Below are 57287 nucleotides of genomic sequence, written 5' to 3' on the forward strand. Positions count from 1 at the left end.
GAAATGTGTCTGCGTAGGTCTTCTGCCCATTTTTTGACTGGGCGGTTTGCTTTCCTGTTGTCAAGCTGTATGAGTTGCTTATATATTTTGAAGATTAATCCTTTATCGGTTGTTTCATTTGCAACTTTTTTTACAATTTTATTTCTTATTTATTTATTTGTGGCTGTGTTGGGTCTTCACTGCTTTACAGGCTTTGTCTGCAGTTGTGGTGCACAGGCAGTGGCGTCTCTTGTTGCGCAGCACAGGCTCTAGGGAGAGAGAGTCACAGTAGTTGCTGCACACAGGCTCGGTAGTTGCAGCTCCCGGGCTCTAGAGCACAGGCTCCGTAGTTATGGAGCACGGGCTTAGTTGCTCTGCAACATGTGGGATCTTCCCAGACCAGGGATTGAACCCATGTCTCCTGTTTTGGCAGGAAGATTCTTTACCACTGAGCCACCAGGGAAGCCCAGTTCTCTACACTTTTGAATATACTTGAAATGTTCTGTTTAGGAAAAAATGTTAAAAATTATTTTGCCCTGTATCGTTTCCTCAAAGCAGGGTGATTAGGAGCTCATTGGTGCTGGGGAAACATTTCTCAAGAAGTGCCAACATCTGACCCATTTACCTCACACTCACTCTTGACCTCTAGCATACCGCCCAGGGCCGAGCTCACAATTTTGCTGCAATATCCAGAGTGCTCAGTTGCAAAACCCCCTTCTCTCTAATTCCAGGTGTTGAGAGATTAAATCTCACCTCTAGGCCCCATAAAAAAGCAACTGAAGTCAATCTCTGCCCACTGGAGAGGGTAGAATAACACCAGCTGGAAGCTGTGAGGTCACTCTTACACATCACAAGTTGTTTTCCCCTTTGCAAAATAGATCTGATCAATTCTTGGAGCAGTCTGCCCTGGATGTAACAATTTGGCTGTGGTTTCAGACTGTTTAGAGGGCCAGCCCTAAGGCCTAGCTGGCTGAGAGGGGCCCAGTGGGGAAGACTTGGCTTGATAAGGGCCCCAGATGTGGAAATAATAAATGACTGAGTCTGGACTCATCGAGGATGTGAGAGTCTGGCCATAATAGATTGTCCTGTGGGCTGGCCCTCTGCTGGGGAGGCCGGGGCAATCAGGTAGATGGGCAGAAATGACTCTACTTATTGAATACTTTCCACACCCTGGCACAGTTATTGTTCAGTCGTTCAGTTATGTCGGATTCTTTGTGACCCCATGGACTACAGCACGCTAGGCTTCCCTGTCTTTCACTGTCTCCAGGGGTTTGCTCAAACTCATGTGCATTGAGTCAATGATGCCATCCAACCATCTCGTCCTCTGTCGCCCCCTTCTTCTCCTGCCCTCAGTCTTTTCTGGCGTCAGAATCCTTTCCAGTGAGTCGGCTCTTCGGGTCAGGTGGCCAAAGCACTGGAGCTCCAGCTTCACCATCAGTCCTGCCAGTGAATATTCAGGTTGATTTCCTTTAGGATTGATTGATCTTGCAGTCCAGGGGACTCTCAAGAGTCTTTTCCAGCACCACAGTTTGAAGGCATGGTCCTTCAATCCATTTGGCATGAATCTCCTCATTTAACTCTCTGAGGCACCAGGGAAGCCCATTTAACTCTCACAATAACCCTATGAGGTTGATACTATTCTTCCATTTCAGAGATGGGCAAAATGAGGGCTCGAGACTAAGTCTTTCTCTAGTTAGTAAGGAACAGAGTGAGAATAGGAATATGGGTGGGCTGGCTCAGCAGAAGTCAGCAAATTTTATCTAAAGGCCACATGAAGCTGAATGAAATGAAATTACTCCCCAGCAAGGTTTCTGTGCCCCGTGTTCACTGATGCATTTTTTTTCATAATAGCCAAAATAGGGAAACAAGCTAAGTGCCCCCTCAATGGAAAAAGAAAATGTGATATGCTTATAATATACAAGGGCTTCCCTGATGGCTCAGTGGGTGAAGAATCTGCCTACAATGCAGGAGACACAAGAGATTCAGGTGCGATCCCTAGGTTGAGAAGATTCCCTGGAGAAGGAAATGGCAACCCGCTCCAGTATTCTTGCCTGGAGAATCCCATGGACAGAGGAGCCTGGCAGGCTACAGCCTAAAGAGTTTCAAAGAGTCAAACATGACTGAGAGACTAAGCATATATGTATATTATATATATATCTCACAAATGTGATATATATTACATATTTATTTGTATTTATATAAGTTGTTATATATACAAATCAGGCATAAAATATAAGGAAGTCCTGCCATTTGCAATGACATGAATGGAAGTTGATGGCATTATGCTAAGTGAAATAAGTCAGTCAAGTACTGTTTGGTCTTGCTTATATGTGGAATCTACAAAAGAAAAAATGAACTCATAGAAACAGAGAGTAGAATGGTGGTTGCCAAGGGCAGCAAGTAGGGGAAACCGGGTGATGTTGTTCAAAGGGTACAGACTTTTAGCTATAAGATAAATAACTTCTGAGAACCTAATGTACTACATGGCCACTACAGTCACCAATTTTGTATTCTTGAAACCTGCTGAAAGAGCAGATCTTAAACATTCTCACCACATACACACAAAATGATAACTATGTGAGGTGAGGTGTTGGATGTGTTAACTAACCTTATTATGGTAATCATTTTGCAATATATACCTACATCAAATCATCACGTTGCATGCCTTAAACTTACACAATGTTTTATGTCAATTATATCTCAATAAAGCTGGAGGTTAAGATGCACATTGTTAAGCATTTTCAACTTTGCACAACAAATAGTCTCCATTGCAGGACACAACTCTGCTGTTAGAGCATGGAAATAACCATAGGTAATGTGGAAACAAGTGGGAGAAAATGTATTCCAATAAATTTTCCTTTTACATAAACAAATTGTGCTATATCCATAAAATGGAATATTACTCAGCCATATATAGGAGTGATTCACAGTAAAATGCATTGATTCAGGCTACAACATAAATGAAATTTGAAAACATCGTGCTCAATGAAAAGAAAACGCCAGACACAAAAATCACATATTGTATGATTATATTTATATGAAATATCCATAATAGGTAAATCCAGAAACCAAAAGATTGGCAATTGTCAGACGCTGGTAAATGATGCAAAATAACTGTTTATTGGGTACAGGGTTTTACACTGGGGTGATGAAAACTTTGGTAGATCAGATACAGGTGATGGCTATACAAAACTGTAAATGTAATAATGCCACAGAATTGTACACTTTTAAGTGGTTCACTTTATGTTAGGTGAATTTCACCTCGAAAACAAAAAACAACTGTTTACAAAAACAGATGATCAATCCACAGACTGTGTTTTGGCCACTCCTGCTTTAAAACATCTCTTCACAAAACCCAGAGCTGAACTTAAAAAATGTAGGCTTACACAAAACATGGAAACAATTTAAATGACCATCGATAGATGAATGGATAAAAATGTGGTACATATGTACAGTGGAATACTACTCAGTCGTGAAGAGGAATGGAATGCTGTTATTTGCAATGATGTGGGTACAACTAGAGGGGTTTCCCTGATGGCTCGGATAGTAAAGAATCTGTCTACAATGCGAGAGACCTGGGTTTGATCCAGAGAGTCAGACAGGATGGGTACGACCAGAGATTATCATACTATAGTGAAGTAAGTTAGAAAGAGAAGGACAAATATCAATACTACATGATATCATTTATACATGGAATCTAAAATATGGCACAAATGCACTTATCTGCAAAACAGAAACAGACTCACAGACATAGAGAACAGACTTTCAGATGCTGAAGGGGAAAGGTGGAGAAGAGAAGGATTCCCAGGATTATTGTTGTTTAGTCCCTAAGTCGTGTCTGACTCTTGTGGCCCCATGGACTGTAGCCCACCAGGCTTCTTGGCCCATGGGATTTCCCAGGCAAGAATACTGGAGTGGGTTGCCATTTCCCTCTCCAGGGGATCTTTCTGACCCCCCAGGATTAGCAGATGTAAACTATTATACAGAAGATGAATAAACAACAAGGGCTTACTGTATATCACAGGGAACTATATTCAATATTCTATAATAAATCTTAATGGAAAAGAATGTTCTAAAAAATCGTATCTATATGTGTATAACTGAGTCACTTTGCTGTATAGCAGACACTGACACGACATTGTAAATCAGCTGTATTTCTGTAAAGAAAAAAAATGTTTAACATGGGCATATAAAATCTTTTCTTGGCCTTCCATGATGCTCAGTGATAAAGAATCCCCCTGCCAATGCAGGAGACACAAGTTCGACCTCTGATCCAGAAAGATCCCACATGTCTCAGAGCAAATAAGCCCGTGCTCCACACCTACTGCGCTTGTGCTCTGGAGCCCAGGAGCTGCAACTGTGTCCATGTGCTCCAACTACGGAAGCCCACACTTGCCCCAGAGGCTGTGCTCTGCAACAAGAGAAGCCACTGAAATGAGAAGCCTGGGCTCCGCCACTGGAGAGTAGCCCCCGCTTTCAACAACTAGAGAAAAGCCTAAGCAACCACAAAGAGCCTGCCCAGCCAAAAATAGATCAAGAAAATTATTTTAAAAATAAATAAATAAAACCTTCTCTCAGAGACCCGTACATGAGTTTATCAGGGTCTTCACTCTTATTATCGTTACTCTTACCAAAGAAAGTGTAATGAAAATGTTAGTCGTTCAGTCATGTCCAACTCTTTGTGACCCTCTGGACCGTCCCAAAGTTCAGGCTTCTCAGTCCATGGGATTCTCCAGGCGAGAACACTGGAGTGGACTGCCATGCCTCCCGAACCCAGGGATCGAACTGGGGTTTCCTGGATTGCAGGCACATTCTTTACCGTCTGAGCTGCCAGGGAAGCCCACTGTTACCAAAGTGAAAGTTATTAACTCAGATCTTGGCCCCCCCAAACCCAGCCCTGCCCCCAAGCTCCTTTTTCTCTGTGCTCTGGCCTTGATACCAGTGTCACTTTAGATCCAGATTCCAGGGCTCTGCCGGTGTGTGCTGAGGCTGGACCCAGGCACCAGGTACTCTCATAAGGCCCCTGGTCTGTCCGCAGCCTGGAGGAGCCTTGACCTTCACTGACAATGGGCTTCACAGAGGTGGGAGGGACGTGGGGGTGGGGGATGACTCATCACGGGAATTCCAGCCTTCCTGTAGCCTCCCAAGCCCAGCCCAGCCCACGTGCCTTGGTGTGTGGGTGCCTGCATGTGCCTGACCTCAAACTGGCCCCCCTCAAGAAGGCCTATTCTATATTCAACAGTCACTCCCTGCTACCCATCTGGTCTCTGAGCTGTGGTGGGCATTCTTGGACAGCCTAAGGAAATTCAACATCTTCTAGCCTGGGGAGATGGAACCCCAGACAGAGAAACTCGGGATTTTGTATGGATAGGTCTGGGTCAAAGGTAGGAATCCTGGGCTAGGGAACCAGAATGGAGAAACTGGGGAGCCAGGGGTAATCAGGGAGGTTTCCTGGAGGAAAGGTCCTACCCGAGAAAGTCACTAATCCCAGATGGACCCTTAGGGAAATGCTGGCTGGCTATGTCCCTGGCTCCAAAACCAAGCTCCTACCACAAACTTCAAGCTTTAAAAGGGTATCAGGGCTGCCCATCTGGCCCAAGAATTACTGGGTGTGAAGCTGATCTGTCGCCAGTCTTGCCTCTGGCCCTGATCTCACCACAGGATGGTGAACACACGCACTGAGCTTGGAGCTCTCCCCAGGTTCTCTTGCCCAGGTGTGACCTTGGGCAAGTTATTTAACTTCTTTGAGCTCACCGTCCTGCTGGGTAAAATGAGCATCAATGGGTGGTTAAGTAAAACTTCAAGGGACTTAGAGAACAAACTTATGGTTACCACAGGAGGGGGATGGTAGAAAGGGATAGTTACGGAGTTTGGGATGGACATGTCCACACGGCTATATTTATTTATTTATTTATTTTGGGGGTTTTTTTGTTTTGTTTTTTTTACGGCTATATTTAAAATGGATAACCAACAAGGACCTACTGGGTAGCACGGGGAGCTCTGCTCATGTTATGTGCCAGCCTGGATGGGAGGGGAGTTTTGAGGGAGAATGAATACATGATATACATATGGCTGAGGCCCTCTGTTGTCAGCCTGAAACTATTACAACGTTGTTAACCGGCTATACTTCAGTATAAAATAAAAAGTTTAAAAAATTAAAATGGATGACCAACAGAAAAAGTTTTTTTAATAAAACTGCAAGTGCCCCCCGACAGCCACGAGAATCAGAGAGACAAACCCAGGGTTCACGAGGCCGAATCAAGGTCATTTCCGGACTGAGGACAGCAGGTAGGAGTCTCATGGGACAGTCCACCTGGCAGCCCCTGGGGGCTACCTCCAGTGGATCCAGGGCCTGAATGAAGATAAAGCAAGTGAGCCACAAAGACAGCATCAGAATTCCTGGTTTTTCCTTTCACCTCTGGCTCCAGTATGTCTGAGCACAGCGCTAACCCTGATCCTGTCTTTACTAAAATGTTGCTAATTTGTTCATCATGGATTTTTTTTTTTGCTTTGCTTTTAGTCTTTTAAAGCATTGCACTATGACGTAGGGCGCTGAAAGCTGGTGCTCTGTGACAGCATAGAGGGATAGGATGAGGAGGGAGGTGGGAGGGGATTCAGGATGGGGGACACATGTGGCTGATTCATACTGACGTATGGCAAAAACCATCACAATACTGTAAAGAAATTATCCTCCACTTACAATAAATTAATAATTATTTAAAATAAATACATAAGTAAAACACTGCATTAGCAGGACTTCCCTGGTGGGCCAGTGCTTAAGACTCCATCTTACAATGCAGGTGGCGTAGGTTCCATCCCAGGTCCGGCAAGAAGGATCCCACATGCCTCGGGGCACAGCCAGAATAAAAAATTGCATTAGAATATTGTTATCTTGATGGCTGAGATTTTTAGCACCACCTTAAATTCTACACTCTCCACTCTAGTCCTGCACCCGACAGACACACAGCCCACATCCTCCACCTGGTTCTACCAGGCCGAGCCCCTCACCCCAAATCCTCAGAAACTGGAGCTTGGGGGAGGAGATTTCCTCAGAATCTCCTGGGGAGCAGGCTCTGGGCTAAGCACCCCCCTCCCTTAGCACCTAACTATGAGCCCCCACTGTGTGCCCAGATTTGTGCTAGGCCATGCTTCGAATTTTGGAATTTTGGTGAATGTGAGGTGCTTGCTTGGTTGCGTCTGACTCTGCGACCCCGTGGACTGTAGCCCTCCATATTTCTCTGTCCATAGGATTTCCCAGGCAAGAATACTGGAGTGGGTGGCCATTTCCTTCTCCAGGGGATCTTCCCGACCCAGGGATCACCTTCCCAACCCAGAGACCAACCTGTATCTCCTGCATATCCTGCATTGGCAGGTGGATTTTTAACCTCTGAGCCACCAAGGAAGCCCATGCTGGGTGACTCTCAATAGCTAAGTAGGCCCCCTGGGGAATCCCAGGCCTGGCTCCACCCGAATATCCCCAGGCCCGCCCAGGGCCCGCCCTCTGCTGAATGCCCAGCCTGGTGGGTCTCCTGGAAACTCCCCGGGCTGGTTTTGAGATGGGAGGCCCACGGTGAAGCAATAACCATGGCAGCTCCAGTCACGTTGAGCCCATCCCACCTGACACCAGATAAAGGGGAGACAGGCTCTCTTCAGCAGGACTTGGCCACGGACACCAGCAGAAAAGGGAGAGAACCCCTCACCACCAGCCCAGGTGAGCCCAGAAGTCAGGTCCGGGGACAGAGTCAGGGTCCCGAACACCTCCCCCGAGCCCAATTCCTGCTCTCAGCTATCCCTGATGGCATGGGATCCGGAGCTGGAAACAGACTAGAGGTAACATCTCAGAGTCCCCCTACACTCCGAGCAGACTTCACCTCGGCCCCTGCACCCACCCTCTGCCTAAGGCTAAAGCGCTGGCATCAAAGAAGGCAGGAGGTAGTGTCAACTTCAGGCAGGCCTCCCCTCTCTCCACTCTCAGCACAGCCTGTCCTACCAGTTGGGCAGGCACTTGAGAGTCCCCTCTGGTGGCCAGAAGCAGCCACAAAACTATCCCCATAGGAAGGGTGGAATGCTGGACGGGCCTTGGTCTACCTCTCTTGGGGAATGGGCTGACTCTGATGGAGTCTGAACTATCCGGTTTCCAAGGCCCCTCCTGGAACTTACTGATGCTTGACCTCGGCCTGGGAGGAATGGGATAGGCTAGGGGAGCCCCTGAGACCCAGATGACCTTGAGGCAGGGCACTCTGTACCCGTGCCTCTGCTGTCTCCCGCCCACAGCTCTACAAGTGGCAGCCGTGTCATTCACCGCTGGACTTTGACAGTAGCCAAAGGTACTACTTGTTTTCCCTGTCTGTCTCCTTCCAGCCCTGCTGAGATCTCCGCTGAGGTCAACCGGCTATGTCCTTTGGAAACTGGAAGCCCACAGTGGTGGTCCAGGGTATACTCTGGATCCTGTATGGATTGCTGCTGCAGCCGGAGCCAGGGACAGGTGGGTCAGAAGGCAGAGGCCTGAAGCCAGGACTCTTAGTTCAGTATATTGCTGCCCCTCTGCGTCCAGCTCTTTACAGGGTGAGGTTGGACTCACAAGGCTCAAGTCTCTAGGAAACTCCAGTCTGGGAACACAGATGTTCCCAGCCCCATAGGATCCGGGCAAGGGTTGGGGGAAGAAACTTAGGCCAAAAGAGCAAAATTTAGGAAGACCTCCTGGAGGAGGGGAAATAAATCTAGGACAGGAAGAAGAATTTTACTTGGTGGTGAAGCAGTAAAGGACATTTTAGGCAGAGAGTAAAGCAAAGTTATAGAGGAATTACTATGTGAACTGTCTGGAGAAGAGTCTGAATTGCAGCAGATGGTGGAGTGTAAGGATTACTACTTTCTGTGTTCAGATCCTGCCTCTGCCACTTCCTCGCTGTGTGATCTTAGGTAGGTAATTTAACCTCTTCACGCTCATAGGGTCCTTGTGCAGATTAAATGTGTTGTTATATAAGTCACCTACAGTGGTGCCTGGCATATAGTAAATGTTTAATTAATGTCAGCTATTATTCAACAATTCACCCTAGCTCTGAGCCCCACACTTCTAAGTTCCAAGTTCAGCCACTGACATTTCTCCCACATGGCACAGGCTCACCCTCCGCTGGGGACCCTTCAAGACACCGTTCCCTCTATACTTCTGCAAACTCCAATCCACTAAGAAAAACTGTCCATCATTCCCTTAAGATACCTGAGGACACTGCCCACTCTTATCCATCACAGCATCACCATCCTGGCTTCAGCCACCTTCACTACTTACCTCCACCCTCTCTCCCCTTCTCTACTCTGATCTGCCCTCCAAAAAATTATATTCTTCATACGGCACTCAAAAGAGCAATCTTAGAATTTCAACCAGGCTGTGTATCTCTCCTGCTCATGAAGCTGCTCTGGCTCCCCCGTGCCTACTGATAGTCTAAGCTCCTTAACTTGTTGTCGGCGTTTCAGTTTCCTCACCTACACAAGGGCAGTGTCAGACATCGTATAAAGTTGTCCAACAAAGAGCTGGGGGCATTGAGAAGATGCAGAAGCGGCAGGAGGAGGCTGAGGAATGGGGGTGCTGGGCTGTTGGGTTAATGCCAACCCTCCTCCCACAGCGACCCTGCCCCTGCTCATGGACTCTGTCATCCAGGCCCTGGCTGAGCTGGAACAGAAGGCGCCAGCCACTGAGGCTGGCCATAGTGTCGCTGCATGGCTGCTGTCAGCCCAGGGCTCTGGTACGCACAGTCCCCTCCATCACTTCCTGCTGGAGGGGAAGCGTCTCAACATCACCGAGCTGGATCCTCCTTCGCTGAGCCCAGAGCTTCAAGGCCTGATGGGAGAGGTGGTGAGACACAGCATGCAGGATGGGAAGGAATATGGGGTGGTACTAGCACCCGATGGCTCGACTGTGGCTGTGGAGCCTCTTCTGGCAGGGCTTTGGGCAGGCCTTCAGGGACACAGAATCGTAAACCTCTCCTTAGAGAGCACGGCCACCCCTCCGGATGCTGGAGTCACCTTTCCAGACCTTGGCGACACCTCCCCAGCGCTCAGCAATGCCTCTCCTGATGTCACCTCTGCGGATGTCGGAGCTGTGTCTCCAAATGTTAGCACCAAAGCTCTAGATGTCAGAGCCACCTCTCCAGAAGTTAGACCTGGCTCTCCAGATGTCCAAGCCTCCTCTCCAGATACCAAGGCCAAGTTACCAACCGCTGTGGACAGCCTCCTCGTGGTCACCCTGGCCAGGGACCTGGGCCTAAACTTCCTCCAGGGCCCTCAGACCTGGAATCATTCTGGACTGGGAGCTGAGGGATGCTGGGACCAGCTCTCTGTTCCCAGGACCTTCACGCTCCTGGATCCTGAGGCATCACCCCTCACCACAGCCTTCCTCAACGGTGCCCTGGACGGAGTCCTCCTTGGAGACTATCTGAGCCGGACCCCTGAGCCCCGGCCAGCCCTCAGTCACCTGCTGAGCCAGTACTATGGAGCTGGGGTAGCCGGAGACCCAGGATTTCGGAGCAACTTCCGACGGCACAACGGAGCTGCTCTGACTTCGGCCCCCACCCTGACCCAGCAAGTATGGGGGGCCCTCATCCTGCTACAGAGACTAGAGCCAGCACACCCTCATCTACAGGGCATGAGCCAAGAAGAGCTGGCACACGTGGCCACCCATGCTACCAAGGAGTTCACTGAGGCTTTCCTAGGTGAGTAGGACCCCCGCCCACTGAGACAATCCTTCTCACAGATACCTTCTCAGTGCCAGACAGGTCAGTGGGATCTATGGTTAGGGGATTCCAGAGGGGGCCAACAGGACTAGGATGCTGTTAGATTTAGTTTCCAGTGGGGGCCAGAGTGATTGAAAAGTGAAAAACAAAGTGTTAGTCACATTGGACCCTTGGTAACTCCATGGACGGTGGCTAGGCTTCTCTGTCCACGGGATCCTGCAAGCAAGAATACTGGAGTGGGTAGCCATTCCCTTCTCCAGGGCATCTTCTCCACCCAGGGGTTGAACTCGGGTCTCCTGCATTGCAGGCAGATTCTTTACCATCTGAGCCACTGGGGAAGACTGATGTGAGAATGAACCGTCCCCAAATCTGGGAGGAGACTGGGGGGATGATCCTTACGTGCCCTCTTAGTGTGAGAGAAGGCAGCAGGCAGAGAAACGCTCGCTGACTCCCACTCTCGATTCCCTTCCCCTCAGGGTGTCCAGCAATCCACCCGCGTTGCCGCTGGGGTGCCGCACCGTACCAGGGTCTCCCGACGCCGCTGAAGCTGCCGCTCGGGTTCTTGTATGTGCACCACACGTACTTGCCCGCGCCACCCTGCACCAGCTTTGAGCGCTGCGCCGCAGACATGCGCTCTATGCAACGTTTCCACCAGCAGACACGCGGCTGGGCGGACATAGGATACAGGTGGGCGGGAACCTGCGGAGCGGGGCAAGGCAGACCAAGGGGCGGTGCAGCGGAGAGGCTGGATGGGCGGAGCCTGACTCAGGGGGCGGGGTTTGAACCTGAGCGAAGCAGGCAAAACGGAGGCGGAGTTTAGGGTGGGTGGAGCCAGGGTGGAGAGGGGCATGACCTAGACTGGGGTTGGAGTCTTAATAGCTACTAGAAAGAGCTCACTTCCCTGGAGAATCCCAGGGATGGAGGAGCCTGATGGGCTGCCGTCTACGGGGTCGCACAGGGTCAGACACGACTGAAGTGACTTAGCAGCAGCAGAAAGAGCTCAACAGTGGGACTCTTTTTAGCCTGGGGTGGGAACCAGGAAAGGTGTCCAGACGGGAGAAGAACAGGACCTGTGGTAGCGGCTAAGTCTGGGACGGAGCAATCATGGATATGATCTCAGCCAAAAGACGGTCAGCACTGCGGAGGAGTTAGACTTGAAATAAGGAGGAGGGAGCTGGGTAGAAAGAGACCGGGCTAATGTTGAGGACAGATCCAGAGAAACGAGACTATTTCTGGGGTGGCATTTGGAGGGAGAGTGGGACATGGCTGGACCAGGTGGAGTCTGCGTGACCGGGGGAAACTTGGGGTGACAGTGGCCCTTGGCACGGGTGCGGAAACTGGGGTAGAGGGCCAGATGCGGAGCGAGACCTCACGCCGTCTGGTTCCTGCTTCCCTCTCTCCTCCGCAGTTTCGTGGTGGGCTCAGACGGCTACGTGTACGAGGGCCGCGGATGGCACTGGGTGGGTGCGCACACACTCGGCCACAACTCCCGCGGCTTCGGCGTGGCCTTTATAGGCAACTACACCGGGGTGCTGCCCTCAGAGGCCGCGCTGCGAGCGGTGCGAGACGAGCTCCCGCGCTGCGCTATAGGCGCCGGCCTCCTGAGGCCAGACTATGCGCTGCTAGGCCACCGCCAGCTCGTGCGCACTGAGTGCCCTGGCGACCTGCTCTTCAACCTGCTGCGCACCTGGCCGCGCTTCGACAAGGTGAGTCCCCGGCGCCCGCACGACCTCGGCCTGAGGCCCCTCTGTTCACACAAGCTCAGCGCGTGCCCTGATCCCTGCCTGCTTGCCTAACTCCAGCAGGCCCCTCTCACTCCTTCCTGTAACCCTGTGTCCACAACCTCAGCCAAGACCCTTCACTCCCTTGCAATCTATTCAGGCAATCTAGACCCAGACTTCAGTCATTCTGCTTGCAACATAGCCTACTGCCCCTGCCCCGCTACATTTCACAACCTTATCCCAGCCACCCAACCTTGCCCTCACCCTTGCTCCCAACCCAAAGGCTCTCTGTCCACACAACAGTGATCAAGCCTGTGACCCTCTACAGAAAACCTCTTTGCATAGGACAGCTTCTGTGCTGTGTGCTGAGTCACTTCAGTCATGTCGGACTCTTTGCCACCCTGTGGACTGTAGCTTGCCAGACTCCTCTGTCCATGGGATTCTCCAGGCAAGAATAGTGGAGAGGGTCGCCATGCCCTCCTCCAGGGGATCTTCCCAACCCAGGAATGGAACCCAAGTCTCTCATGTCTCCTGCATTGGTAGGTGGGTTCTTTACCACTAGCACCACCTGGGAAGCCCACACAGCTTCTGCCCAGCCCCTAACCCAGTTGTTGCAATCCTCAGCCCAGATCATCTCAGTCCCAAGGATGCTTGTTCAGCCCCAGGCTCCCTGACCCTTGATGACAACTTCTTTGCTGGAGCAATCTAGGCCCAGTCAGCACGTTCTCAGCTTGGTGATGGCACCACACCACCAACCATAATGACAAAGCCACCTCTATAATCACCCCTGTATAATCAAGCTCCACTTTCAAACTACCATTCCATTTCAATAAGCTGGCCTGCAGTTGGGGTTGTACCCACCTCCTCACTTTGGGCCTCTGTCCTCTTACCCATCCAGGGTGCCACCATGAAGAGGGAAAACCCAGCTCCATTATCACCACCACCACCACCACCCCCACCTAAACTCTCTTGTCTTTTTCAGAACGTGAAACCAAGAACTGCCAGGAGGGCCTCCAGCATATCCAAGAGAAGACCACCTCCAACGATACTGCTATCCACTGACCTCCAATAAAGAGACCTGGGAGAGACTTCCCCGGTGGTCCAGTGGTTCAGAATCCACCTGCCAATGCAGGGGATATGGGTTTGATCTCTGGTCTGGGAAGATTCCACATGCTGTGGAGCAACTAAGCCTGTGGTCACAACTGCTGAGTCCCGGCTCTAGAGCCTGCAAGTCGCAACTACTGAGCCAGAGCGCTGCAACTATTGAAGCCTTGCGCACCTAGAGCCCCGTGTTCCACAAGAGAAGCCACAAGGAGAAGCCTGAGCACTGCAGTGAAGAGTAGCCCCCACTTGCTGACACTAGAGAAAGCCCACCCACAGCAACAAAGGCCTAGCACAGCCAGAAAATAAAATGATTTTTTTTAAACATTTTTTTAAAAAAAGGACACCATGAATAGAAAGCCTGTGTTCAAGCATCATCTGCATTTGCATGTTCAGTCACAGTTTGGGGTTGCCCAGAAGCAGACCCTGGGACAAGAATCCCAGTGAAAGTAGTCTGTCTGGGTGGTGATCCCAGGACATATCACCTGGGGAATAAGGAAATGACACAGAGAAGGGAAGTCATGTTGGTATGGGAGGCACATGGAGCTCCATCCTACTGGGGACGTCTGGGGGACAGTGTAGGGCATATACCTCACAGACACCCCACTTAAAGGGCAAGCGAGCTGGAGTACTGACCCTCCAAGTCCCATAGTCATTGGTTGAGGGCAGCCCCCTGGTTATTTTCTTTCTTTTTTTTTTCTGTTTAGTCACTCAGTAGTGTCCAACTCTTTGCAACCCCATGAACTGTAGCCCACTTGGCTCCTCTGTCCTTGGGATTTCCCAGGCAAGAATACTGGGATGGGTTGCCATTTCCTTCCCCAGGGGATCTTCTCATGTCTCTTGCTTGGCAGGTGGATTCTTTACCACCAAGCCAGCTGGGAAGCCCCGAGATCCCAGGGAGGTGTTAACGTGCTGACACTTTGGGATTGCTAGCTGTATGGGCAATGTGGACTCCACCTGTCAGAGAAAAGTCCTCCAGCAAAAATGCAGGGACTGGGGCCAGTGCACAATGAAGAGGTGAAGGCTCAGAGATCCAGGAGAACACTGGGAGAAGCTACCTGTGTGTGCAGTGAGTGGACCAAGTGCCTCGTGGATGAGGAGGGCATAGCTAAGGTGTGTGCACCTGCGTGAACATGTCCAGCCCCTGAAGAAGGGGTGTTGATCCTCACTGAAGACCCTCCTCCTCAGGACCGGTTATAGAATGTTCGAGGCCCAGTGCAAAATGAAAACGTAGGCCCCTTGTCCAAAAAGCAGGAACTTCAAGACAACGACAGCAGAGCGTTAAATCAAGCTCAATGTAGAGCCCTGAGCATGGGGCCCTGGGTGACTGCACAGGCCGAATGCTAATGAGGGCAATTCTACCCATCCCATCACGTAAACGCTGGTCACCCTTGCCTTTGCACAAGCTGTTCCTTCTATCTGGTATGCCCTTCCCACGACCAGCTCTTTCTCATGCTTCGGGTCACAAATGCCAGCTCATTATGGAGGCCCTCCTGGGTTTTTCCAGCTCAAAGTGGGTCTCTTGTGCTCAGCCTTTGCTCTAGTCTGTTTATTTTCTTTTAAGTCCTCCTCACCAGCTAGAAATGTCCTACATTCATGTTTAGGACTTGTCTCTCTTGCTGTACTGTGAGTTCCAGGAAGGCAGGAATCACGTTCATCTTGTTCCTTGTCACTTCTCCAGTACCAGCACATAGTAGGCACGAAGAGAACACTGGTTGAAGAAACAAGGTGTCCCATTATAAATCTTTTGAAACTGATGTTATCATCTTGTACAAATCAGGAAACCAAGGCTCAGAGAGAGGAAGTGACTTGCCTGAGGTCACACAGTGAGAGAAGGACCAGCTGGCACTCAAACTCACCCTGGGACCAGTGGGCCAGCATTTTACTGATTCTCACATTAACTCACTCATTCCTTAGAACAGCATTTGGCCACCCTTTTTTTTTTTTTTTCCAAGTGAACACTTTTTGTGGTATTAGCAGAGGTGCAAGAAAGGGCACTCAAATGTGTGGTTAATGAATTTTCACAGCAGAACACACCCATGTAACCAACATTCAGCTCAAGAAATAAAAGAGGTTATATTTATACTATGTGAAGTTCACTTCATTAAAAAAAAAAATGATCAGCTCCCCAAAGGCTCCTTTGTTCTCCTCCACCTCCCCAGTCTCCAGCCCCTCCAAAGGGAAACCCGTCTCCTGACTTGTTACACATGTTTTGCCTGCTTTGGAACTTACCCAGGAATCAAACCTACGTCTCCCACATTATAGGCAGACGCTTTAACCTCTGAGCCACTAGGGAAGCCCATAAATAGAAATACATAGTGTTTAATCTTCATCGTATTTTTTTATTCAGCATTGTTTGTGATTCATCTGAGTTCGATTATTTGTATTGCTACATAATATTTCACTATGCGAAGAAACCACAATTTATCCATTCTACTGTATTTGCACATGTTGGTTGTTTTCAGTTTGGGGCTACCAGGTGGTGCAGTGGTAAAGAATCTGCCTGCTAGTGCAGGAAACACGGGAGACACGGGTTTGATTCCTGGGTCAGGAAGATCCCCTGCAGGAGGATATGGCAACCCACTCCAGTATTCTTTCCTGGAGAATTCCATGGACAGAAAAGCCTGGCGGGCTACAGTCCATAGCATTGCAGAGTTGGACACGACTGAAGCGACTTGGCACGCAAGCATGTAATCTTTATAAGGGCTTCTCTCGTGGCTCACCTGCCAATACAAGCACCACAGAAGACCCGGATTTGATCCCAGGGTGGGGAAGATTCCCTGGGGTAGGAAATGGCAACTCGACCCAGCATTCTTGCCTGGGAAATCCCATGGACAGAGGAGCCTGGTGGGCTACAGTCCATGGGGTTGCAAAGAGAAAGACAGAGTAGAACACGACTGAGCAACTGAGCACACACACGTTATGAATAGGGCTGGTGGGCATGTCTATTGGGTGTTTACCTAGCATATACACACAATATGTGGAGCTGCTGAGTCAGAAAAGAGGTATATGGTCAATATTCAAAGATCACACCAGGTTTCCAGCTTGGATGAGTCGGTCTACATTCTGACCAGCAGTGGATGAGAGTTCCAGCATTTAATCTGGATGTACCCATTTTGCAGAGAAGGCAACTGGGGCTCAAAGAGGGGCATGAGCTACCTCCTGGTCACTGAGAGATTCTGAGTCCTGCTTTGTCACCTCCTCTCCTCTAGCATCCTGCCCCCTGTTGTGCCCTCCCAGCCTGGCTGTGGGGTGGGGTGGGACAGACAGGGTCACGTGGAGTTGCGTTCAGCCGGAGGAAGCCGGGCAGGGTGCAGACGGCTGCTGATTCTGAGGCTGGTCAGGAAATCAAGGTAAGAGAGGGAGTGTATGTGGCCCCCAAAGGGGGTTCCCTGGGGGCAGAGCTGAGAGTGAGGAGGGGGCAGAAACGAAGACAGCACAACCCTGTCCAGTGGGCAGACACCGGACAGAATTATCACTGTCTCATTCCCCCAGGAGAATCTCTGCCATGGACCCACCTTCACCAAGCCAGGCCTCCCAAACCCAGCCTGCAGCCCCATCCCCTCTAACCTCCTACCGCTGGCACTCAGGGGGTAGTGGGGAGAAGGGAGCTGGGGGGTTCCGCTGGGGCCGCCTTCCAGGATGGGGGAGGGCACAGAGCCACCAGGAGACCACGGCCAGCAGCCAGCCAGCCCAGCGCTCGCTGTTTCGTCGCGTCCTCTCTGCACCCGCCAAGGAGTCACGCACAAGCCGCCTGAAAATATCCAAGAGCCTCTGGGGGAAAAACAAGAGCCCACCCCTGGATTCAGAGCCGGAGCCAGAAAACCCAGGTACGTGGCTCCCCCACCCAGGCTGGGAGGCCCGGATGCAGGGAGGTTTTGTCTGCCTCCAGAGCATCAGCCTTACAGACACAGGAAGTTGTGGGGAGTGCAAAAGCCCAACAGGAAGTGGCTGGGGGCCCGGCTGGCTGCCCTCTTCCCTCTTTCCCCCTCACCCCAGGGGCCTGGGCATGGTGGGAGTGGCTAGGAACCTATGAGCTGGGGGTCCAGCCAGGGGAAGGGGCAGGGAACAGTCTGATGCGGCAGCACTGTCCAAATGCCAAAAGGCTCTTGGCCCTGGCAGGTCTATCCTCATATTCAATGGCCCAGGCATCTTCTCTCCTGCCTGGATACCCATTTCTGCTGTCTTCTACTTTCCTGCCCTCCAGTCTCGATGTCTTAGTATCTCCTCTTCCTTGAGCTTCAGTTTCTCCACAGGTTAGAATGGAATCATGACTCCTATCCTGAAGGGTATATCATTCATTCATTTGGTCATTCAAACAGAGGTCTGTGAGCATTTACTGTGTTCTAGGCCTGCCCTGATTTAGACACTGAGGACACAGCAGGAATAAAACAGATGAAAGAGCCTGCCTGCCTCATGGAGTTCAGGGTGCAGTGAGTGTGACCGACCGTAAACAAGTAAATAAGGAGATGATAGATGGGGCTAAGTGTCACACAGAGAGGTCTAGAATTCTAAAGGATACCATGAGGGTTGGAGCTCAGGAATGCCTATGACTCAGCACATTTTATGTGCTCCATTAGCAAGTGGAGTTATCGCTTATTCCCCTGGTGGTAAAACAGTAGGACAGATGGGTCCCCTGGGAGGGTTGATTCTGTCCTCCTAATTCTGAAAGCTCATTTAATTCTCATCATTCATATCCCCACTTTGCAGAAGTATCCCTTCAGCCCCCTCCAGGGTATCAGATATTGCCCACTCCATAGCATCCAGTGAGAGCTCTCTGACAAGCCCACCTGCTCTTCCCCGACTCAAACACCTCCCATGGTTCCATAATACCTTCAAGATGAATCCCCATCTCCTCTAACTGACACTCAAGGCTTTGCCAATCTCTTCCTTAACCTTCCCCTCCAGCCTTTAAGCCTTCCAAGCCCTCCTCACCTCTCCATTTAATTCTCTGGACCAGGCCACATGCCAAATCCCAGCCTTTCCTCAAGCTGTGTGTGTGTGTGTGTGTGTGTGTGTGTGTGTGTGTGTGTGTGTGTGTGTGTGCGGGTGCCCTCAGTTGCTCAGTCATCTCCAAATCTCTGTTACCTCACGGACTGTAACCCACCAGGCTCCTCTGTCCATGGAATTTTCCAGCAAGAATACTGGAGCGGGTTGCCATTTCCTACTCCAGGGCATCTTCTCAACCCAGGGATTGAAACTATGTCTCTTGCATCCCCTGCATTGGCAGGCAGGTTCTTTACCGCTGAGCCAGCTAGGAAACCCTGCTCACTCTGTTAATGCTACCATCTCCTCAATCTCTGTCAAATCAAACATGCTCTTCAAGATCCAGTGCAGGGCATTCCCTGGTAGTCCAGTGGTTAAGGGGCTTCCCTAAGTAGCTCAGTGGTAAAGAATCTGCCTGCAATGCAGGAGACCTGAGTTCAGTCCCTTGGTCAGGGAGATGCCCTGGAGGAGGGCACAGTAACCCACTGCAGTATTCTTGCCTGGAGAATTCCACGGACAGAGGTGCCTGGCGGGCTACAGTCCACAGGGTCACAAAGAGTCGGACACGACTTAGCAACTAAGCAGCAAATGGCAGCAGCCTTGGTAAAATGGGGGTTTTAATAGCCCTTTGAATGGCTTTTGGAGGATTAAATGAGAGAAGGAATGCAGAGTAGTAAGTACAGTACAGGACACATAGTCTGTGGGGCATCCACTACCCATTACTACCCATGGCTACTGGAGACAAGGCCCAGAGAGGGCTGGGGGCTTGTCCAGCACCTGACATGACTACTGAGTGGGTTGGGAAAAGGAGGCACTTAGGAGGGAACACTTGATGAGCCTTGGTGAATGGAAAGGTTGCCCTGAGGGAGAAGAAAGGACTCCCAGGTCCCTAGCGCCGCTTCCTCTACCCAGAGCCTGCGCCGGAGCTGGAGCCCCTGACCGCACAGATCCCAGAGGCTCCCACCCCCGATGTCCCCGTCTGGAACATCGAAGCCTTCACACTACTTGATGGGAAGCTGGTGCTGCTTGGGAATGAAGAGGAGGTAAGAGGGGCCACATAGGCAAGGGAAGGGGAAGAAAGGAAGGGAGCAAGAACAGCAGTAAGGGAGCATGAGGGGTATAACAGAAAGGTGTCCGCCTCTCCTTCTGTCTGTCTGCCTCCCCTTTCTGACCATCCACTCCTGTTGGGAGACAGGGTCCTCGCCAGCCCCGGATTGGGAGCGCTAGCTCTGAGAGCAGCATCCAAGTGGCCTTGGGGAATCTCAAGGATCCAGGTAAGCTTGAGAGACAGGGAGGGCTGGGGCATTTGGGAACCTGTTAAAGTGGGGCAGAATCCAAGATGATCCCACCCACCCCCAAATCTTCCACCCCTGACCACCCACAGATCGGACTCCTGGAAAGACAGAGCCAGAGGCTGCTGGCCCCCACCAGATCCACAATGTTCGCGTAAGTGGTGGGTGGAGGGGAGAGGAAAGATTTCAGACCCTCAGAGGTGAAAGGGGGGACTTTTCCTGGGTGATATTTTTTCATTAATTTCCTGGGATTTTTTTTTTTTTACTTTTTACTTTTTTAATTTATTTGTCTTTATTCTTGGCTGTGCTGGGTCTTTGTTACTGCTCATGGGCTTTCTCTAGTTGCTGTGAGCAGGGGCTCCTCTTCCTGGAGGTGAGTGGGCTTCTGCTAGCAGTTATTTCCCTTATTGTGGAGCATGGCCTCTAGGCACATGAGCTGTAGTAATCACCACTTGGGCTCCGTAGTTGCAGATCATGGGCTCTAGAGCTTGGCCTCAGTGATACAATGCTCAGGCTTAGCTGCTCCAAAGCATATGGAATCTTCCCATACCAGAGACGGAAGCTGTGTCCCCTGCAATGGCAGACGGATTCTTACCCACTGAACCACTAGGGAAATCCTCCTGGGCCATCTTGACCAGGTCACTGACCCTCTCTGGGCCATAGAGTCCCTATCTGTCAAACGAAGCAGGTTAGAGAAGCTCCTTCTTGGGGCTGTTTATGAGAAGTCCATAGAGAATGTAGGAAAGCACATTTCTAAATGGCTGGTGCTTTAGAAATGGCAGCTGTTGATTGTCTTTAATATTCCGGCAAATGTAGTCTGACCTTGTGATTTCCCCCAAGATCAATAGATCTTCCAGGACATCCTGGGTGGGGCAAGGAAAGGACCTAAAGAGGGAACATAGGGTTCTGCCCAGCTGACATCCCCCTCCCCACAGGGGCTGCTGAAGCGGTTGAAAGAGAAGAAAAAGGCCAAGTCAGAGCTAGGAGCCAGTGCTTCCCGAGATGGGTAAGGGTCTTTGAGGAGGTAGAGGGGTTGGGATTCAACACTACCCCTCCCATTCCTCCTGCCGATAATTCTGATCTTCACCAAATATACCCTGTGGGCCTCTGTGTCCTGCCCCTTGTTGAGCAATGCGGGGGCCACTGAAAGACCCTAAGGATGGAGTCAGCCCTCCACTGAAGGGTGGGGGCAGAGTGTGACACAGTAACTCTAAAATAGCAGCCAAGTCAACACCTTGGTTTGGGAGTGAGTGTCTCGGAAAGGGACGCTTGATCTGAGATGTGAAGGATGTGTGTGTGTGTTTGGTCATGTCTGACTCTTTGCAATGCCACAGACTGTAGCCCACCAGGCTCCTCTGTCAGTGGGATTTTCCTGGCAAGAATACTAGAGTGCTTTGCCATTCCCTCCCTCCGGGGAGATCTGAAGGCTGCTGCTGCTGCTAAGTTGCATCAGTCTAGATGGAAGTTAATCAGGCCAAAAAGGATAGGAAAAGCGTTCCAGGCAGAAGGAACAGCAAGTGCGAAAGTCAAGAGGACTAATGAAGTGACAGAAGGCCAGTGTGACTGGAGTACAGACAGTGAGGAATTCAGTGTCAAAAGGATGGATTCACGTTCAACTTAGGTTCAAGTTCCCTCTGGGTTCCTTCCACCCTTTGGGCTGTAGGGAGCAGGTTGTGGGGGTCAAGGGAGTGAGTAGGAATGACAGCTTGCCCACGTGCGCCTTCGCCAGGCCCCCCAGTGCTCTGGGCTCTCGGGAATCGCTGGCCACGATTTCCGAACTGGACCTCGGAGCCGAGCGGGACGTGCGGGTCTGGCCACTGCACCGCAGCCTGCTGGAGGAGCCCCACTGCTTCCAGGTAAGTGAAGGCAACTGTCCACCTCGCCTGACCCTTTGGCTCAACCCTTGGCCTCAACCGTACTCTTGGATTCCCCCTCCTCAACAGGTAACATGGGCAGGCGGGAGTCGCTGCTTCTCCTGTCGCTCGGCTGCCGAGAGAGACCGCTGGATCGAGGACCTTCGTCGCCACTTCCAGCCTAGTCAGGTAGGTACGCGCAAGGTCGGAGGTGGAGGCCCCGCCCACAGCCCGGGCCCCGCCCCTTCCACCCAATCCAAATTTCTCTCGCGTTAAAACTTTGCCCCTTGGACACATCTGCCTTCCTACACGTTTGCAACCACTCCGAGATCCTCCGCCGATTCCATGAATTGCCAGCCCCTTCCACAGCTCGGATTGTATTCAGTCCAAGCCCTATTTGCACCCCAGGGAGTCGCCAAGTTTCCATCTCGCGGTTACTCCTCCGTGCCCTGGACCCCGGATCTCTCCCGGAGGGCCCAGAAAAGCTAGAGGATCGTCGTGGGACCCCCGTAGTCCCGCTGTCTTCCCTCAGAGGCACAGCGAACCCTTGGGAGTACGCGTCCCGCGCTTCATCTCTGATGCGCCATGTGGAGCACCGAAGCCACGCGCCTGTCTCTGCTTTGGTCCGCAGGACAACGTGGAGCGGGAAGAGACGTGGCTGAGCGTGTGGGTGCACGAAGTGAAGGGGCTGCCCCGGGCGGCGGCGGCGGCGGCGCCAGGAGTGCGCGCGGAGCTGTGGCTGGACGGAGCGCTGCTGGCGCGCACGACTCCGCGGGCCGGCCCGGGCCAGCTCTTCTGGGCAGAACGCTTCCATTTTGAGGCGCTGCCGCCAGCGCGTCGCCTGTCCCTGCGACTACGCGGAGCGGGCCCCGGGGACGCGGTGCTGGGCCGAGTGGCCTTGGCGCTGGAAGAGCTGAGCGTCCCCCGGGCGCCCGCCGCGGGTCTGGAGCGTTGGTTCCCGCTGCTCGGGGCGCCAGCCGGCGCGGCGCTGCGGGCACGAATCCGGGCGCGGCGCCTGCGAGTGCTGCCGTCGGAGCGCTACAAGGAGCTGGCGGAGTTCCTCACGTTCCACTACGCGCGCCTCTGCGGGGCTCTCGAACTCGCGCTGTCTGCTCAAGCCAAGGAAGAGCTGGCCGCCGCCATGGTGCGCGTGCTGCGGGCCACCGGCCGGGCTCAGGTGCGGCGCCGCGAAGGGACGAACCCGGGTGACCAGGGGCTGACCGATCGCGTGCTCCAAGGGGGGAGTTAGCGGGGACCAGTACCACAGTGGTACCTTCGAGGGGCGGGGCAGCTTGAGCGGTGGAGTCTGAACTGAGCTTCTGCACCGTGAGACCCAAGTTTCTGCTTTGATTCGGAGGTTCCCGTTTTGTTAAGAACCCCAGCCGCGAGGCCAATGGGCCCGAGCAGCAGCTGCGAGGGGCAGGGCCTGTGCCCCAAGGGTGAGGGATCCTCCAAGAGCAGGGATTCTCACGACTCAGTCCGCGCCCAACGCAACGTAACCCCACTATGCCTAGGCCTTGGTGACAGACCTGGGCACCGCAGAGCTGGCACGCAGTGGAGGCCGTGAGGCACTGCTGTTCCGGGAAAACACATTGGCCACCAAGGCCATCGATGAGTACATGAAGCTGGTGGCACAGGATTACCTCCAAGAGACGCTGGGTGAGCAGAGATGGGCAGGGGTCAGAGGCTTAGTTGAGCCCGCTAGGGCAACCCAGGAGAAATCTGAGAACCCTTGGGTAAACTTGGATTCTGGTAGTGGGTGATGCCCTGGGGATGCTGGGATCCTAGAGTGAACTGGAGGTTTCCCAAGATTTTAGGTGCCTCCAAAGTAGGTTGGAGATGGAACTGGAGGCTGGGTGCTGTGGGTTGTGGTCATGGTCCAGGCCCTCTCTGGTTGTGCTGGACTGCAGGACAGGTCGTGCGGCGTCTCTGTGCCTCCACCGAGGACTGTGAGGTGGACCCCAGTAAATGCCCAGCCTCAGATCTGCCCCAGCACCAGAGCAGACTGCGAAACAGCTGCAAGGAGGTCTTTGAGAACATCATCCACTCCTACAAGTGAGTGTCAGTGCTCTCAGTCACTATGCTAGCTCTGACTCCAAATTAAGGTTTCCAGATAAAATATAGCAGGCCCAGTTAAACGAGATACCATATTTGTGACATACCTTTTTATACAAAAAAAAAGTATTCATTTTTTAAAAATCTGAAATTCAAGTTTAACTGTTTTTCCTAAAGTTTTATTTGCTAAATCTGGCAACTCATTCCAATGTCATGCTACCTAACCCCAAGTAACATGGGACCCGATTCTTTGTCTTCTAGACTACAGGTGACCCCATACCCTAATTCCATGCCCCCTGACCCCAGTTAAATAGGGTCTCAATCCTATTGGGGCTTCCCTGGTGGCTCAGATAGTAAAGAATCTGCCTGCAATGCAGGAGACCCGGGTTTGATCCCTGGTTTGGGAAGATCCCCTGGAGACGGGAATGGCAACCCCACTCTAGTATCCTTGCCAGGAGAATTCCATGGACAAAGGAGCCTGGCAGGCTTCAGTCCATGGGGTTGCAGAGTCAGACAGGATTCAGCAACTAACACTTTCACTTTCACTCAATCCTATGATCTCTGATTCCAGTAATGCCATACTCCCAATCCCATGATCCCTGAACTTAAGTAACCCTGTATCCCAAATCCCATGTAACTGGAATTCCTAGGCTTCCAATTCCTTGACCTCTGACCCTAGGTTAACCTGTGTGCATAATCCCATGTCACGTAGGACATCAATCTCATGATTTCCGAATCTAGATGACTCTGTGACCCAATCTTATACTACTTCATATTATGTACTCTGTCTGGCACCTCAGTTTCATGTCCAGTTATAGCTGGACATGAAGCTCAGGGCTTCTGTCCTCCTGTGAACCTATACCCCCAAATCTAAGATTTCTGACTCCAGAAGTCACCACAATGAGTACACCACCAACAAGCCCTGACCCCAAGGAGACCTATAACCCCAAGCATCATTATTCCCAATGTCTTCTATCCTGGAACTTAGCAAGCAGGCATCTATTGACCCCGACCTTAGGATTTTGATCATCCATGAACCTTATGCTCATATCTTTCCCCTCTGACTATTGCCTCTTCTCTCCCAGCTGGTTCCCAGCAGAGCTGGGCACTGTGTTCTCAGGCTGGCGAGAAGCATGCAAAGCACGTGGCTCTGAGGCACTGGGGCCCCGACTCGTATGTGCCTCTCTCTTTCTGCGGCTCCTGTGTCCTGCCATTCTATCACCCAGCCTCTTCGGCCTAGCATCAGAGCACCCGGCGCCTGGCCCAGCCCGCACCCTCACACTGATCGCCAAGGTCATCCAGAACCTTGCCAACCGTGCTCCGTAGGTGCTGGGAGGCTGGGTAGCCACACTGGGGTGGTGGGGGTGGCAGATTCTGGACCTGACCCATCCACCACTTGGGCTCTGATGCAGGTTTGGTGAGAAGGAAGCCTACATGAGTTTCATGAATACCTTTCTGGAGGATCATGGACCTGCCATGCAACATTTCCTGGACCAAGTGGCCATGGTGGATGCAGACACAGCACCCAGTGGTTATCAGGGCAGCAGTGACCTGGCCCTCCAGCTGGCAGTCCTGCATGCCCAGCTCTGTACTATCTTTGCTGAACTTGACCAGGTGTGGCCTGAGCACAGAGCCCAGAACATGAGGTAGGGAGGCAAGAGAGTAGGGGTCTCTGGTCCTGGAGAGTTTGCTCAGCATCCTCCCTGCATGCTTTACCAGGCCACCCGGGACAACCTGGAACCGCTGCCCACTATCCTGCATGCCATTGAAGAGGGCCGACCTGTACCTGTGACGGTGCCAATGTGTTTCCCAGCACCCCACACCCAGGGCCATTCCAGGTAACTACTTGCCTCAAGTCCGACCTGATCCAGTTCTAATGGGTGGGAGTAGGGGAAGGGCCAAAGGCATGCACGGGGTCAGAGGTGAAGACAGGATCATGTCAGGGGTCAGAGACAGGGTCATGTTCATCATCAGAGACACTGTAGGATGGAGGTCAGAGGCTAGAGACAGGGTCATCTCGGGGGTTAGGGAGAGGCTCACAGTGCCATCAGAAAAGGGGGCATCAGGTCAGATTGGACTCTGAGGTGGGGATTAGGCATTGCAGAGGTCACATCTAGGGTCAGAGAGAGAAAGTGACATTGTCACTTTCAGCAATGAGGGGCAGATCTCAGGTCAGGCCCAGGGGGAGATGGGGTCAAAGTTTATGGGCAGAGTCATTTGGGGGGTCAGAAGTCAGGGATCATGTTCTTTCAGAAGGCAGAGACAGGTTCAGTTGAAGGTCAGAGGTTGGGGACAAGAGGGAGTCAGATTGGGAAGGAAGAGGGTAGAGTTTTGAGCACAGGTCAAGCTCCAGGGGGCTCTGCAGGCGGTGCGAGTGGTAAATAACCTGCTTGCCAATTCAGGAGATGTAAGAGTTGCAGGTTTGACCCCTGGGTTGGGAAGGTTCTCTGAAGGAGGGCAAGAGAACCCACTCCAGTATTCTTGACTGGAGAATCCCATGGACAGAGGAGCCTGGTGGGCTACAGTCCTTAGGACTGCAAAGAGTCAGGCAGGACTGAAGTGATTTAGCATGCAGACAAGCTCCGGCAGATTGGAAGGAGAGATTACACAGAGGCTCAAGTCAAGGGTAACACTGTGTCAGAGCTCCGGGACAAGGCTAGAGAGGGCTCAAAGGTTAGATTTAGGTCATAGAAGGGACAATATTATCGGAAGTCCAGGACAGGATCAGAAGTCAAAATGGGATCCCTTCAGTCACAGGGCTTGCAGAGAAGTAAAAGATCAGGGGTGGAGTTATTTCTGGTGGATGGTTGAGGTGGGGTCAGCGCAGAAACCGGTGGAAGTTCTGAGCTCCCCATCCCACCCCCAGCATCTCTGCAGGGGAGAAGCCTGGCTTTCTGGCCCCCCGCGACCTCCCCAAGCACACCCCTCTCATCTCCAAGAGTCAGTCCCTGCGCAGCGTTCACGGCGCAGGTAGTTGGGCGCGACCGCGGCTGGAGGAGGAACAGCCCCCCCGGCTGCCTCGGCCGGTACAGCGCACGCAGAGTGTCCCGGCTGGCCGCCCCGCTCGCCGCCGCCCGTCTGCCGGACCGCGGCCGCGACCCAAAGGCTCCCTACAAGCGGGACCCGCGCCCCGCGGCCGGCCCTGGACTGGAGCCTCAGCATCGCTGCCTCGGAAGCCGTCGGTGCCCTGGCAGCGCCAGATGGACCAGCCAAGAGACAAAGACCAGGCGCTGGGCACCCACCGACCCGTGGGCAAGGTGAGGTGTACAACTCAGGTCTGCGCATAGAGTGGGGAGACAGGATTGGAAAAAGACTGAAAGATAGGCAGGTCTCGGTTCAAACACCGAACTTGCTGTGGTCTGTGATTCAGGCGTAACCCAACCCTCTCTGAGCCTCAGTTTTCCTCTTCTGTACAATTAGAGCGTCATTACCCTATAGGCAGGGCGGTTAGGAGGCAAAGCAAACGGAACAGGGAGGTCAGTCAGTGTCCGTGGGGAGAAGGGGCAGGACAGTGGCTCAGGTTACAGTTGCTCCCTCCCCACAGCTGGCGGAACTTCAGTGCGAGGTGGCTGCCCTGCGTCAGGATCTGAAGATGCTGTCCGGCCTCGTGGAGTCACTCAGCACCCACATCCGGTCCTTGAGCGAGCAGCAGGAGCAGCTTCGGACCCAGCTTCAGCTTCTAGATTCCAGGCTCCGAGAAGGGTAAGCCCCGCTCTCCCTATTAGCTCCGCCCCAGGCGGCCTTACTAAAGAGAGATCGGCTCAGGCCCTGCCTCCCAGTAAGTCCACCCAAATCACGCCTGGCACGGCCACGCCCCCTCCGTAAGACCCGCCCCTACACATCTAAGACCCGCTTCTTGGTCACCTCCATCCACCCCAAGTCTCTGGGAGGTCCTCTCGAGCAGTCCCTCTGTCAGCTCCTTCCAGACAAGTTGGGACAGACCCGCTATCTCTTATTCTGGGCCCGCCCCTATCCTGCTCACGACCTCACGCAGGACTGGTTGATTGGTCCTTTCATCGCAGCCAGTCCAGGTTCTAATTCAGCAGTCCCTTCTTCAAACGTATCTAGGCCCCACCCCCAGCCTGGATAAACCCCACCTCCATCTCAAGCTCCGCGCGGGAGTCCCTGACTCCAACCAGGAGCTCTAGGGGAGTCTCTCAGCCTCTGACTCTTTCCTTTCACCCGTAATCACTACAGGACCGTGAAGTTGGATCCAGGGCGCGATCCTTCAACCAATGACAGCCACAGGCTGAAAAGTCTGGTGAGACCCATGCCCAAGCCCTGGGACAGATTTAGGCTGGGTGAGGGAACACGAGTTGGGATGCAACCCTCACCCGGCTCTGAGTCCACTGCTGCTGCCTCCCCAGGAGTGCCGACTGGCTGAGATAGAGAGTACTCAGGCCCAGCTGAAGGATACCATCCAGAACCTGCAGCTTCTTCCCAGGACATCAGAGTCCCAGAGCCAGCCCCTGCCTCTCAAAGCTCCCTGCATCAACGGAGACACCACTTGAGTTGCCCACTCGGCCCTACATGCTTTGGGAGCAGAGAGAAAGCGTCTAAGGGGCCTGTCCACCCCCTGCCTCAAACCCACGTGGCCTACAGTAGGGAATGGAGCTGTAGGTGCCAAACAGTCTGGCACTGTCAGGTTGCCCAGTAAAATCTTGATTTCAGTAAAAATCAATGTTTTTTTTTGCCCCTGAATTTTGCCAATCAGAAAGCAAACTCCATTCCCTCAATCCAGCTCTCTCAAACTCTCCCCTAATTGCAGGTTTCAGGGGAGTGGGGCGATGCAGGGAGATTCTCACCAGCTGTGTGACCTTAGTCCCTCACTGTCTCAGAGCCTTGATCTCCTCATTTGTAAAATGGATTTAAAGTTCCTCATACAGTAAAAGACCTATAGTTTAAAGTGTTTGATAAAAGGTATTGGTCATTGTTAGCGGTAGCAGCTGATTCTCTGTAAAGCCCAGATCTCATCTCCACGAATTTCCAGATCTCAGATGAGAGCATCTTCTGCTGCTGCTGCTTCTGCTAAGTCGCTTCAGTCGTGTCCGACTCTGTGCGACCCCATAGACGGCAGCCCACCAGGCTCCCCCATCCCTGGGATTCTCCAGGCAAGAACACTGGAGTGGGTTGCCATTTCCTTCTCCAATGCATGAAAGTGAAAAGTGAAAGTGAAGTCACTGAGTCGTGTCCAACTCTCAGCGACCCCATGAACTGCAGCCTACCAGGCTCCTCCGTCCATGGGATTTTCCAGGCAAGAGCACTGGAGTGGGGTGCCACTGCCTTCTCCAGAGCATCTTCATAGCACTCCAATTCCAACATTGGCTCCTTGATTCAGTGAGGGCGTGGGTCTAGGAGACAGATGAAAGAAGGAGTGGGTAGATATGTAGAAAGTTAAGCTCTGTGTGTGGTGGTTGAAAAAATGAATGGGCACTTGAATCATGAGTAGGTAAATGGGTGAGGGTTAGGGTGGATAAGACAATAGGCAGATAAATAGGTTAGCATTTGCTGGATGTTTGCCCTGGTAGGTGAGTAGTTGAGTAGGTGGTTAGCTGGGATGGGTATGTCTGTCTAGGAAAGACCTGGTTCATAGTAGGAAATAAATATTTGAATTAAATGAGTAAGCAGTTATATGTATTACATGTACATTTGTTGAGGTATCCTGAGACTCTCAGGCTGTGCAGTGGGGAAACAATAATGAACTCCACAGACAGACTCTTGTTGCACTCTAGTGGAGAAGACAAACATGCAATTGATGGATTGGTGTTTGGGTGGCTATCTTCCCTATTGGCTCAAATGGTAAAGCAGCTACTTACAATTCGGGAGACCTGGGTTCCATCCCTGGGTTGGGAAGAGCCTCTGGAGAAGGAAATGGCAACCCACTCCAGTACTCTTGCCTGGAAAATCCCATGGAGTCCATGGTGTCACAAAGAGTTGGACACGACTAAGCGACTTCACTTTGGGGTGACTGTATGAAAGGATTATGTGCAGAGATGGGTGGATGTTTGCTTGGTTGTATGGATAAGTAGGTATTTACATAGGTAGTGGATGGATGAGTAGGTAGATGGGAGGTGGATGGTCATTGAGTGAGTGTTTGGATGGATGGGTGGCTCGATGGATGGATGGATGGATAGGTGGTTGCAGAGGTGGACGGCTAGGTGGTTAATCGATTGGATGGGTAAATGAGTGGTTGGGTGTGTGGGTGAATGGGTGGAGAGATGAATGGGTAGTTTGGACATGTGGATAGGTGATGGGTGGGAGAAGTAGCATTGTGTACATTATGGGGTTGTCCAGGCAACTGTGATCTTGTGGGCTGGGTGGAAAGGGGGACTTTGCACTAGGGACCTAGGCCAGCTTGTAGGTAATGGGGAAGGAGGGAACGAGCTCGTGGTTGGAAGGTAGCAAGGGTCTGAAGGCTAGGGATTGGCCATGTGGAATCCCCAGTGACCTATGAATGACCCACGGGGAACTTCTCTGCCCCCTCCCCACTCTTCTGGTGCTATTAGCGGACCTAGCATTGGAAGAACCAGTGGGGTGATGAAGAGCCATTGGGGACAAGAGGACCAGAGTGTTGTCATGGTAACAGAGCCTCTCCCTGGACTCTCAGGTCGCGCGGGCCCTTTAAGGGTCACCCTTCTGGCCACTCCCAAAATGGCGGCACGCCTGCTGGCTGCCCCCCCACCGGGGTGGCACGGGGGGGCGCCCCAGACCTCCCCATCATGGCGGCGCGGCGGGGCTGTCGCGCTGAGGTCACGGCGGCGCGCCGGGGGGGCGGGGCGGCGGGGGGAGCGATTTAAAGGGACAATGTCCCCCGAGCGGTGGAGGCGGCGGCGGCTGCGGAGGCCGCGGCACCGGCACCGGGAGCCGCAAGGGCGGTAGCGGCAGCAACGGCCGCACTAAAGAAGGGAGCGCCGAGCCCCGGCACCCAGCCGGCGGCGCCGCCTCCCCGGTGAGGCCCGGCCCGGCCTGGGGAGCCCGCGGGCGGGGCGGAGCCGGCACGGGGAGGGGGAGGCCCGGGCCGGGCCGGGCCAGGCGGGACCCCCCGGGGCGGGGGGCGGGGGCGGGGCCTGTAGGGGCGGGGCCTGGTCGGGGGCGGGGCCGCACAGGTTGGGGGGAGGAGCGGGGGTCTTGGGGCAGGTGTCCCCCACCCAACCTCGGCGCGTCCCGCGGGGTCTCCCGCCCCGAGGTGCACGGGCGGAGGGCGCATCGCGTGGACCCTGGCGCCCCGAGGGGTGTGCTGGCGCGGCGCCGCCACCACCCCTGCGACCCCCGGGGGCGTCCAGGAGGGAACCCCCTTCCCCACGCTGCCAAAGTGCTCCGAAGTTGCGGTCCCGCCCGTTCCCCGCGGGCAGTGCCCACCCGGTGGGCACCCGCAGGTGGTTCCTCGGGGCCTGGGCAGGGACCCCCACCACAACGGCCAGTCCACGGATAGGCCCCCTGGGAGCCCCCAGGCCCTCGAGGGCAGCGCCTGCAGCCAGGCCTGGAGCCCCGGCCCCGCCCCGGTTGCCTGGGATCGGCCTCCCTACCATCTCCCTGGGGAGGGCGCCTCATTCCTGCCCTTCACTTTCTGCCGTTACCTTGAAGGTATTTATAGGTGGAGAAGACAGCCCCCACCCCCCATGGCCTCCCCAGGGTCCTCATTTCTGGACCAGAAGCTCCATCCTTTCCTTTTGCCCGCAGACTGGAGAGATCTTGGGAGGGTGGGATGGAGGAACCCAGGCAGGGTATGCATGAGGGGTAACGTTGGGGTGAAGCAAGAGGGTGAAGGCTGGGGTCACTTGCGGCTGAGTGTGAGGGTGAAAGGGTTAATGCTGGAGAACCCTAAGGTTGTGTGTGGACGGAGGGTTGGAGTGTGGGAAAAGTGAGGGGTAACTGATCCGGGCAACAGGAGTGAGAAAAGTGCAGGGGTAATGATGGGGGGACTTGAGACAGTGTATGGGATCAGAGTGTAGCAGTGCTGAGGCACGTGCATAGGATATACATGTGCATGGAAGTGAGTTCACAACTGGGAAAAGTGCAACCATGAATGAATGAAGGGAGGCATCTAGGAGAAGTAATAGGTTTAATGCTTCAAGAAAGCAAGGTGTCTGAGTGTGAATGCTGTAAAGTGGGGGAAACTGAGGCAGTGCAAAGAGAGGAGTTGTGGACAAAAGCCGAGGTGTGCTGAGATTAGAGACCATTGAGATCAATGTGTAGGGATAGGGCCTCAGCACTGTGGACATGCTCATCTGTGCTTGGGGGGTAAACTGAGGCACCAAGCCACAAGGGTAAGGACAGGGGCTTCGAGGAAGGAGAAATTGAGGCAGAATCCCTTTCCAGCCTCCCCTGAGCACCTGTCTCTCTACCCCCACCAGACCTACAATGCCTCACTGAGCCGGGCCAGCAGCTGAGTGGAGCCAAGCAGAGAGCATCTATGGATGGGCCCCTGGCAGGCGGCCTGGCCGCCCCAGATCGTCCTCGAGGCCCCGAGAGACTGCCTGGCCCAGCGCCAAGAGAGGACATCGAAGGTGGGGCTGAGGTTGCTGAGGGGGAAGGTTGCATCTTCCGGTCTACCCATTACCTGCCTGTCACCAAGGAGGGCCCTCGAGACATTCTGGATGGCAGAGGTGGCATTGCTGGTAAGAGGGTGGGCCCTGTGGCCCTGATGGGAGCATCCAGCCAGGTCCCCAAGGCTCAGAGAGGGCCAAGTCACCCAGCCCATCAGGGGCTGAGTTGGGATTCTGAGTCTACCTGGGTTCAGAGCCTTTGCCTTCTGCTTAGTTGCCCATTTTACAGTTGTGAAAACAGAGGTCTCGGGATCTAATGACCTGACCAAGGCCCGCCCCAGTGGAGAGCAAGGAGCTGGGACTTGACTCAAGTCTGCCTGGCTTCCTTCTTTGAGCATACTAATGGGGTCCAGATGCTCAGCTTAGCACCCCTGAGCTCCCCTCCCTGAACCCACTTGTTCTCCAGGCATGCCCCCATTCCCGTCAGTCTATTCCAGTTCCATCTTGCTGCGCGGTCTTGGTGAGTCCCACTTCTGAGCCAGGGGCCCAAACAGCTTATGCCCCCTAGTGGCCGGGGAGAGACTGGGTAGTCAGGGATGACAGCCATCCCTTTATGCCTCTGTTTCCCAAGAAAAGGGGATCTTGCACCATCCCCACCTAAAGACTTGTCCTTCCTTTATTAACTACTCAGCAACTACCATGTGCCAGGCTCCGTTCTAGCTTCTGGGGATACAGCTGTAAGCAAAAGCGACAAGAGTCCCTGCCCTCAGGGACCTGACGTTCTAGTCGGGGAGACAGACAACAAGCAATTATACAAATAACATACGGGCAGGTAGTGACAGGTGCTGTGAGGGTATTAAACAGAGTGCCAGGATCATGCCTGGGGGAACCTGGGAAAACCTCCCTGAAGGGGTGGAATTTGAAACAGCAGGTGCAGAGGCCCTATGGTAAGGAGGAGCCTGGTGTAGTCAAGGGCCAGGCAGGAGCCTGGTGTAGCTAAAGAGTGATGGGTGCGGTGTAGGCTGATGTACTCCGTGTCTCCCTTCATCTCCTTGGCCTACTCTAAAGGCCTTGGTTTCTAGGAATGTCCAAGCACCTGATCTTGGGTCTCCTGCATGCCAAGCCCTTGATGTGATCATCTCCTGTCATTCTCAAAAGAACTGTGTGGGGTAACCTTGGTCATTATTATCCAGTGTTAGAGATGGGGAAACTCAGATCCTGAAGTGTCAAGTCAATTTCCCAAGGGCCCACAGCCAGGCAGTAACCTGGCTTGACAGCCCGCATACTTCACCACCACCCTATGTCAGGGCATCCTTGACCTGCTCCAGCTCACCTTAGTGAGGCTCGTGAAGCTCAGTTACTTACAGAGCATGGCATGCTCACCTCCTTGGGGCTGGACACTGGTGTGCAGCCAGGGACCAAGCGTACACTCCACCTACGCCCCTGCTGGACCCTGCCATCTGGGGTCAGACAGACAGACAGACCAGCCACCAGCTGTTAAGACATAGTTGCAGAGGTTGCAATGGGGAGTGGCCATGGGGGGACATCCCAGAGTCCTGGCTGAGGCACCGTGAGTCAGGCAGGGGGCAGGGGACATCCAGACAGGGGGCTCCACACATGCAGCGGTGTAGAGGTGACTAGTGGTACCCAAAGGTGTCATGCAGGAGCGCGAGAGGGCAAGACCCTGTTCAAAGAACCATACCCTCCCCCAGACTGTTAGGAACCAAGGCCCAAAGAGAGGCAAGACCATGTCCCAGGTCATGCCGCTGACCAGGGCAGGTCCAGGACTGTGACTCTGTGGGAGTCCTGGGGAACGGACTTTGGGGCCCAGGGCCCTCTTTGGGTCTGACTCCGAGGAACTGGGCATTCTGCTCTACCTGGCAGTAGTTCTAGGTCTGAGGACTTCCCTGCTGGTCCAGCGGTTCAGACTCCACGCTTCCACTGCAGAGGGTGTGGATTCGATTCCTGGTCCAGGGAACTAAGATTCCCATGTGCCACATGGTGTGGCCAAAAAAGAAAAAGAATTGTAAGTCTGGAGAGAGGGAGCAAGTAGGTAGGTGGGTAGGTGTGTGCTCACTCCCCCTGGGGAGTCCACCAGGGTCCAGGGCATGTGCCTGGGGAGGAGAGGGGTTGTGGCTGCTGACGGGGGACAGGTCTACTCCTAATGGTACAGCTGAGCATCTGGGGCATGGGGCGAGGGCTTGACTTGGGGTAGGGTCATGGCCTGGAAGGTGGAGAAGGGTCTGGGCTTTAGACGGAGTGTCTGCTCCACTGCCCTCTTAGCCCGTTCCACCCCGCCTTCCCTAGGCACCTGCCCTAGGAGTCTTGTGATGCCTATAAATAGGAACAGCCTCTGAGGCTGCCATTCCATGCTGAAGCCTGGGCCCTCCCTCATCCCCACCTAGTCCTGGGAGTCCCTCAAGAGCACCCCTGGAGGGGCTACCTCCAAACTCCTCCACCTGGACGTGGATGAACCCACTGCCTCTTCTGCCCTTCATTATAGCTGTTGGCCTTGGCCTCACCTGCAGCCCCTCACCCGATGCTTGGCTTCTCTGGTTGGCTGGGTGCACCTGAAGCCTGGGGGGCTGGGATGGTCTGTATGGATTTCTGAAGAGTCTGGTGCATGCCTGGCATTGGGACCAGGGAGCTAAGGGACAAACAATGCACCCTTTCTGCCCTCATGGGGTCCCAGAGTGTGGAGTGAGTGGGCCTGAGGTTCACGGTCAAGCCTCCACCTTCCAACTTGGGGGGTGTCAGAGCCAACCCTGAACCCCAACCTGGGCAAACCATCCCCCTTCCTCCCCCCACCGCCGACTCTCTTGATTGAGCATTTACTCTGTGATCTTCCTTGGCGCCCGCCTCAGGCCCTTCGAGACAGGCCATAGCTGTTGCCCTTATATCGAGGAAGAAACAGGCTTGGAGTGAGAAAGGCATGCCCTTCAGTCTCCCGCTTGGCCTTGAACTGGATCTGTCTGACTCTGATGTCTAGACTCTTGGCCACTTCGCCAAGCTGCCTGGCTTGGGCTTCAAGCTGCTCACGGACACCCTTCTCATTTTCAGTTGCTCACTTTCAGACCCTCTCGGGGACCCCAGATGGCAGGAGCCAACGAGGACCCCTCGGCACGGCATCACTGGGGGCTGCATCCAGAGGGCCTTGTCTGCCCATAGGGACTTCTGGACCCCCTCCCAGTGGTGGAAGCCACCAGATGAGCCCCCAGTTCCCCCAACAGTCTTGGATACGGGACCCTGCTTGGTCTGCTTCCTCCAAAGCACCTAAAAATAGGTGCTTCACTGGAGCCGCTCAAACAAAGAGGCCAATACGGCCCCCTGGCTCGTGGAATTCTTAGACAACGGCAATTGCAGAACCATTGAATCTGGGACACTCGGAATCTCAGGAGCTTGGGGTCCCAGAATCTCAGAATCAGGACATCTGGACCCTCAGACTTGCGTGAACTGGCTGGCCTCTCCCAAGAAGCTCACGTCTGGGACTGTTGTGTTCTCAAGAGACACACTTCTTGGGGTCTTACTCCCTTAGCTGGTCCAGGCCTTCATTCCCCAAGCCTTGAACCCTCTCCAGCACTCCCCTGACCCTTGCATCCGGGCTCAACCCTGACCTGGCCCCGCTCCCCATCCGTCTACCACAGAGCTTCTCAAAGGAAGGAGTTTCTGCCCCCAGGGGACACTGTGGCCACGTCTGAAGACAATTTTGGTTGTCATGACTGCAGGTTCAAGGGCGGGGGTGGCTCCTGGTGGGTGGAGGCCGGGGGTGCTACTGAAGATCCCACAATGCACAGGATGCCCCCCACCCCAGAGAATAATTCGGCCCCTCAAGTGAGCAGCACCACGTTTGAGAAACTGTTCCAAGGGATGCAGAATCCTGTATCCCCATCACACTCTCACCTCCTGGAGGCCACGTGCCAGTCATGCGCCTTCTCTCAAGCTCCACAGAAAGACCCTTGTGGCCGTGATCACAGCCTGCTGACCCCTACCCGCCACCCTCATCAGCTCTGAATTCTTTGACCCCTGACAGTCGGCTCTCAATCTCCTGGGCAAATTGGAGAGTAGGGGATTGGGAAAAGTATCCATACCAAACCCGGCGCTTAGCCCTCTTTCTGGACCATCCTCAAATTGAAGCTGATCCAGCAATTGCATCTGTTGGGCTCTGGATGGGGCGCAAGATCTCCCAGTATGTTAACCTTGGCCCTGGCAATTGGCCTGTGCCCTGACTGGCATGCTTGCCTGCATCAGGCGGGCGTGGCAGGCAGAGGAGGTGCAGGCCAGGATTCCTGTGGTCACTCCAGGCATTGGCTCCACAGGCGGATAATGGAGAGTTGGCTCTATCTGTGTGAGGGTTCCTAGGAGGGATGTGATTCCAAGTGGTAGGCCTGAAAGGGGGTCTGGGAGGCAGGAGGCAGGGAGGGGCCCTCTGCAGCTCAGGCTCAAGGGCTCCTCTCTCTTCATCTGGCAGCTGTTGGTTGAGTACCTGCCACGTGCCAGGCACTGAGATGCTGCAGTGAGCGAGGCCCCTGGAGTGGGGGTGGGTGGCTTACGTGCCAGCGGAGGACCCTGGCAATTTCAGAGAGTGCTAAGGAAAGAAAAGAAAGAAGGCAACGAGCGAGGAAATCACTGGGGCTCACTTTAACAGGTGGCCAGGGAAGGGTTCTCCAGGCAGAGGGAATAGCCAGTGCAAAGGCCCCGAGGCCAAAGAGTGAGGTGAGCTTGAAGCTTCATGAGCTGTCTGGGCAGAGTGAGAGAGGGGTGAGGAGGAGAAGGCAGAAAAGCTGGAAAGACCCACAAAGGTCTGACCTCACAGGGCCTTGCAGGTGGTAGTTGGGAATCTGGCTTTTATTGGAGGTATGATGAGAAGCCAGGCAAGTTTTACCAGGGTGTGACTTTAAAAAAAAAAAAAAAAGATCACCCTGGCTGCCAGGTGGGGGACAAAGAGAGGAAGACTGAAGGCAGCAAGCCCTGGTGGTCCCCTAGGAAAGCCAAGAGGACCCCTCCAGAGAAACCCCTTTGGGGCTCAGAAGTACAGAGGCCAGAGGCCTCTCAGGGGAGAGGGGTGGGGAGCCAGCTGGGCCCTTCCAAGGTGCCCGGTTGGGCTCCCTGAGCTGGGGTGCTGTGAAGGGCTCCAGCCGGGGGGACCCCAGCCCCTCAGGGTCTCCCCTCTCTGTTGCAGATGGGCAGCCCCACCCTGGCCTCAGCGAAGCCCTTCCCCGTGCCACCTCCGCCACCCATCGGATCAGCAGCTGGTGAGTTGCCACGCTGGCCCTGACCTCAGGGAGGGCAGGGGGGCGAGCAGGACATACCTAGGCCAAAGAGAAGCCCCCAGGAGTGAGACGGGGTCAGGAGGGAATCAGGACATGAGGCAGGAGGAGGTGGCTCCCCTCAGGCAAGCCCCTGGGCGCTCGCAGGGGGTGGTGGGAGGACTGGGATGAACACAGACAGTCAACTCTCATTATCCCTGCCGGGAGCAGGGCCAGAAGGCCAGGAGCCCGGAGGTTGGACCCTCGGAGTCCTGTCTCTGCCAGGTGACCCTTAGAATAGGGTTCGGCCTCTCTGAGTCTCAGTTTCCTCATCTGTAAATGGAGTCCGTGTAGCGCATCTCACAACCTCACCTCGAAGACCAGAGGGATGTAGCGTCGGAGCAGGAATCAACAGCAGTGCTGATGGCAGCAACCTTTTATTAAATGGCTTGAAAGTGAAACTGTTAGTCACTCAGTCGTGTTCGACTCTTTGCAACCCCATGGCCTGCAGCTCGCCAGGCTCCTCTGTCCATGGGATTCTCCAGGCAAGAATACTGGAGTGCGTAGCCATTCCTTTCTCCAGGGGACCTTCCCGACTCATGGATCAACCTGGGTCTCCCACACTGCAGGCAGATTCTTTACCATCTGAGCCACCAGGGAAGCCCCCTATTAAACGGATGGGCAGGCGCTAATGTATAACAGCATCCATATTGGGATTAATAATAGCTCAGTTATTTAGCGCTTTCTGTATACTGTGCTTTCAGTGTGGGACTTTACCCCACTAAATCTTTGCCATAGCCCTGGGGGGAGTGGGCACGTTAACATGGAGGTAAACCCCATGATTTCTGCTCAGCCTCGCAGTGGAACCCATCTCCACATCTGTTCCATGGGTGTGATTCATAGCCACTCGTGGAGGCCAGATCTTGAAAATGAGAGAAATCGATCAGGAACAGTCATAATAAGAACCCACATTGGTTGTGGGCCTACTGGGAGCTGGGCTTCAGGCCAAGTGAAGCGTCTCCCAGCACTGAGTTGCGTCACATTCACCCTGCACTTCACGGGGTCAGGGTTCCCATTTGAAAGCTTGTGGTTGCCATCATTTAAATAAGCACCTGCAGCATGTTAAGTTTTCTTTGATTACGGTGTGAGAAAACTCCCTCAGTCACTGCATACAGGCACAGAAGCTCTTGGTTCTCGGGACTTGTCCCCATTTTTAGGGCTGGAAAACTGAGGCTCAGTGAGGTTGCCGCACCTCCCGTTGCCCCTCCAAGGAGGTCAGGGTCACCAGAGCCACAGGCTGCGCAGGGCCTGACTCTGCCCTCCTTCCAAGACGGGAGACGCAGGGAGGAAAGTGCATTCTCATGAATGTTTCCTGCTGCCGAGTTTTACCAAATTTGCTGGAAAGAGGAAACTCAATGCACAAATCACTCCAATTTGGGGAGGACCAAGACAAAAAAAGCAGCCTGCAGCATAACCAAAATGGGGGTCATCTAGGACCCTCCCAGGGGACAGATGAGAGTTGACTGTGCCACCAGACTTGGAGACATTCCTTGTGATCCCCGCTGTGGTCTCTGCACACTCCGCCCCTGCCCCCATCCACCACAGTGCAGCAGGGCTGGGTTCCATACACAGGCATGAGACCTGGGAGCTGAATCTTGTATTTGACCCAACTGCTCTGGAAGGGTCCACACATACTCCCCCGACCTCCCAACTGACAGCCACACACTTCCCGCCTCAGTCCCTACGGGTTGAGTTCTCTGGAACCTGTCTCAGACCGCCTGGGAACCACCCCCATCCCCTCACTGTCCCTTGCCCAAGAAAAGGAAACCAAGGCCTGTGGCTAACTTGTCCCCATTGGCCCTTCCTTGCAGCTGCTGGGATGAAGGCAGCCTGGACTTCCAACCGGGCTCCCCCTCACCCCATCCCCTGGGCCACTACCCAGACCCCCTGGATGGCCGGGGGCCCTGGGAGCGGCCCCTGATTCAGGAGGCTGGAGAGGACCTCCCATCTGAGCAGAGGTTCGAGGACTCCATCATCATGAGAACCGTGAAGCCCCATGCTGAGCTGGAGGGCTCCAGAAGGTTCTTGTACCACCACCAGGGGGAATCGAAGGTATTTGAGAAGGTCCCCCGGGGTCGCCCCAGATTCGACTGGCTGCAAGACGCAGATGAGGTGGTCCCGCTCCAGGACGCGGGGCTGGACATGGACTTGCCTCCCCAGCCACCACCCCTCACCTCCTTCAGGACAGTGCTCGTGCCCGTAGATGATACCACGAAGACATTGGATGGGCCGGTGGTGGGCACCAGAGAGCACCTGGCAGGCCTGGAGGGCCTGACCCAGCCATCCGAGTGGAGCCTGCCCCGGTCCGCCTCAGAGGTGGCCACGCAGACCTGGACGGTGAACTCAGAGGCATCTGTGGAGCGGCTGCAGCCGCTGCTGTCCTCCGTCCGGACAAGGCCCTACTTGTGTGAGCTCCTGGAGGAGGTGGCCGAGGGAGCAGCCAGCCCCGACGAGGACGAAGACGAGGAGCCAGCTGTGTTCCCATGCATTGAGTGCAGCATCTACTTCAAGCAGAAGGAACACCTCCTGGAACACATGAGCCAGCACCGCCGAGCCCCGGGCCAGGAGCCGCCAGCTGAGCTGGCCCCGCTGGCCTGTGGCGAGTGTGGCTGGGCATTCGCCGACCCCGGTGCCCTCGAGCGGCACCACCAGCTGCACCAGGCCTCCCGGGAGAAGATCATTGAGGAGATCCAGAAGCTAAAGCAGGTCCCAGGTGACACGGGCCGGGAGGCACGGCTGCAGTGCCCCAGATGCGTCTTTGGCACCAATTCCTCCAAGGCCTTCATGCAGCACGCCAAGCTGCACGCACAGGAGCCACGGGGCCCAGCGGCCCAGGAGCCCTTTGGGGGCAGCAGCGGGGCGGGCAGCCCAGGCCCCGATGCCACCTCCCTAGCCTACCAGCCCTACGGAGACCCCTCGGGCCTCAGCGCCTGTGTTTTCTGTGGCTTCCCCGCGCCCAGCGAGAGCCTACTCAGGGAGCATGTGAGGCTGGTGCACGCCCATCCCCACTGGGAAGAGGAGGATGGTGAGGCTTTTGAGGAGGAGGGCCCTGCCAGCCAGCCCGGCACCAGCCAGGACGCCTACACCCGATTCTCTGAGGCCACCGATTACTTTGGCAAAGCTGAGCCGCTCTTGGCCCCCACGTGGCAGGAGAATCCTGCTGGATACGACCCCAGCCTGGCCTTTGGCCCAGGCTGCCAGCAGCTGGGCACGAGGGATTTCCCACTGTCAAAGCCACTCCCACACTGCTCGAGCCAGAGGCCCCTGGGAAGGCCAGCCTTCCCCTCGCCACTAGCATCCGCCGCCTACTCCTTACAGGCCAGCAGAAACAAGAGTGTTGTCCAACATCAGGGGCTCCCAGGCCACCTGGAGGACCAGAGGCACCCATGGAGTGAAGAAGACGAGGAGGAGGAGGAGGAGGAGGAGGAGGAATTACTGCTGGCCTCAGAAATGGACTTTCCCCCCGAAAACAGGGTCTTTGCGCCGCCAGCCAGCCCCAGCCTCATCCCACAGCCAGCCCTGGAGCTGAAGCGGACATTCCGAGAAGCCCTGCAGACGGCGGTGGCCTCGAGGGCACAGCAGCAGCAGCTCTGCGGGATGGTGCCTGTAGTGCTGGTGGCGAAGCTTGGGCCGCAAGTCATGGCTGCAGCGGCCAGGGCCCCCCCAAGGCTCCAGCCTGAGGAGCTGGGGCTGGGGGGCGCCCACCCCCTGGACTTCCTGCTCCTGGACACGCCACTGGGTGGCCCTCTGGGGCTGGACCCATTCCTAGATGGGGACCCAGGGGTGGCACTGAAGCCTGAGGAGCGGAAATGCCCCTATTGCCCTGACCGCTTCCACAATGGCATCGGCTTGGCCAACCACGTGCGGGGCCACCTGAACCGCGTGGGTGTCAGTTACAACGTGCGGCATTTCATCTCTGCTGAGGAGGTGAAGGCCATCGAGCGCAGGTTCTCTTTCCAAAAGAAGAAGAAAAAAGGTAGGGTGGCTCCACTCCAGCACCCACCTCCCTCCGAGGCCAAGGCCGGGGAGACGCACAGCTGGGCAGCTGAGTCCTGAACCAACAAACCCTCAATCTAAAGCCTCCTGTAGTGCCCAGCAAGGTGAAGGCAGGGAACTGGGGCCAAGGTCACTGCATCAGAGGAGATCTGGGCACATCCCAACTGTCTGACCCTTCCAGTAGCTGGAGTGTGGGCTCCTCAGCCCCACGCAGAAAATATCACTGAATCCTTCATTCGACAAATCTTTACTGAGTGAGGTCACCACAATGAACAGAACAGGAATCCCTGCCCTTCTGGACTGCACAGTCCCAGAGGCATGGTGGGACCCTGGCTGACTTCAGAACCCCTGGGGCTGCCTGTGAGGTATGCTGATTCCCAGGCACCAAGGTTCTGATTCCAGAGGTCTGTCTCCACATGAGTACCCTGGGGAGCTCTGATACTGGCAGACATGGAGCCTACATGGGGAGGGGCTGGTATGGTGTTTGAGAGTGTGTGTGTGTATGTGCACTGCGAGGAACGGGCAGGGGACCAACTGCCACAAAACTAGGCAGTTACAATGTTAAGGGACCTGGGCTGTGATGGGGCAGCTCAGGGAGGGGTTTGGGGAAGCCCAGAGAAGATCCCCAACTCTGTCTGGGGGATCTGGGCAGATTCCCAGAGGAAGGCATCCCACCCATTGATCCGTTGCTTCATTCAGCCAAGGTTTCATTGATAACACTGGGGTGATACAGACACGAGCTCTAGAGGAAAGAAGGGTATTAATCAAACACTTGTCCAAATGACTGCAAATCTATCCTGGAGAAGTATTTCTGGGGGTGAGGTCCCTGATGCTTTGAGCTGTGTGAAGGGAGACAATAGAAGGCCAGGAAGAGAAAGCTTCTTGAAGTGAGCAGATGCAGGCAGGAGCATGTACAACAAAGGGCAAGGGAGGCATCCAGGGTGAGAACCAGCACGGGGTGTGTGATCCACTGGGGAGCGGCCCTGGGAACGGGGAGAGCGGAGGATGTAGAATAACACCCCCCCCGCCCCCCACTCAGGCAGTCCATGTCCTCTCTCTCTCTCCGCAGTGGCTAACTTCGACCCGGGCACCTTCAGCCTGATGCGCTGTGACTTCTGCGGGGCCGGCTTTGACACTCGGGCTGGCCTCTCCAGCCACGCCCGGGCCCACCTGCGTGACTTTGGCATCACCAACTGGGAGCTCACCGTCTCGCCCATCAACATCCTGCAAGAGCTGCTGGCCACCTCGGCTGCTGAGCGGCCCCCCAGCCCCCTGTGCCGTGAAGCTGGGGTGCCGCCTAGTGGCTTCCTGACCTCCCGCCGGCCCCGCTTACCTCTTACAGTGCCCTTCCCACCCACCTGGGCTGAGGACCCTGGGCCAGCCTACGGAGATGGTAAGGGGAAAGGGGGCAGGCAGGCTAGAGCCCTGACCCTTCCCAGGGGCCTGGAGGGATGGAGGAGTGGGAGGTGGGCCGCCACTCTGCTTTCCTGCAAGTGTTTTCAAGTCACTTTACCAAGTAGGTTGACTACTGTCCTGCCACTTAGGGGTCCTTTCTATTTTACTCAGTGGCTGGGCCAGGGCTCTGTCCAGGTCCAGTTCCTCCCTGCCCTGCCTGACAGTGGTTTTAACAGAAGCTTACTGATCTCTTTACTAGGAGCCAGATATTCTTCTAAGCCTTTAACAAATATGAACTCATTTATATCCTCATTACAACCCTTTAAAGGCAGGTGTTATTATCCCCACTTTACCGATTAGGAAACTGAGGCTCAGAGATCTTCATTAATATGCCCAAGGTTATACAGCTGAAAGCATGTGGAGCTGGGGTTTGAAAGCCCAGAAAGCATAAGCTTCAGAATCCTTGATCTTAATGATGTCTTTTACCTAGAGCAGCACTGTCTGGTGGAACTTCCTGAGACAACAGAAATGTTCTCTAGAGACTCACACTGTCCTACAGGGTCACCACCACTGGCCACATAGGGCTGTTGAGTCAAAGGCAGTTAGTACAAGGTTAGTGGTGATCCAAGTGGACAGTGTAGCTCTAGAGTTTACGTTCTAGATTTTCAGTGGTGCCTACAGTGTCCATCTGGGCTTCCCAGATGGCTCAGTGGTAAAGAATCCGCCTGCCAATGCAGGAGCCACAGGGACGCGGGTTCGATCCTTGGGTCAGGAAGATCCTTTGGAGGAGAAAACAACAACCATTCTCGTATTCTTGGTGGGATGATCCTGTGGAGAGAGGAGCCTGGTGGGCTATAATCCATGGGGTCACAAAGAATCAGACAGGAGTGAGCAGCTGACCACACAGGCATGCACTGTGCCCAGCAGCACTGATAACCCCTCCCTTAAGTGAGTGCTTGCGGTGTCCCAAGGTTTCACCTCACTTACACCTCACAAGAGTCCCATGGAGCTGAGGGTGTCTGTGTTCCTGTCTTTTGGATAAGGAGACTGTGGGTCATCCGCTTTGCCGCAGCCGCAAAGCAGCACAGCTAGACTTCTGAACAGCACGTTAGGTGGTGACGCCAGAGGCTTGGGATGATCCAGAAGTAATATTTTGGTGAAGGAGCCTGGGGCGGGACTCCGTGGAGGAAGTGGAAATATGAAGGACTCAGCCTTGCAAAGCCTGACTTTGTGTGAGTCTTTCCTGAACCTCACAGGAGAAAAACCTCAGCAGTGAGGAGAAAGTAGGCTCTGAGGAATGGAGAAGGTACCTGGACAGGGGAATTGTCCAGGGGCTGCTTGGGCCCAAGGGTTCCTTCTGTTTCTCCTACCTGGAGTTTTCAGGGTCCTGGGCTTCCCAAGTGGTGCTAGCGGTAAAGCACCCATCTGCCAATGCAGGAGATATGAAAGATGTGGGTTCAATCCCTGGGTCAAGAAGATCCCCCGGAGAAGGGCAGGGCAACCCACTCTAGAATTCTTGCCTGGAGAATCCCGTGGACAGAGGAGCCTGACAGGCTACAGTCCATAGGGTCTGAAAGAGTCAGACACGACTGTAGTGACTTAGCACACGTGTGCACGCGTGCACGTGCGCACACACACACACACACACACTGACTTAGCGTGTGCATGCGCGCGTGTGCGCACACATACACGCACACCCCTAGATCTGTACTCTGCCTTTGCTGGATCCATCCACGAGACTGAAGGACGTCTGAGGGTCTGCAAAGGGAAGAGTGTGGCTGTTGAAGCCCCCTCCCCTCCTTGGACAAGGAAGAGATTTGAGGCCCAGAGAGAGGACAGTGGTTAGTTGAGGTCACACTGAAGGGAGAGGCGGAGTGGGGCCGTGACTTCAGGCTTCTTGCCTCTGTGAAGGCTATCCCCTAGGCAATCAGCTCATATGTCTGGCTAGGTTTCCTGGTGTCTCAGTGGTGGCTGGGAGGTGCGGTTGCTCTGAAGATGGCTAGTTGTGGGTGGGAGTGGGGGAGGGGGGCAAGGGGGGGACAGGAAGCAGTTTATAGGCTCCAACCTTGGCCCCTTCTTTCTCTGACTGAGTCCTGAATGTCAGGCTTACACTCTTTACTTGGTAGCCGGTTCAGGCACCCAGGGGATGACAACATGCAACCAGCAGCCAGGTTCCGTTTCTACCAGAAGAACAATGTACCAGCCCCCAGTTAGTGCTGAGGAAGCTGACCATGTCACTGGGACAAAGGAGTCAGCCTGCTACCGCACTGGCCCTGTCCTTGGGGGGTTAGCGGTATGATCAGTCTTTCACTGAATAAGTTGGGGTTTAGGGTGTTAAGGAGTGGTTGAGAAGATCCTAGAAGTCTTGAGGAACGATGCCCAACAGTAGGGCCAGGTCTGGGCACCAACCACGAGAAGCGGCCATCCTTAGAAGGATCTCCCATGCCTCCCAAAGTGGGCGGTAGGGAGCGGACTCCAAGTTGGGGGCGGAGCAGTGGTCAGATGCTGGTCCCACCCAGCTGTCAAGTAACAGCTGGGGGCAATCTGTTTAGTTTGGGGGAGGGAGAAGAAGGTTGCCGGCCTTATGTGGAGTTCAGTAGGCTTGCCAGACAGCGCCGTCAGGGGACAGCTGGATGCCAGCATGATGTTGGGGGATCCTCCTGGTTTGGGGATCAAGTGTCTTCCAGGATTCCTGACCCAGAGGGGAGACTTCCAAGGAAGGGAATGAATCAGTGTCCCGGGGCAGGTCCTAGGTCCTCCCGTCGGGCTCTAGGAGGCTGGATGCTGTTAAGGCGAATGCATGTGGCCGGAGGATTCCCATCGTAGTCTTAGAGATGTCTAGGGTACGGGGAGAATGTCTCGGGCCATTGAGACCCGGCTAGGGCAGCAATTAGCCGCTAGTAGCACTGCGTGCGTGAGTGCGCGAGCTCTCCTCTGGTCGGGCGGGGACAAGGGGGGCGGGGGGTCGTTCGCGGTGCTCGGCGCTCGATTGGCCGCCCTGGGCGCTCCCCGAGGGGTGGGGCGGAGCGGAGCAGGCTCCGCGGCGGCGGCAGTCGGCGTTCGGCTGCTCTCGCCTGGGGCGGCCGCCCCGCGTGCGCCGGAGCCAAGATGGCCGCCTCCACCGCCCAGTGCCGAGTGACAAAAGCGGAGAGCAAGGCGGCGGCGGGGCCGCGCGCGGGGGGCGCCCGTGAGCGCGCGCCCGCGGGGGCGCCCCCGCCGGGCCCCCCGAGCCCGGGCCCCGCGGCTCTTCCCGCGCCGCCGCCGCCGCCCCCACCCCCGCCGCCGCCGCCGCCGCCGCCGCGGGACGGGCCCAAGGCCGAGCCGGAGCCGGGGCCCGGGCCCGCGCCCGCGCCGGGTAAGAGCCCGCGCCGGGGAGGGTGCGGGGAGGGCAGAATTGGCGTCCCGCCCGCCCCCTGCTGCAGCCGCCGCCCCAGACACCCGCCGTCCAGTCTCCGGGACTTCCCCTCCCCCCAAGCGCTCCAGTCTCGGGGACCCTGGGCCTCCTGTCGCGGCTCGCAGAGTCCCAAGCCTCAGAAACACTCTCCGCCGCCACTTTGCGGAACCCTCACCCCATCTGACAGATAGCCGCTAAGCTCCTTGGAGCCCGTGGTTTGCCTCTCACCGCAGCCTCTGTTCCTCCGGCGCGGAAACCGACTCCAAGTCACTTCAGCCTTGACACGGTCGCTGCCCCGACTGACAGATGCGCCCACTCCACCCGGAGACTTTGACAAAGTCCTCGGCGTCCCAGGCGCCCACCCCCGCCGAACCCCAACTTCCTTTCTCCTTGCCTCTGTAGGACTCAGACTGAGCCTGGGCCCTACCTGTCCGTCCCTCCTCCCCCTCCCGCTGCTCACAACACGGAGCACCTCCAGGGCCCCATCTGACACACCATTCCTTCATTCTGACCTCTCTCTATGCTCTGAACGCTAAAACTCGGACTCAGCAGGCCTCTCAGTCCCCTTGCTCCAAAAAATTAGACCATGAAAACTCACCTTTGATTCTCTGTCCTCATATACATCTTACCCAGAGCTAAGCTTTGCAGTCTGATGGATGCCTCAGAAACTTCTGAGAAAGTTCAGTGATTCCCATTCTCACTGTCCCCAGTCAGGACTCGGCCTGTCCCAGGCTCACAGTTCTTACCTGTACCCTTTCCTTGGGCTTAGCTTGAGATAAGAAGACCAACCTAGGGCGCCCAGTTGTCTTGCCTGGTGGAGATTCCCCACAAGTCTTAGGGAGCGTCCCTTCCAGTCCTGTGCTGCCTGCCTCTGCACTGCCTCTGTGGCCTCTGACCCTGGCTTTTTCTTTCCGAATCCCCCTTCTGACTGCCACCTACCCGTCCCCCCATGACCGAGAGATGCTCCGCTCCGCAGAGAGGAGCCCAGAGACCTCTCTGCCCGGAGAGATATTTTCTCTGAGATTAGCACTGCGTCCGGTGACCTGTCTGTGCTGTGGTAGGTGGAAGCCGTTCCTAGTCTGTGCTGTCAGTTGGCGGCCTCAACATCCCTGCGTCGTATCGGAGCTCGGGGTTATGGATGGAGCCTCAGCTTTCATGGGGTGAGCTGCGTCCCAGAGTGAGAGCAGGCACCAAGGATGAGGAAGAAGGCTCCCACTACCACCAGCCCTACGCCCCTGGCCCTCCGTCCTCACAGGGGTAGACAGCCCACACCTTACCTGGGCTGAGCCTGTCTTCCCAACCTCACAGGCCTGGGTTCTGAGGAAAACGCAATGGTGGCCATGGATTTGGGCTCCCCCCCGCTTCCCAAGAAGAGCCTGCCTGTCCCTGGGCCCCTGGAGCAGGTGGCCAACCGGCTGAGCAGCAAAATGGCTGCAGAGGTTCCTCATGGTAGCAAGCAAGAGCTGCCGGACCTCAAGGGTGAGTGGCGCAGGTGACAAGGGTGCTGGCCAGGCTGGTCACGCTCTCAGGGAGCTCTTGGGCTAGAGGGTTAATGTCGGGGGAGGCCCTAGGTTAGCCACAGCTTTCTCTCTGGCATCTCATGGTACTAAGGAGACCCCCAGCTGTCTTCTCTCTTGAGTTTTTGCTGCCACAGGCATGCTTGGCCTTGAGCCCTGGTCAGGGGAGGGGCATCCAGAGAGGCAGTGGGCACGGTCATCAGGAGCGCACCCCCCAGACCCAGTTCATTTGCTGACTTTGATTGTTGGTAGCTATCTGATCTTCTCCATGAAACTGCCTTGTCCGTCCGTTGATTCTCAGGTTGTTACTCAGTAATGGCAGGCACTGTGCTGGACCCTTGGGATGTGAGAGATGCAAAACAGACACTGCCTTTGTGGGACAGCAAGGCAGAGAAGTAGAGATGAGGGCTCTGCAGAAAAGCGTGCAGACAGGGCCCCACGGAGACCATGGCTGAGGCCCCCAGCCTAGCATCTGGGGCATGAGTTAAGCTACTCTTTAAAGTGTGTGTCTAGCAGGTCAGCGTCTGTATGAAAACCTGTTGCCAGGACACCCTGGTACATTAGAAATGTGAACAGAATGCCACTGGCTGGACCACCAAGGGCTCTGCCTCCTGCTGTGTGCCTTTGGGCACAACTTTTCCTCCCCCTCTCTCTCAGACTCAGTTTCCTATATTTGAAAACTGAACAGACTAAATCCTGCCTCATTAGGGTCATTTTAAGTGTGGGAGGGGTTGACAGAAGCCAGGAGCCTGCGTGAACAGGACCTAACGGGGAGGAACAGCGGGAGGGCAGAGCCTGTGCAGCCTCACAGACAGCTCTCCCGGCCTTGGTCTCATCCTCCAGCCCAGAGCCTGACCACCTGCGAGGTCTGCGGTGCCTGCTTTGAGACACGCAAGGGCCTGTCCAGCCACGCGCGCTCCCACCTGCGGCAGCTGGGGGTGGCCGAGTCGGAGAGCAGCGGTGCCCCCATTGACCTCCTCTACGAGCTTGTGAAGCAGAAGGGCCTGCCTGACACACCCCTTGGGCTGCCCCCAAGCCTGACGAAGAAGTCCAGCTCGCCGAAGGAGATAGTCGCTGGGGCCCCACGACCTGGCCTGCTCGCGCTGGCCAAGCCCCTCGATGCCCCTGCTGTCAACAAGGCCATCAAGTCACCTCCCGGCTTCTCAGCTAAGGGCCTGGCCCACCCGCCCAACTCCCCACTCCTCAAGAAGGCATCGCTGGCCCTGGCGGGCTCCCCTACCCATAAGAATCCTGAGGACAAGAGCCCCCAGCTGTCTCTGAGCCCCCGACCAGCCTCTCCAAAGGCCCAGTGGCCCCAGTCTGAAGATGAGGGGCCCCTGAACCTCAGTGAGTGCGGGTCCTGGGAGCCGAGGGAAGGGCGGGGCCTCAGGCTGGGTCATGGGGCTCAGGGTGGATGCAGTGGGGACCCTAGCGCCTGCGTGTCCTGGGTCGGCTGGGTCAGAGCGTGTTGTGTCTCCGGTTGGGCATATTACCTGTCTCCCATTTCACTTCGCCGTTCTTCCCCCGGAAGTCTGGCAGTAGCTACTAAACCTGCCAGGGGCACCAGGGTCATCCTTGCCCCTTAGGGCTGCTTTTGACCTTCGCCGGGCCTGAGAGTTGGGGCAGTGAAGGTAGCCAGGGATCCCATGGGGCACCTGGGGTCCTGCAGGTAAACAGGTGATCCACTAGCCAGGTGGGCCCATGCTTGGCCCTGTCTTCACATCCTCTTGTTCCTGGTGTCCTTTGCAGAGGTACCTCCGTGCCCAGGGCTGGAACAGTACCTCTTGGGCTGCCTGTGGGCATGGCAAAGAAGGGCTTGGGAAGCAACTCCCAGGCGTGGTGAGCAGACTTAACAAAGGCCATCTCTTAGGAATTCAGACCTCCCTGCACATTTGTGGGCCTCAGGGTCTGAGAGTAAGCCTAGGGTCTGGCCCCTGCCCAACAGGGCACCCCAGTTGCACCTCATGTTCCAATGAAGCTGCTTCCACGGTCTTGTGTGCTTCCAGGAGCAAGGGTCTGAGCAGGTGTGCCCTTGGTTGTGTGATGCCTGGCAGCCAGTGTGCCCCTGCTTTGTCACCTCCAGCCCATCCTGCACAGCTTCCCTGGCTGAGCTACCTGGGAAGGGGGCCTGGAAGCCTCAGATTGTGCCGTTAGAACTGGGCCACTGCCTCTCTGCCCCACTCTCCGTAGCCTTAAGCTCTGTACACTCAGCTTGACGCCAAAGGCCTAGGCAAGGAACACGACTTTCTGTTGCCCCAAACCTCATACATCCACAGCAATGAGTCTTGGACTCCCACCAGCCTGGGCCACCGAGACTCACACCAGGCCTTCCCGCCTCAGTCCCGGAGGGCCGGCCGAGGTGGCGGCCGTGAACCGCCCCCCTGTGTTTTGTCTCCGCAGCTTTAGATAGTGACGGGGGCAGAGAGCTGGACTGCCAGCTGTGCGGTGCCTGGTTTGAGACCCGCAGGGGCCTGTCCAGCCACGCCCGCGCCCACCTGCGCCACCTGGGCGTCAGCGACCCGGATGCCAAGGGATCCCCCATAGACGTGCTCCACGGGCTCATCCGGAGGGCCGGCGTCCAGATCCGCCTCCCACTCGGGCGGGGCGCCCTGGCCCTGCTGGGGCGGCCTCCTCCCGCTCCTGCGGCCCTCTCCTTGCTCCCCCCCCCACCGCCGGCCAAGAGGGCCAAGCTGAAGGCCAAGGGTACGGCCAGCCCCTGGGGGAAGCAGGACCTCCCAGCCGCCGCAGCCGCTGGCATTTTCTGGGCCTCTGATGTGGAGCCGTCTCCTCTCAACCTCTGTAGGTTCTCGCTTCAGCTGCCCCCGTCCTCCCTGCGGGCCCTGGAGCCCCTCCCAGGGTGGGGAGTCACAGCCCTGTTCCTCCTCCTTCCCTGCTGAGGCCAGGAGTGGACAGGGGCCCTTAGCAGTGGCCCAGTTCTGCCCAGAAATCTTGCTGGCCGTTGGCTGCTAGGCCTTTTCTCTCGGCCTTTGACCTTCCCTCAGAATGAGGGCCAAGGGTGGGGTGCTGCCTTTTGGTATAGAAGGTGCCCATGGTTGCCCCTGGTCCGGATGGCAGGGCTACCACTTCCTGCCCCCATCCCGGTTGGGACCCTCAGAGCTGTGGCGTCTTGGTTCTGTCCTTTTTCCACCAGGACCCAGGGCCCGCAGGCTCTCTCTAGAGCCTCCCTGCGCTCCTGCCGGGTGTCTGCCCCCAGCCCCCGCCCGCTCCTCTGCTCCCTCCCTTGCACTTACCCTCCGTCACCACCCCGGCCCCTGGACATGCTGCTGTCCATGCCCAGCCGACCAGGAGACCCGCAGGTGATGATGCTAACAGTGCTGGTGAAGCTAACCGCCCCTCTCTCCCGCTGCAGCCTCGGGCCCGGAGCCGGCACGCGACATCCGCTGTGAGTTCTGCGGAGAGTTCTTCGAGAACCGCAAGGGCCTGTCGAGCCATGCCCGCTCGCACCTGCGTCAGATGGGCGTAACCGAGTGGTACGTCAACGGTTCACCCATCGACACGCTGCGGGAGATCCTCAAGAGACGGACCCAGTCCCGGCCTGGCGGACCCCCCAACCCATCAGGGCCTAGCCCCAAAGCTCTGGCCAAGGTGGTGAGCAGCGGAGGTCCTGGCAGCTCACTGGAAGCCCGCAGCCCCGCGGACCTTCACCTCTCACCCCTGGCCAAGAAGTTGCCGCCGCCACCAGGCAGCCCCCTGGGCCACTCACCAACTGTTTCTCCTCCTCCCACGGCCCGGAAGATGTTCCCAGGCCTCTCCTCACCCTCCCTGCCCAAGAAGCTGAAGCCTGAACAAATGAGGGTGGAGATCAAGCGGGAGATGATGCCGGGGGCCCTTCATGGGGAACCACACCCATCCGAGGGTCCCTGGGTGGCACCTCGGGAAGACATGACCCCCTTGAACCTGTGTAAGTGTGACCCTGGGGCAGGACAGGGAGCACAGGGAGAGGGGTCTTCCCCTCACTTGCCTCGGGGGTACCTGGAACACCCAGGGTTGAAATGGAAAAGGAAGTAGCACACAGGTCCGGAGGACAAGGGGCTGGCCGAGAGTTCCTGCTCTGCAGACCCCCATCTGAGTGAGCTGCTGCTTGGTGGTTCTTCATTCCTGTGAGGGAGGCAGAATTGTGTCATTAGGCAGTGGTAAAGAGATTCTCTCTGCCATCTTTGATTGATTGGTAGTGGCTACCATCCAGATTTCAAGGGGAAAAAAAACACGCTTGTAGGGATCAAGCAGTGACGTCTGCCATGGGCAGGAGTGTAAGTGCTGGAAATGGGTGTCTTTCTGATATTCCCGGTCACTAAGCACTTGGCATGTGGAGTTCAGGTTAAGGTCTCAGGTGCTCCAGAGTCTAACAATACGTGACTTTGGACAGTTTCCTCTTTTGGAAGATGGAGATGTTCATGCTCCCAGCTCTACAGTTTTCCGAAGTGGTGTAAAGCACTTAGCTTTAACGCTGAAACAAAGCTCCATGTATGCAGTAGTTGTAACATCCCTATTACAGCAAGCAAGAGTGCTCCCCTCTCGAACTGTCACTGTTCATTCTGCTCCAGTTGGTTGAGCTGCTGTGTGCCGAGCAGGTAAGGAGGGCCCAGGCCTCTGCCTTAGTGCTCACATGCGTTCCACGACTGCTGTAAACCACATGTTTTGAATTGCTCCTGCTTTAGACCCCGGGAACACAAGAGAGGTGGTTTCCATCTCCCATTTTGCAGAGGAGGAAACTGAGACTCCCAGCTTCACACAGGGAGTCACAGCCAAGCTTGCAGCTGAGTCCAGGATCCAGGGAGTGCTTGCCCCTCAATCCATTACAGTGTCAGGGATTCATCGTGAAGCCAGCTAGCATTTGAGGTGACAGGAGCAGCAAAAGGGCTGGATCATGTACTCGGGCCTCTGGAGGCAGATGAGGGAGCGGGTCCATTCAGGTCTGGGACTGCATGGATGGGCAGCGGGGCACTTAACACTGACCTTGAGCTTGGAGGCTTCCTGCCAACAGCCGCCGCCTCCCTCTCCTCCCCCTACCCTGACCCACTGCAGCATCCCGGGCAGAGCCGGTGCGTGACATCCGCTGTGAGTTCTGCGGCGAGTTCTTCGAGAACCGCAAGGGCCTGTCAAGCCACGCACGCTCACACCTGCGGCAGATGGGCGTGACCGAGTGGTCTGTCAACGGCTCACCCATTGACACGCTGCGGGAGATCCTCAAGAAGAAATCCAAACCATGCCTCATCAAGAAGGAGCCGCCGGCCGGAGACCTGGCCCCTGCCTTGACCGAGGACGGGCCCCCCACAGTGGCCCCTGGGCCCATGCAGCCCCCCTTGCCCCTGGCACCGATGGCTGGCCGGCCAGGCAAACCCGGAGCTGGGCCAGCCCAGATTCCCCGTGAGCTCACCCTGGCACCCATTACTGGCACCAAGCATTCAGCCACCGGCTACCTGGGCTCCGTGGCAGCCAAGCGGCCCCTGCAGGAGGACCGCCTCCTCCCAGCAGAGGTCAAGGCCAAGACCTACATCCAGACTGAACTGCCCTTCAAGGCAAAGACCCTCCATGAGAAGACCTCCCACTCCTGTAAGCAGTGGGCGGCAGGGTCCAGGGAGGGCATCTGCCAGGGCCTGTCGGGCTGGGCAGTGCCATGTCGCTCAGCCCCAGTGGGGGTCAAGGCGCCCGTGGGAGGCGGGACTGACTCCCGACCTGGGCAGTGCCTTCTGGGTACCCCTTCTCCCTCGGGGCTGGGGCTCAGCAGCACCCCCTCTGCCTGCAGCCACTGAGGCCTGCTGCGAGCTGTGTGGCCTTTACTTCGAAAACCGCAAGGCTTTGGCCAGTCACGCCCGGGCGCACCTGCGGCAGTTCGGCGTGACCGAGTGGTGCGTGAACGGCTCACCCATCGAGACACTGAGTGAGTGGATAAAGCACCGGCCCCAGAAGGCAGGCGCCTACCGCAGCTACATCCAGAGCGGCCGTCCCTTCACTAAGAAGTTTCGCAGTGCTGGCCACGGCCGCGATGGCGACAAGCGGCCGCCCCTGGGGCTGGCCCCTGGGGGTCTGGCTGTGGTGGGCCGCAGCGCTGGGGGTGAACCAGGGCCCGAGGCTGGCCGGGCAGCCGACAGTGGTGAGCGGCCTCTGGCGGCCAGCCCGCCAGGCACCGTGAAGGCCGAGGAGCACCAGCGTCAGAACATCAACAGTGAGTGCTGGTGGAGGAGGGTGGCGAGCTGCCCCCGGGCCCTCTGCCATGCATCTCCCCTCAGGTCACTTTCCCAGCCACCCTCCTGTTCAGCCATCCACCCTCCATCCCACCTGTCCCGCAGTCCAGGAGGTTTCCATTCACCAGCCGTCCTGACTCAAAATTCCCGCAGCATCTGCCCCTCACTCGCTAAAGGCAGGAACCTCTTCAGGGGCCTTGCCGTCTGGCTCATCTCCCACCCCTCTCCCCGCTTTTCCCCACCTCAGAATTTGAGCGCCGACAAGCCCGCCCTCCAGATGCCTCTTCGGCCCGGGGCAGCGAGGAGGCCAATGACTTGCACCAGAAGCTGGAGGAGGTGCGGCAGCCTCCGCCCCGGGTCCGGCCAGTCCCCGCTCTGGTGCCCCGGCCGCCCCAGACATCACTCGTCAAGTTCGTGGGCAACATCTACACCCTCAAGTGCAGGTATGCAGCCCTCCCCTGGGGGAGGGAGGAGACTGCCCACCCAGGGCTGGGCCTCCAGAGCCTCTGGGCCAGACTGGGGTGTGGCTGGACCCAGGGGAGCGGCTCCACACAGACAGCGGTACCCCGCAGCCTCGGGCCCTTGAGCTTTATAACCTACAAGACCTGGGTTCAGTTGCCGGCTCTGACACACAGTTTAGTGACCGTGAGCAAGAGTTTCCTGCTCCATACCTCAATATTCCCACCTATAAAACGGGATTGATAACAGACCCACCAAATAGATTTGTTGTCAGGATTAAAAGTTGTGTAGTTACAAAACACTCAAACTGTACCTGTCACATAGTAAGCAGTTGGCGAGTGTTTGCTGGATTAAGGAGGAAAAAAATAGGTCTTAGTTCATCGTTAGCAAAGTCCGTGCATCCATCAGTGTCCAGGAAACAGAGTCTGGGATGCAATGTGCCTGCCTCAGGCTACACAGGCCAAGTCAGAAGTAGGATTCAAACCCAGGACTCAGAACCACGAGCTTCGGTTCTGGATTTGAGGCTGAGAGGGTGATGAGTGGGTGAATTGGGAGCGTGAGTCAGGTGGGTGGGAGTTGGTACCCAACCCCCCTTTCCCTGGCTCCCATCCTTCTCTCCGGGGGCCTGGCAGGGTTGCGTTTGCTTCCCTGGGGTCCCTCTCCGCCTCAGAGCACATGCTTCAGTCACCTGGCAGAGGTGTTTGGGAAGCTCAGTGACCCGTACCCAGCACCTGAGCTGGCAGACTGCCCTGAGCATGGGGGGGGGGGTCTCTCCAGGGGGCCCTAGCACGACCCCGTGATGGATAGAGGTAGCTGTAGGTAGGAGGACACCTAACTTCTGGGTCTCCCTTCCCTCACATCCTGGGCCTGCTTTGTTCACAGGAGCAGCAGGTGTGCCTGATGCTCAGGGTGCGGCCAGGGCTATGGTTCTGCCTCTCCTTACTGCAGTGGCCACTTCTTCCTCTCTCTCTTCCCTGCGCCCCCCCCAGGTTCTGTGAGGTGGAATTCCAGGGGCCCCTCTCCATCCAGGAGGAGTGGGTGCGGCACTTACAGCGGCACATCCTAGAGATGAATTTCTCCAAAGCGGACCCCCCGCCGGAGGAGCCTCAGGCCCCACAGGCACAGACAGCGGCAGCAGAGGCACCCTAACACAAAAGCATTCCAGACCCCCTCTCAACGCCACCTTTCTCTCCTTTTTCTCCTTTCCTCCCTCTTTCTTTTCTGTTTCCAAAGGAGCAAGCCAAAACCTCAAACCGGCACCTTTCACGGGCCGGGCACACTACAGCCGGGGCACCGGAAGCCAGCTAGCCACCCTTCCCCTAGCCCGAGGACTCTGGGGCCACACACAGGGCATCTTCCTCCAGCCCACACCCACCTGCCCATTTGGTTCAGCAGTGGCAGCGGCCAGGTGTCTGGCGGCAGCCAGTCAGTTCACAAGGGAGGAAGACCAGCGTTCTCCCGCGTCCAGCAGCCAGGCGGGCTATTTTTGCCATCTGTGGCCACTTGCAAAGACCCCAAGGACCCCTGTCCTGGTTCCCTGTTGCCCCTGCCCCTGTGAATATCTTCTCACACACGCACGCACGCACTCACGGACCTCGTGAGACCCGGGAATCGGCCCCAGCCCTCCAGTTCCCGAGGTGAACGACTACCGCATCACGCCACGGTGCTTGCTCAGGAGAAGGCACACTCCCTCTGTGGCCCTCTGCCAGGGCCTGGGAGCCCCCCGCCTGAGCCCACAATGCCACGGAAATCCTTGTTGGCCGCCTCCCCCTCATCCCTTGCAAGAGGGGCCTTCCCAGCCAGGAAGAGCTCAGAGCTGACAGCTGCCTCCTGCCGTGTCAAGGCCCCCCCAGAGTCTCGGGGGCTCTGGGGCCTGGGAGGGGGTGGGGGTGGGACTCTCCTTCCCCACCCTCACCCCCCCCCCTTTTCACTGTTGCTTTCTATGTATAGCTCCCTAGACCTTTCACTTTTTTAAAAACGCGTTTTGTGTAGAGAATAAGGAACGTGGATCTTTTTATTTTGCAATCCTGGGCCAGCTAGAAACCGGGAGCCGATTGCCCTTTTAACTTTTTTCAGTGGCCACATTTTGGTTATCGATGTACCTAGAAGTATGTAAATTAGATTAAATTTCTCTTCTGGAAACAGCCCGGGGCAGGCAGCCAGCGTTGTGTTTTTCTGTCGAGTGGACAGGCTGGCATTGTCTGTCTGGCAGCCAGGGCTGGGATCAAGCCACCTCCGCCAAAAGCCCCTGGAAGCCCTGGGTTTTCCTGTTGGCCGCCAAGCCCATCAGCCCTGTCTGGGGATGAGCCCGAGTTCCCAGCTGCTGGCCTTCCATGGCAGGGCTGGTGGTCGGGGGAGGGGCGGCGGGTGGGCCTCTGGCCGGCTGGTGCGGCAGCTCCTGTGAGCCAAGGAGCAGAACCAGAGCTCTGGGCAGCTGGTCTGGGAAGGGAGCCAGGATTGAGCCGTGATTGAGGCCTGAAGGGCTCTCTGAGGGCAGGAGCTGTCCATTGAGGGTGAGGGGACCTTCACTAGGGGGGAGGGTGAAGTGCACAGCCGCTGGGACTGCCCTGCCTTCAAGACATGTGACCTGTGTGGGGAGATACACACGCACCCTGAACCCAACTAACACAAGGGGGAAAAGAGCTGCTGGCTCCTTTTCGTTGTTATTTATTTTTTCATTCTGCAAATGTTTATTGAACGTTTCTGAGATTTTAAGAGATTTTGTTGGCTGCTCCTTCTTGTTTATTGCATGTGATTTTTTAGCTCATTATTTTCACTTAAAACAGCCAGGGGCTGGAAAGTGGGAATGACCTC

At 55.7% G+C, this 57287-nt stretch overlaps 3 protein-coding genes across 7 annotated transcripts; all 3 read left to right on the plus strand.

Annotated features, from left to right (window-relative positions):
* The first annotated feature begins 8371 nt into the window (after positions 1-8371).
* On the plus strand, positions 8372-14132 carry PGLYRP2 (peptidoglycan recognition protein 2). Its single transcript, XM_068980414.1, has 5 exons — positions 8372-8464; positions 9600-10685; positions 11183-11393; positions 12115-12412; positions 13410-14132. The coding sequence occupies exons 1-5, from the start codon at positions 8374-8376 to the stop codon at positions 13497-13499; spliced, it is 1776 nt and encodes a 591-aa protein (XP_068836515.1). The 5' UTR covers positions 8372-8373; the 3' UTR covers positions 13500-14132.
* A 2904-nt stretch (positions 14133-17036) lies between these two features.
* On the plus strand, positions 17037-28504 carry RASAL3 (RAS protein activator like 3). Its single transcript, XM_068980378.1, has 17 exons — positions 17037-17358; positions 19427-19557; positions 19710-19788; positions 19899-19960; positions 20742-20812; positions 21536-21662; positions 21750-21848; positions 22291-22836; positions 23174-23318; positions 23570-23714; positions 24800-25036; positions 25127-25328; positions 25434-25552; positions 26581-26971; positions 27259-27416; positions 27912-27975; positions 28082-28504. The coding sequence occupies exons 1-17, from the start codon at positions 17037-17039 to the stop codon at positions 28223-28225; spliced, it is 3042 nt and encodes a 1013-aa protein (XP_068836479.1). The 3' UTR covers positions 28226-28504.
* A 3623-nt stretch (positions 28505-32127) lies between these two features.
* WIZ (WIZ zinc finger) lies at positions 32128-56998 on the plus strand. Of its 5 annotated transcripts, XM_068980001.1 has the most exons (12): positions 32128-32332; positions 37380-37452; positions 39318-41482; positions 42572-42895; positions 47600-47770; positions 48652-49155; positions 50209-50607; positions 51179-51730; positions 52855-53382; positions 53576-53995; positions 54262-54457; positions 55463-56998. In XM_068980001.1, exons 1-12 carry the CDS (start codon positions 32128-32130, stop codon positions 55620-55622), a joined length of 5697 nt encoding a protein of 1898 aa, XP_068836102.1. In that variant the 3' UTR covers positions 55623-56998. The 5 variants fall into 5 exon arrangements, with proteins under 5 accessions (XP_068836102.1, XP_068836103.1, XP_068836107.1 ...); XM_068980002.1 differs by lacking the exons at positions 47600-47770; positions 50209-50607; XM_068980003.1 differs by lacking the exons at positions 32128-32332; positions 37380-37452; positions 39318-41482; positions 42572-42895 and adding an exon at positions 46006-46252.
* The last annotated feature ends 289 nt before the right edge of the window (positions 56999-57287 follow it).

This window comes from Capricornis sumatraensis, chromosome 9 (assembly GCF_032405125.1).
Source record: "Capricornis sumatraensis isolate serow.1 chromosome 9, serow.2, whole genome shotgun sequence".
Lineage (NCBI taxonomy): Eukaryota > Metazoa > Chordata > Mammalia > Artiodactyla > Bovidae > Capricornis > Capricornis sumatraensis.

Bases quoted from the DNA above. Each gene is read 5' to 3' on its own strand.
- PGLYRP2 (XM_068980414.1), top strand. From the start codon at position 8,374: ATGTCCTTTGGAAACTGGAAGCCCACAGTGGTGGTCCAGGGTATACTC. The intron at 10,686-11,182 runs GTGAGTAGGACC...CCTTCCCCTCAG, and splicing joins GTTCACTGAGGCTTTCCTAG to GGTGTCCAGCAATCCACCCG. The intron at 12,413-13,409 runs GTGAGTCCCCGG...TGTCTTTTTCAG, and splicing joins CCTGGCCGCGCTTCGACAAG to AACGTGAAACCAAGAACTGC.
- RASAL3 (XM_068980378.1), top strand. From the start codon at position 17,037: ATGGACCCACCTTCACCAAGCCAGGCCTCCCAAACCCAGCCTGCAGCC. The intron at 19,961-20,741 runs GTAAGTGGTGGG...CCCTCCCCACAG, and splicing joins ACCAGATCCACAATGTTCGC to GGGCTGCTGAAGCGGTTGAA. The intron at 21,849-22,290 runs GTAGGTACGCGC...TTTGGTCCGCAG, and splicing joins GCCACTTCCAGCCTAGTCAG to GACAACGTGGAGCGGGAAGA.
- WIZ (XM_068980001.1), top strand. From the start codon at position 32,128: ATGGATGGGCCCCTGGCAGGCGGCCTGGCCGCCCCAGATCGTCCTCGA. The intron at 49,156-50,208 runs GTGAGTGCGGGT...TTGTCTCCGCAG, and splicing joins TGAGGGGCCCCTGAACCTCA to CTTTAGATAGTGACGGGGGC. The intron at 53,383-53,575 runs GTAAGCAGTGGG...CTCTGCCTGCAG, and splicing joins TGAGAAGACCTCCCACTCCT to CCACTGAGGCCTGCTGCGAG.